General features: G+C 44.6%; 1 protein-coding gene across 1 annotated transcript; it reads right to left on the bottom strand.

The window, feature by feature from the left end:
- Nucleotides 1-35,698: 35,698 nt before the first annotated feature.
- Nucleotides 35,699-68,357, bottom strand: LOC119650400 (roundabout homolog 1-like). The gene is made up of 8 exons (XM_038053179.1): nucleotides 66,680-68,357; nucleotides 45,540-45,726; nucleotides 45,223-45,477; nucleotides 44,765-45,162; nucleotides 44,311-44,681; nucleotides 43,445-44,002; nucleotides 43,186-43,388; nucleotides 35,699-38,196 (listed from the first exon to the last, which is right to left on the bottom strand). Exons 1-8 carry the CDS (start codon nucleotides 66,753-66,755, stop codon nucleotides 37,053-37,055), a joined length of 3,192 nt encoding a protein of 1,063 aa, XP_037909107.1. The 5' UTR covers nucleotides 66,756-68,357; the 3' UTR covers nucleotides 35,699-37,052.
- Between the last annotated feature and the right edge of the window lie 3,732 nt (nucleotides 68,358-72,089).

Genomic DNA, 72,089 nt, shown 5'->3' with positions numbered 1-72,089 from the left:
ATGAGAAGATGCTAGACGGCTTAGTGTTGGACGCTAGAGGCCACAGCCCAAAAATCATTGCCGGTGATTTCAACGCGTGAGCTTTAGACTGAAGAAGTCGAGTGACGAACACCAGAGACCAAATTCTACTTGCTTCTACAATGCTAGATGTGTGCCCACTTTCCAAGCCAGAAGGCTAGGTACAATCGTAGATCTGACTTACCTCAGCACCTCCTTAGCGAAATGGTTTGGCGGGTGAGTGAACACTATACTCACAGTGACAATCAGGTTACCAGGTCAGATCACAGGTCCGGCTCTTCTCTGGGCATGCGCACTTGGTAACACAGTGAATCGAGGAAGGGTAAGTTCGGCATACCGGCCAATCGCGCTGAAGGTGTGCAGTTCATATAGGACAATATCAGGTGAGGCAGTGTGCGTCATCGCGAATGAGACACACTGTCTCTACCGGAGAAGCAGGGTGAATCGGGCCGAAGTGACTGCGGACTTCCTAAAAGAGACTAGGAAGGAGCTGTACAGTAGATGACAGTAACGGTGGGATAATTCCGAAAAAGGCCGTTGGACCCATACACTGATTCCGTGTTGAAAGATGGGTGGAAGGCAAGCATGGAGAATTAAATTACCACCTAACACAGTTCTTTACCGGACACGGGGGATACAGAAATTACTTGCAACGCCTCGGATTGGATGAGTCTCCACACTGACCCGAAGACTCGGAGCATGTTATGTTCCACTGCCTGAAATTTGTGAATGAAAGGGGGAGGTTAAACGATGCCCTTAACGCTGAGACGCTGGGGTCCACAGCGAACTGGAATGCGATAAGCAGAACAGTACCTGCGATACAGGAGAAGCTGAAGAAAGTGGAACAAGCACAGCAAGCTCGACTGTCGCGTGACTTGGTTGTGCTCGTGTAAACCAGAGCCCTCCTCGCGAAATAATATTTCACTGTGGTCCCACGAGGATATGCAGGGAGAGCTGGGTGTGGTTTTAGTGGATGAGAATCCCACATACTGTTTCAACATGGCGCAGCAGCGTCCTTTAAACACTTCCGCCCCAACCATAAAACAAATTACCACTATGCCATTCAAGTAACCATCTGTTGGGGCCTCGCTAACAACTGGGAGGTTGAGAACATCATTATACGTGATGTTCCACGATAGCGGTCCTCGAACAGAGCTCTGTGTACCCGGGGAGACAATGTATTCTTTGGATCCGTACCAGAACTTTCTACCTATAAAATAGCTTCGACATTTAAATCTCCCTATTACAACCATGTAGGCGCTCCTACATGGGTCTATATCCACCTCTCCGCAAAGTTGTTTCAAACAGTCCTTCTTGCTTCGCTGAATAGCTAGCTTCAACTTTCTTCGGGCTTCCCAGTAATCACACTGCTTGACTTCCTGCTCAAGCTCTCTAGTCCGCTCCTCTGACCGGTTTTACAATTCATTATTCCACCAGGAGTTGGGCCTTCTACTGGAGAAAGTATAACGTCTCGGCATCGATGAGTCGAATGCCGACGCCATATACTCCGTGGTATAGAGGGCTCTCTCCGAGGGTTTACCTGTTGTAATGTTTGCCTATCAAATGTTTTAATCATTCTTAGACGAGCAAACCTCCAATCGCTCTTCAAGTTCTGATTGCCTGGTGATCACTGGGGGTGTAATGTTCACTAAAATTCCAGGCATATCGCGAAGACAAACAAAACTCAGATTCACAACCGAACCAGATGCTTTTTCTGGCTAATATTAACCTGAAGATCGTTAACCAAAACAATGTCTGACTCCGCGAAAGCTTCCAAGATACACTACCCTCTTGCATTCGTCAATGAGCTATTCGGTGGTCCATGTTCAAAGGGTCGTTGAATTCAGCAACTATAGACGTGTATATCGTTTATTATTGTCCTTGCGAACCCACTAGTGGGCTGCGTTATATATTCCAGTATGACTTAGCCCCCGCATGCCCACAAAGCCACTTCGCCTGAAGGACCAGGTACCCATACGTCATTGTTAGGAGTTCTGTAGATTTCGCTTATTATTTGGCACTCTCACCTTTGATTCATGGGTGGTCTGCGATAACAAGTCTTGAGCGACCCTACAGTGGTTGAGGTTGGTTTGGATCTACTTCATTTTCCCATTGCATTTAGCGCATTTTTCCTGTCCATGCCTTCCTTTCCATCGAGATCCTTATTAGATTCCCAGCCAATGTGACGTGTATCGATCAGACCAATCAACCGCACTTGTACATGCTGACGCCAAATGACCCTAAAAAAGGGACACTTAAAGCATCTCTTCAAAGAGAGTTGCTCCCTAAAGCGACAGGCTAGCCATCCAATACGGGCTTACCCGACATCTAGCAGCTTGCGCGCTGCTTCTGCTGGTAGCCAGATGGTCACCTTTCTGAAGCCAAGTCCTTACTCTCCGTCAATTTAATGAGGCAGAATCTACTCCTTTTTCCTTTTCTCGCCTTCTTCCTTGATGCTTCATCCTTCATATCCACTTTTACTTAAGGCAGCTGATTGTCTATTGACGCGGCTAGAGAATACCTGAACGAAGTTTCCTCCTGATGCGTTTTCTTCCTTTTGCTTTTTCTCCAACACCTTTTTATGCTTCTTCGGTCCATGTCCGCCTGTATAATGAAATGCGATACTGCAAGGGACTCATCTGAAGTGGCTCTGGCCACGAAGCCCCACCGAAGGTTATCTGGTACCATGGGAGCCGGAATGACCCTCTGAGAGCAAATGCTCCAGGAGAATTTCTAGAGCGGGCAGAGCTCCTTGAAGCTCAAACGTAGAATTGCGCGGTACAACTCGGATGTCTTACCCCTTAGTTGCGACAGAGGTGTTAGTTAGACCTTGCATCCACTGGTATGAATGCCTAGCCTGCACTCAGTATAAACCAGTACTGCTGTGCCAGTCATGGCGGGGCTCTGATTGTGGTCTCGAAATCAATCCGTGCCCGAAGAGGACCGTGGGATTATGCCTATACGGCAGGTACTCACGTTAAACCCCCAGGACCTTAATGCCATATTGTGGGTCTTACAAAGTGCATTTAGATTAGTAACACCCAAAATAAATTAAGATTGGGACTAGGACAAATACCCTTACTTACTCTAGACTAAAGAGCTTATTTATTTTAAAGTATGGGATGGAACATACGACCAAATTAGGCGGAGCTGACAAGCTAAACTAGAGAGCGCGAAAGTTGTGAATTTAAATCACAACCATACAACAATTCGTCGGGATTGTCCTGATGCGAATACAATTAATTATCCTTCGAATCAGTTTCTAGTTAGCCTCATTTAGATGGATGTATTAATGCCTCTCCGTCGCTATGTTTTTAATGGAAAATAACGACCCCCGTTCCATAAAACCATATGCCGTGCATTTGGCATCATAGCACCATCCTGACGCCTGAAATGCTTTTATGATGATGCTAACACATATATCCCATAACAATTATACATTTCTATAATAATTGCCTGCGACCACATGCTATTAAAATGGTGGTAGCAGCTTCCAAACATGCTCAACTGGGAATGGAAGAGAACATTAAATTTTGTCATCGAGGGTAATGGACCATGTAGTTTGTGTAGTCATCATCGTCATTCGCATACAAATCGGTCCTGCTCCTGGAACCTCACAGAAGCTTCTCGCCAAATTCTAGTTTTTATGGGGTAGTCAAGAATCATAAGGATTGTTATGATCCCATGATTATTGCAAAATTCTAGTCATTAACTCCTTCAGAGCCAAATAAAGTGACTGTGATGAATATGCATGCCAAGGAAAATTTCCAGTGAAGACATTTTGAATCGATGCGACTGGGAAAGTAACCAAAAGGATAGTAGTTAATTGAATTAGTCAACAAGGAAGCGACCGCTTGGGGCTACCAAAATTCATTGATGTGATTTTCACTCCAATTCTTCAATTATTCATATGTCAAGATGAATTCTCTCATATTCCTGTCCATTCTGGGGTACCCTTCTGACCATTCAGAAAGGATATTCAATGGCTTCAATTGCCAAATTGAAAATATGTTTGGACACAGTCCCGATTGATAGTTAAAGATGTTTATCTACATCGAATGAACCCACGGAAACATTCCACCGGAAGAAAGGACCTGAAGGGACGATAAGGGTATCTAATCTGTCTGAAGTAATCCCGTCAATATTTGGTCTATTTCGTCTCTAGCCAGGATTCACCTGCTAACTAAAGAATCATCAAATTGTAGTAATGAGAGACAATTGATCCAGGATTCCCTTGTTTTCGTGTTTTTAACCCTGCATTGTAGCCATCTCACTCCTTACATTATCAAATCCAGGCAATATTCAGATAAAACTTGGGTAAAAATCCACTCTCTGAAATTGAAATTTCTTTAAAGGATAAAATTAAGAGAAATTGAGCACGAAGGATGCAAAAGGTCTCCGTTCAACAACCATTGTCCTCTCCAACTACAACGGAAAACATAACTGAGCATGGGTTTTGAAGCACCCTTAACTTTTTTCAGGACTCGATTCAAGGAATTTCAAGTCCACTTTTGAATTTTGTTGATGAAATAATGGGTTGAAAGCCGGTTTAGGTTCCTATGCATGGAAGGCGTAAGTTGAAAGGGAGGACGCCTTCAAGAGCACTTGAGGGTTTTTCTAGTCCTAATTGAATGGAAGTATCTTGCATAGTAAGAGGTGCGAGGGTAATTGCCACTTCTACCTGTCATGTAAGCCCGAGCAAAGGACAATATTTTAGGAGCGGAAGCAAATTAGCTACGAAAAAAAGCTTGAAAATAAAGTGGTAGATATATGAATTTTCCAAGTAACAGGATAAACTCTCCTCCCATTTCCAGCGAATATTTAACACTTTACTCATAAAAACGAACACTGATTGTGAGGTTCTACCCTAGTAGGTTTAAAATTACTAAAAAACTCGTACTCGTACTTAGATTTAATTTGATTTCTTGCCTCCTTTAGTTTGTTTTTTTTTTTTCATTACGAAAACAAAATAGAACTTTCCTTGGCAAACCTGAAGGCTCTAGACAAAAGGAAATCTTACGAGGGCTTAATCCGCAGTTTGCAGGACACGATTGCCTCACTAAAGGCTACCGTAAAGTCGACGTACAGCGGAACTAACTTCAAGGCGCCTAACTGCCCGATATAAGCACCACAGAAAGAGTACCCGGTGTCTTTGCCCCAACCAAACCTGACAATACACAGCAGGCTCCAACATCACCTTAGCTGCACAGTAACAACCTTCAAAGGTATCTTCGAGGAAACAGATGTATACCAAAATTCTTCTAATTCTTGTCGTTGAACCCTTCGAAAATTTTAGAGCTACCTCAAGCTCTATTCCCAGCTCCGTGACCAAGGAGTTCCTGGGTCAAAAATCAGGGACTTCCAATCATCAAATACTCCTCAAGAACAAAGAAGACTACGAAGCGGTCAAAAACCATCTCGTAAAGAAAAATTCTTAGCCTATAATTTCCCTGCGAAGAAAACCATGTCCCTTATTATTCGTGGTTAGGCCATATTACACTTACAAGGGGCCATAGAATGAACTTATGGATAGTTAACTCAAACGCATCCTTCGAGAATGATGATCACAGCATTTAAGATGGGAAACTGCACTTTGACATACTATGAGCGGATCATGAACAAACTGCCAGCGAGTCAGCCATGAGACACCAAACTGCCATCTCCAATATCGTCATCGTCAACGGCGCAATAACCGGTATCTGGTCTAGGCCTGCCGGTTTGCCGGTTTTGCGCCAAGGTCCATTAATTCGATATCCCTAAAAGCTGTCTGGCGTCTTGGCCTACGCCATCATTCCATCTCAGGCAGGGTCTGCCTCGTCTTCTTTTCTACCATAGAGTTTGCCCTTATAGACTTTTCGGGCTGGATCATCCTCATCCATACAGATTAAGTGACCCACCGCAACCTATTGAGCCGGATTTTATTCATAACATGACGGTCATAATATCGCCCATAGATTTCGTAGCCTGTGGTAGTTGACTACTACACAAAGTGTGCCCAAAAACACATGAAGATGGAAAGAAAAGATTGTAACTCTGCAAGTGGTAAAAAGCCACACACTTCGAATCCATCCGCGACTTTGAGAAATCAGGTCGTGACCGAGGCACAAATTTTGGAAGCCTCACCAAATTCATGTTTTACCCAGAGAAATCGGTGCCAGAAAGGACACTACAGCAGCTCCCTTAATGAGAGGAGCTGTCAACCTGACTACCGCCGGCCTGTCGGTGACACTCTGGCTTAACTCTTCTAAAATACGGGAGAGGAAGGCTCGGCAGAAGGAAACTTTAGCCGCAAAAGAGAAGGGACTACAGGCTTGCCTATGAGAACCTTCTCATCCGTCTGTACCCGAAAAAAATGGAAGGAAGAGAAGCTGGTAATATGAAAGCAACTAGTCCAACCCCGGTAGGTGGAAACAGATCCATAAAGCCTGGACACCTGATAACCCCGGCGAGATTCACACTGAACGCTGCAGACTTTTCAGTTAGCGGCGGTTTTCATATTAGACTGCGCTTATGGCTACAAACATGGGAGTTAGTCAAATTAACCTGCAGCATGCCAAAGCTCCTAACTATCTACTGTTGACAAGGCTGGCAAAGTTGCAGAACTACCCTTATATATTTCTGGATCAAAAGCCATTTGTTCATTTTAACAGAATCTGTGGAATTGGATCAGTCAAGGAGCTAGGATTTTCCTCGATGAAGGAGACCGAGGGCCTGCGTTCTGATGGCATAATTGTTAAAGACAACCATGCTGACACAATTCTGTTCCCAGGACCTTGTTGCAGTCAACTTACAATACCAGAGTAATGGTAAGAGGAGAAACATCATAGTTGGGGGTGTCAACCGCCAACGCAAGAACTAAGGGATCTGGTAGTTTACACAGAATTAAGTGGCCTTGAACTCTTAAATAGGTTGTGATGCGAACGCTCAGCATATTTGCTAGGGCAGTAGCAAATGCAATCCTAGAGGAGAGAAGCTGTTGGATTTTATCACTTCAGCTGGTCTGGTGACCGCAAGGGGGGGGAACACAGAGCATTGGAAAAGTCATTGGAAGAACTGAATTCAGTTTTGGCGATGCCTTCTGATTCTCGGATCCCGATGCATCTGTCTGGTAGAAGATATGATGTTATCTTCATACGAAAAGAAAACTGAGATGAACCAAAAGAATGCCTGTCAAGATATACTGACGTATTCTACACCGATGGCTCAAAAACAGAATAGCCTTCTGGAGTAGGCGTCTACCTCTCGAACAAAAAGAAAAAGTAAGCCTTTCCCTTGGAATAATACACAACACTCTTTCAGGCTGAAGTATATGCGATCCTGATAGTGGTAACCTGGATGACTTACGAGTAATTCAAGGGCACGTGCATCACAATCTGTAGCGATAGTCAAGCTGCATTGAGGTCGCTGAGTAGTACTTTAATCACTTCAAAAATCGTTCAGGAATATAGAAATCGATTGAACTCTGTTCCTAGATTCATCAATATGGTGGAATTACTGTAGATACCCGGTCATTGTGATGTAGCGGGAAATGAAATCTCGGATGTTTTAGCAAAAAAGAGATCCAACTTCCCCCATGCCCAGACCGGAACCAGCAATTGGGATGTCAGGAACATTGGCTGATGCTGCTATCAAAAACTGGGAACAAGGTTCCCATAATGATAGGTGACTGAGCAGTGCATTACGGTGCCTAACATGCACTAAGCATCGACCGTGTCCCACAACCCGAACAGTGAAGATTATTGAATTTAAAAATCAACTACGCGGGATGAGCAAGGAACAAATCTAAAAATGCAAATTCCATGGTTCCTTAGGTAAATTATTTTTTTTGTTTAAATGCGTATTTCGGAACCAGGATTATAACTTTGGTCCCTGGAAATCAGCACGAGCATATAGTACTATCCTAACATGTCTTATGGGCAATAAATTTGGCTTTTAAATACGACTATAGATCAGCGAAACCGCTCCACTGTAATACCTCGTCATTGGCGGCAAACTAATCGAGCCCAGAGCCTGTCACAAAGACACCAGGGTCAAACATCTAATCAAAAATTTGACTGCTGACATTGGCCTCGGAAGGGCCCATCATCTGACAGTTGTTATTGGTGCGGCGCTTTGAAGCATTCTGACAAAATGAATTCTACCATTGCGTTAGTGGTGGGCATGAGAGTTGTCCCGGGTAGTAACGAGTACCGTATGCCGTACCACGAATCCTCTACTTCAGGCCAATAAGTGAGTTGCTGTAAAAACCCACAGCGCAGAACAGTGGAGGAAAAGTACAAGCTTCTCGGGAAAACCTGGAGGGAGCCAAGGCACACTTCACTAAACTGACAGCGTTTATGCGTAGGCATTGTAGGCGTACTATGACCCATTTAAGGCCGGCATTCATGTTTAGCTCAGCCGGTCAGTTACGTCGGAAGAGCCCGCTGGGCACCCGGCTGCCAGTTGAACTGAAAACCCTATCCATGTACCGGCAAGCCAAGCAGCATCATTAGTTCAACTCTAAACATGTCACCAGTAAACTGCGGACTATTCTCGCGTATCTGACACACTCAACAGATGGTGGATGACAACCTTTAGGAACCGTATCCATACCTTAGATAGATCTCATGGTACCTTCAAACTTCGTCATCCTATTCTTACTTGCAAAAATCAAACCTCCAAAAAAAGTAAAGGTAATTTACTTTAAGCAATTGACCAAACTCCTCGTATTCTTCAGAATCGTTGTTTGGTTGAATCGGATACATAGATTGGCTTCACATTAAGGAAAGGTTTTGCCTTCGATATTTTTTAAAATAAGCACAGTGACAATCTTGAACCAATTCTCTCACCAGGACTTCGATATCCCAAAGATCGATGCTTTTCACATGAATTTAACGATTCAATTCCTCAAAAATCATTTATAACCCATTCGTGTCCATGTGATACCAAAGCGATTACCTAAATAATAACCACCTTCAAGCTTCCAACGTCTTCTTTGGCTTCCACAACGTCTTCTTTTCATGGTTGATAAAAACCGAAAAAAGCCGCTGATAATTAAGTCGTTCGACGAGAAACGAGTTCGAAACGAGATTCATGAGCACCACAATTGGCGAGAGGCAGAGAAAGCGTTATTGAAGGTTGAATTTTTACATTAGGGTCCTGCTTAAGTCTGAAGGAGCCAGATAACGTCTACCCTTTCCATAACACTGACGACAGGTAACCGAGTCTACCATCGAAATTTTTCACAGGAATTTATCTGAAAAGTGAAGCCGCATTAAGGTCTTCCTATCCATTTTGAACGTTTTGTTTGCAAAACAAAACCTTATTAAAATCGGTTCAATGTCTGTCTGTCTGTCTGTCTTTTTTTTTTCTTTTTTTGAGGAGGCGGAAATCTTCAAAAGGCACTGGTCTGGACACACCAGCGTGTGGGATTTTTACCCACTAAAACCTCCACCGACTCCTTCCCTTCCCCGCGGAACCACCATAAGGTATTACATCAAGGGGCGCAGTCAGCTCACTCTAGCTTTGTCACCTTTCTTCTATACGTGGCGCACGTGACCGCGTTTTCCTCCTCTCCTCTGCCTTTTGCAGTTTCGGCACCAGATTTTCTGGTACCAGCACCTCTCCTAGAGTCTCCTCTAGATTCCCCCTTTCTTCCATAAATCTCGGGCAGTGGAAGAATACATCCTCTGGATCCTCTGGGACTCCATCGCAATTTGGACAGTCAGGTGAGGTCTCCAATTTAAACCTGTGAAGGCATTGAAGATATCCTCCATGCCCCGTGAGAAACTGGGTGAGATTATAATTAATCTCACCGTGTCGTCCCTCCAACCACTCCTTGATGGCAGGAGTGAGTCTGTGAGTCCACCGACCTCTTCCCGAGCGTTCCCACCGCTCTTGCTATCTATTTCTGGATCTCTCCCTCTCAGTCTTCTTCGTCAGCGATGAGGAAGAGGTTGGTTTCGCATTCTATATGTTCGCCATCTCATCTGCCAAGATGTCAATCGGCATCATTCCAGACATGACGAATGCTGCATCATCCGAGACAGTCCTAAAGGCAGAGTATACCCTCAGGACTGTCCTCCTGTAGACTGAACTCAGTTTTGTAGCGTACCCTGATATCCGCAACGCCTCCCTCCAAATTGGAGTTGCATAGAGCATGATCGAGGTCACCACCCTGGCTATAAACAACCTAGAGGTATGTCGTGGTCCTCCCACCTTCGGCATCATCCTTGCCAAAGCCATATTTGCAGTTGATGATTTGTCGCAAACATACCGCACATGTTGCTAATAGCTAAGCTTCCTGTTTACCACCACCCCCAAGTATTTGATAGCCGGCTTGGAAGTGATGATATGATTCCCGATTCTAATACAGGCGTAATTTCTCTTCTGGCGCTTAGTGATGAGGACCGCTTCCGTTTTTTCTTCCGCAAGTATCAAAACAGAGCTCTTTAGCCAACTTTTAACAGAACCGGTTGCCTTGCTTGAGTATAACTCAGCATCTTCGAGATACTTTGCCACAACAACCAGCGCTATGTCGTCAGCGTAACCCACCACTGTGGCTTCCGCCGGAAGGGGAAGATTAAGTACATCGTTGTACATGATGTTCCACAGTAGTGTGCCCAATACGGAGCCCTGCGGGACACCCGCGGAAACAACGTACTCCTGGGATCCGCCATCGGTGTCATACCAGAGCCTCCTTTCAGTTAAATAACTGTCGACGATAGCAGCGAGATAGGCGGGAATACCAACCTTCGCTAGGGATTTCCGTATTAGATTCCAATTGGCCGAATTCAATGCATTTTTCACGTCCAGGGTTACTACCACGCAATATTTGCTGGTACTACCCTTTCCGTGGATTGCAGCTTCGGCCAAGCCAGTAACCAATTTGATGGCATCAATCGTTGATCTAGCTTTACGGAACCCATACTGCCGATTTGAAAGGCCGCCTTGGCTCTCAACAACCGGGAGTAATCTATTATCGATTACCCGCTCTAGCATTTTCGCCACCGTGTCCAGGAGACATATGGGCCAGTATGAGGATGGTTCACCTGGAGATTTACATGGCTTAGGCAGAAGTACCAACTTCTGCCGCTTCGATGCCACTGGAAATGTCCCCTCGGAAATGCACGCTTCGAACAACTCATCGAACATGTCCGGTCTGAATTTCACGGCAAGCTTAAGGGCCTTATTCGGTACTCCGTCCAGGCCCGGCGTTTTTTGTCTCCTATTCTACCGCAAATATCCAACAACTCGTCTCTGATGACTGGTGAAATTGCCGTCACATTCAGAGGTGGTTGGAATGTGTCGGTGCTCTCCTCTTGCTGGAAGAATAACCGCTGGATAATTTTTAACAAGAGGGTGGGACACGTGATCTGCGGAGATGAACGGCCTCTGAATCGTCCCATCACGATTCTGTAGGCACTCCCCACGGGTTTATGTCCGCTTCTAAGCAGAGCTCGTTAAAGCACTCCCTCTAGTTTCGATGGATGTCAAGCTTGAGGTTTTTGCGGGCTGCCTTATAGGCGCGCCCTTTGTGCCCTTGATCGACTCTACCTACCGCCCTCTGAGCCGCTCTTCTGGCCCGGAGGCAGGCTTATCGCAAGCCGGTCAGTTCATCATTCCACCAGTAGTTTGGTCTTCGACTGGGAATGAGCACCTTCTAAGCATGGACGCGTCACATGCTTTAGCGATGCATTAAGCCAGATGGACGGCTCTTTCCGTAGAGACGCCTGCTTTATCAGGTTGATCTAACCACACCTCTATGAAGGTCTGCTCATCCAAAGATTTTGCAGACCAGCCTGAAATCTTTTTCGGTTTCGGGCATGATAGCTCCTTGCCCTGTGGCTCGACAGATGTCTCAAAGAAGATTGCCTGGTGATCGCTGTGGGTGTAGCGTTCACTGACACAAGACATACCACGCGTCAGCGTAGGGCTGACAAAGGTCAGATCTACAACCGAGCCTGACCCTCCTTTCTGACAGGTGTTTACAGCACCTTCATTAGCCAAAACTATGTCCACTTGCGCAAAAGCTTCTAATAAACTGCGCCCCCTAGCATTTGATTCCCTACTACCCCAGCGTAGCAGCTGTATACATATACACCACTTATTTTCGCCCACACAAAGCCACTAGCTGCCTGACTTGCAGTACATTGTATGGCCTGTCGGCCACAAGCGCATATCGCCGCTCCACCAGTCGAATCTGTGACCCATATGCCACCGCGATGGTTTCTGTACGGCTTACTTATGATGACGATTTCCATCTCAGATTCGAACGTGGTCTGCTCAAGTAAATCCTGAGCGACCCTGCAATGATTGACGTTTATTTGAATAAAGCTCACTTTCTCATTACAGTGAGCGCCTTCCTAAATTCCGGACATTTACCACTTCCGGCAATATGCCGGTTATCCTGTCCCTCCTTCACCTTGCACAATAGGCGTCTGTCTGTCACAAGCACCTTTCTCAGAAATGGTTATACGGATTGACACGAAATTTGGTGAGAAGGTGGGAACTGTAGACCCCCAGGCATGCAGTGAGTGATGTCCTTCTAGGTTGAATTAAGGGGGGGAGGGGGTCCCCATACATGTAAAAGGGAGGTGTAAAATTTTTAAAAAAACAATGGGGGAGTTTTGCATGAAAATCCGCAGAAATCGCACCCTCTTTTGAAAGTGGCAAACCAGGTGACAGACTAGCAAATGTCACCCTCCCACAAAAACTACAACCAGCATTGCTGACTGACCTGCAAAGCAATCGTCTTCATATTATCACCGTCTAGCATTGAGGTTTGGCGGCCTAACCAATATTTTATTGACACTCCTGAGTTATTTGTGGTAAGTAAATAAAACAAAAGGCTTTGAATCATTAAAGATATGTTTAATCAATTTGTTTTTATTCATATCTGTTGTAAATTTTATGACTTCTTCTTCTTTCCAGCATTCTAGCCATCATTTTTTGTTCATGCTCTGCGTTTTGTAATAATAAAAATGTTATTTTTATACTTGGGCTATTTTCAAAAAAACCAAATTTGTTTATTTATAGTTATAAATAATTAAATAAATATTTTAATTGAATTGATAATAAATATATCATGGTCCTAGGATAAATAATGAAGTCTTCGTTCAATAATGGTATATAATGTAATAATAATTTCTATTTCACATTATTATTATTTTTTTGTGTATTTTCTTTTGCCTTCTTTTGGTTTTTTCTCTCTCTTGGTTGTGGAAGATAGTAATCATTATGCTAAATGGAATATTTTATATTTATCAGCAATTAAAATTTAGATTTGTTTTCCCTTTTTTTTTGAATTATTGTTGGTTGTTGCTTGTCATTCTCAACGCTTGAAATTCACATGTTTATTGAGTTGTTTTTCACCCACCACCATTTTTTTTTTTCGCTATGAGGTATGTTTATTAACATTTTATTGTTGCTTGTTTTTCATTTCTTTTATTTTCTTTTATCTTATTACTTAGAATTATGGAAGCGGATCATGCAGCATTTTTTCAAGTTTTTTTTTTTAATTTATTATTTTAATTATTTTTATTATTTGTTTGGTTTTTAGTTGATATAAAATAAAGGTATGAGAAATATAAAATTATATTAAAATGAACACGATGGATGAGAAAATAAAACTACAAAAAATTAAACCATAAACTCAAGAACCTGGAGAAATAGAAAAAAAAGTATTGTTCTGGTGATAGTACTATCAATTCTTTTTGAGATCGGTCAATTTCTACTAATAAATATAAAGTGCATGTACTGGATGTCAAAAATATCTTTTAAATATAAATAAGAGAAATTAGAAAATAAATTAATGTGAAAGTATATAAGACTGCTAATTCTTTATAGTGTTAAAACTGATTATATAATATATTATACAATATAAAATAATAAATATTTAAAAGTTCCAAAGGTATAGCGAATCAAATAATTCAAAATATTTTATCTTTCACGGGGACCTACTTAGGAAGTATAAGAACAAGATAATCCAATGAAGCATTCTGACCTGCTTGACATTCAGGTACCTCCTACTGTAGATGGCAGTGTTTTAAATGTAGTTAATATTTCTCTTTGTAATATAGCTTTACAGCTCTGATAAATTCTTGATATGTCTTGTATTTTTTGTAATTGTTGTCTTTAATGGAGAAACTGTGCTTTAGTTATCAGTAAATGAAGACACTTCCTGGACTAACTTGTTCATACAAATCATAAAAAGAATTCTTATTCAAATAAAGACAAACAATACCCAGTAAAAATCATTTTTAAATGTTTAAGGAAATTAGTCCTCGATTGGTTAGGCGCTCCCTGGTAAGAGCACGGGTATGACAAAGCGATATGTCATCTGTATCGAACACTTTTTGTGAAATGTAAATATTATAGCTAAGCCTGGTCAAGTCAGACCTATCTGCTGATTCACTGCATGGTACTACCAATATTGAAAAATTGCAGCAAACAGATATGAGGAAAAGTGAAATCCCGAAAGTTACTGAATTTGAATGGAACAAACTAACTTACCGGGAAAATCAATTGCCGAGAGTCCCTTTTTCCATGCCATTTTCCTCCTATCTTAAAAACGATCTAATTCGAAATCTTTTTTGGATAATCAAAAGAAGAAAAAAGAAAGAAAAATCAACCAAGCACACCGGAGAAAGGTTTAAGACAGCGTTGTGAAATTGCTTCACGCATTAACGCAACCTGGATGAAGTGGCGTTTCACCACAGGTGTTCTCTGTGATCCACGTATCAACGAACGTCTGAAATATAAAATTCACTGCAATGTCGTTCGTCCTGTCACCCCTCTATGGTTCTGTGTGTTGGTCGACTATAAAAGACAATGAACAGCGTCTTCCGGTAATGGAGACGAAGATGTTGTGTTGGACTAGTGGTGTGACACGTTTTGATCATATCCGAAATGAGGATATCCCTGATCGATATGGGGTTGCACCAATCGTGGAAAAACTGCGAGAGGGGCGTCTACGATGGTATGGTCGCGTAGTTGGTGCTAACGAGTCAAAATTGATCTGAACATCAAAGTTGATGGTAGGCGGGGGCAAAGTAAAGGGCGGCAAAAATAACGGGGGCTTGATACGCTGGGTGGGGATTTAAAAGCCTCGCGATTGCATCCAGATCAGGCATTTGATAGAACCAAATGGCAAAACTGATCACAACGAGCCTATCCCGCTTGTGAACAGGACAAAGGCTGAAGAGAAAGAAGAAGCATAGCTGGAAGTCCGGGGAGCCTATTCCGATTTCATGATCGATCACCAGAACAGAACCCATCAGAGGATCTAATATGTCTTCGGGATAATAAGGTTGGACTTCAGCAAATCTTCTATACCAGCGCGAAAAAAATCATTACTAAAATTCATAAAGCCCTCTTTTTCGAGGAAAGTCAGATTCAAATCAACCTGGAGACATTGGAAGATGCTACCGGAGAAGTGCCTAAAACCCCACCAGTTCCAGAAGTAGGTCGGAGCAGGGAAACCATGCCGCGGCCTTGCAATCAGGCTTAGGCTTATTTTGCAACGAAAACAACTAGAAAACAACAGAAGCGTATTAGCTAAGGATAATCGGAAAATACCAGTAGATATTCAATATCATTCAATGGTGCTTGAGAAGTCTTCGGTGAAGAGGTACATTCGTTTGACCATGAAATAATCCCTGGGCGAAATCCCTTAGGGGATCTTCAACGATACTTCTTCTTCTTTTTCTTCAGCCTTTTTCCCGTTCACAAGCGGGGTCGGCTCGTCGTGACCGGCTTCGCCATTTGGCTCTATCGAATGCCTGATCTGGGTGGACCTTCAACGATACTGACCTCGACCTATCCCAGAAAACCCTTTGACCCCCTACGAACAATTTATGAAAGTGGTCCCGCAACGCTTTTCTGATCGTCAATGTATAAAAATGCATTTGGCGTCTCCAAAATCAAGCATCTAGGTGACGATATTGCTCAGAATGTTATCGTACCTCCATAATCCCAGGTGTCTTCGTCAAAATTTACGAATGTTCTTAGGACTAACAAATTTCCACCAAGCGAGCACAATACTTGCAGCATTCAAGGAAAGGTGACGAAATCTAGATAGACTGGAGTCCAGCTTTAGAGAGAACCTTTCAGATGTTGCAGCAGCTTCAAGGCGACAAATGGCTGGCGTTGGCTAACCTTCAGAAAAACTTATGAAACCCTGAAAAGTGCTATATGCGTCTATAATAGGAAAACAACAGTTTTTGCTGGTGTCAAGCACTTCAAGAATTTTTTGGCAGATTCAAACTATACAACTTACATAGGCCATTAATCCTTAGTTTTGGGCATTCAACAGAAGACCGATAAAGCGTCTCCACTGCTGCTAGGCAACCAAACTACTTTACACAATTTTCAAAAAACATTAGACATCTTATTGGTATAACTGATGATCTGCCACGCAACGAAATCATCGACACACAGCAGAGTATTCATGTATCGAATTTATTGCGGGAACAACAGTACAACATGGAACCTGACCAACTATGGTATTGCTGCCGAATATAACAGCGGTAAAACTGGGTCCAATCCGCCTGAAGGTAGTAAAGAATATCATTTGTTTCCACGGGAGTCATACGACCTTTCGTTACAAAATTGCTGCGAACACCATGGTAACAAAAATCCAATCCGCCCCGTCTCCATTCCAGATACGAGTTTTAAACACTTTCATGTGAATATAGTGGGGGCTAAAATAGTGTCTGACAATAATAGAGAGGCTACTTAGATGGTTTGAAGCTATCACTTTGTAAGACCAATTGACCGAATCCGTCGCAATTCGAGTCAGCCTTTTTTTTTCAGAGCATTCGTATCCTTTTTTGGGTGTAAAACAACCAGGGCACCTCTCTGTCACTTAGTTTCGTACAGTCTCGTGGAACCGTTGCACCAGTTGACAGAGACCGTCAGGCCGTAGGTGCCAGGAAAAAAACCTTGCATGCGCGGCCCTGCTAGGAATATGCAGGCTACGAAAAATAACTCGACACATCAGCAACTGAGATGGTGTACGGCTCAATGCGTCCTTTACCATCCAATAAGCTTTGTTTCAGAATAATCTGAGGTTTCGCCAGCGTATTAATTCTTTGTGAGATTATCGTGAACAAGTCAACTTAGTGCCACCTCTGCCGTGTAGCAAGAAAGAAATTCTCATAAAGTTAAGCCAGAGCTCAAAGGTACTTAAAAGGGGGAAAAGGCACAGTAAACCCTACACAGGAGAACCGATAAATAACAGAAGAACCCAAGGTGGAGTTTCGACCCTCTAGTTTTCCAAAGAAGCTGATGTTGAGACTGATACACCGAGGAATCAAGAATGAATAATAAAATAAAAATATTAGCGAACAGTACCAGAACACCCTGAATCCAGCCACATGGCGTCCTGATTTATTACGAACCGCTGCAGATGGGTTCGAAACGGCGGATCACTTCGGGTTCGGCCGGAAGACCAACGGACTGATTTTAACCAGATTTAGTATTAGGGATAACGTGACTAAGCCATCCCAAGCTGCGAACAAAACAAACATTCCCGACTTCGCGCTGAAATCATTGGTCTCGAGAGTAGACGGATTACAAGTTCTGGAAGACTTTCCGGCTAACGACCATAAATATAAACTGCGAACTCTTGGCCGCGTTCGAGAGAAGAATCCTCCGAAGAATTTTTGGCCCTCTACATGAGGATGGACAATTCCGTAGCCTACACAATGACGAAATCTATGAGCGATACCATGACCGTCCCGTTGTGGATAAAATCAGGCTCAATAGGTTACGGTGGGCGGATCACTTAATCCGTATGGATGAGGATGATCCCACCCGGAAAGTCTATAAGGGCAATATCTATGGTAGAAAAAGAAGACGAGGCAGGCCCTGCCTAAGATGGAGCGATGGCGTAGGTCAGGACGCCAGACAGCTTTTAGGGATATCGAATTGGTGGACCTCGGCGCAAAACTGGGATGTCTGGAGTTCCTTATTAAGACAGGCCTAAACCGGATACCGGTTGTTGCGCCGTTGTTGATGATGATGAATGGTGGTGAAGTGAAAAGTGAAAACCTAGAAGTGAACTGAATCCAAATTTCAATACATCAAACTAATTTACCCAGAAGAAGTTCTTTGGATTCTCCGCTCCAAACCACATCAATAGGAAATACGGTCGTTCCCATGCGAACCCTGAATGTGTTAGACACAAACTGATATTATTCAACAGTGGAATATTTTTCTATAAATATCGCGAATAGTAGTACCCTTTGGTAACATTAACATCATGGCACGTCATAGAGGTATTCATCGAGTTCAAAGACAGCTTACTCAGGGGTAATATAGCGAAGAATAATACCAAATGGCGCAACATTTTACGGCGAAAATGATGACCAACAAATCCAACTACTCAGATAATGGAAAAGAAAGAAGAAGAAAGAAAAAAACAGCAAAAATAAATGTTGAACTGCCAACCTAGAGACCGAAGACCGGCTCCATTAAAGAAAAAGACGAGCCATATCGATGCCAGCCGGATTGTAATAAGGTAAAATACGGAACCTTAAAGCCATTAAGGTCAAAATTAACTTCCTCCGCCATCTTCTGTAACCCACCCTAAATTTTAGAGTGTAAAACTTTCGTCAAAAGTGGGAGCTCCCATTGTTCTTAAGTGGGTGAAATACTCCTCCTGCTAACATGGAAAGAACTGACTATCACAGAAGAACCTCACATTTCAGCAAATTTTTGTGCGAATATACATTCATGCAAGAGAAGGACACCCGGGAAAGGTTTGAAACAGCATACCTCGAGGTCCAGAAACCTATTTCGATTTCATGATCCCTGTAGCAGGGGAACCCCTCAAAGAATTTAATACATTTAATACATCTGGGGAAAGCCGGATTCAGGTCAACCTGGAGACATTGGAAGGTGTATTGACAAAAGCATATTAGCTAGAGATACTCTGGGAGGACCAATAGATACTCTATATCTTTCAGTGGTGCTTGAGAAGCCTTCGATGACGAGGTGCATTCATTCGGCCACGGAATCATCCCTGGGTAGGACCACTTAAGGGATGGGTTATTCGAGGATATCCAATTCGACCCAGCCAAAATTCATCAATCAGTTTGAAAGTTTCCGAAGTCTGTGGTGACTCTGAAATCCACTATGCGGAGCGTCTTATAATGCTTTTAAGCAAACTTAAGAACGACACAAAACTGGTGATTGACCATTTGGCGATATACATCAATATCTATAAGCTCGAAACCTTTTAAATCGACGGTAGTACAACAGCGACTAGTCCCTAAAATAAAACAAGATCAAAGCATTAACGAGCCTCAGACAAATATCCTTGGGGTTTTTTTTTCATTCCGGTTATCATAACAAGGAAAGTCGTGCATTCGACCATCTGAAGAACAGAGTTCGATTTATTTTCGCAGAACTCGAAACACTCTATCACGATCGATAAGTTTGGCAGATTTCCTGATTGGTCCTGGTTCCTACCAGAGATTGATTAATTAGGAGACCTAAGTCAGAAGATTCTAGCCACAAAAGGGCAGTCCAAAGGAGGCAACGCTTGTCGCCAACACAGAAGAGGAGAGGAAGCAAGGAACGAAACGCTTCCTGTGCATGGGAAAACATAGCACCATTTAGTATCCCGAACTTACTGAGAACGATAAAAAGAAAAAAAAATGCTCCGAAAGCACTTTCGTATATGTGAGTTTCACAAATACACAAAATGGGAAACTTAGGAACGCAATATGAAAACAGACATTTTGGAAGCACGGTCGGTGATATCGAAGTAGGAGGCTGTCAAAACGGAATTTATCTTCGAAGGTTACGCCCAGATAGGACAGAGAGCAATCACCAAGAGAGTAGGACAAAGGAATGGGAGATGTTTTAAGCAAGTAATACATGGAGTGGCATTTGCTGACATTAAGAGCCAACTTATTAACTGTGCACCAATGGACCAAAATATCCAGATTTGCCTGCAGGGAACCGCAATTCATTGGGGACGAAACAGAGGAAAACAACTTGAGTTCGTCGGCGTATAACAAGCAAGGACAAGTGAGGATAGAGGACAGGTCCTTAATTAAAAATAAAAATAAAAGAGGTCCTAGAATGGATCCTTATGGCATACCAGGGGTGGGGGAAAAAGTACTGAAAGTGCAACCATCAAAAGAAAGGCTACAGGATCGGAAGGAGATGTAGGAGGCAAGCCATATAATAAGTGATGAAGGAATGTGGAGAAAAGCCAGTTTGGACAATAGTAACTCGTGGTTAACGGAATCGAAGGCCTTAGAAAAGACCGTGTAAACGACGTGGATTTCCTGCCGAGAGTTGAGGCATCTGGCCACAAATTTGGTGAAGTGCAGAAAATTGGTAGCAATGGATCGACATTTTAAGAAGTCACGCTGCTCCTTAGCTATAAGGAGGCCGAAGTTACCTCTGAAGGATCTTGAAACAGAATGAGAAGGGCGAAAAAGGCTTCTTTCCATAGAACATGCAGAGGGAAGGAAAGGGAAATGAACTTAGAGGTTTTAATCAGGAAGAGGTTGGGAAGACCATCAGGGCCGGGTCCGACATTGACATCATTGTTGTCAATGAGGTACTCCACCAAAGATGGAGTAAAGAGGGGCATGGCAGGAGATTCGGAGGAAGCTGCACTCACAAGGAGGGGGAAGGAAGAAGAGGATGACAAGTTATGCACCGAGGAGAAGTAACTTCAAAGTAAATCACAGGCTAGCTGAGGAGAGGTAACAGTGAAACCAGAGAACTGGAAGGCATTGCGGGCGTTACAGATATGAGACCAAAAAGGCTTCAAGTTACCACGCTCCAATTCGATTTCAACACTGTCCAAATAATCCTTCCGAAACTTAACTATCAGCAACATAACTAAAGATCGCACAGCGCTAAAACGATCAAAGTCTACGCGGCTTCCGGTGGATAAAAACTTTCTCCTCGCAACTTGCTTAGGACGTTACAAAACGCTATCTAAATTGAAGGATCGTGTAATCGAATATGCAACGCATTTTCCAGTATTACTGGAATCTCCTATCTTAGCACAGCTAATCGTGGATTATGTGAAGTTGCTCTTTTAATTAGAATCCAAGTCGTCGATATTTTGCAGTACCCACTGAAACGCAATGTAATGAAATCGGGGATTCCCCACTACTTTTAGACATTGAAAAGAAGATTCCATACGGAACTTGTTCCACGGCCTTCTTCTGGAAGATCAAAAGCTTTCTCCGCACCTATGCCGAATAAAAACCAAACCAGGGAAAAGGTGTTCTCCCAACGACTACATAGGCAATTCAGAGGTCAACATAAACTAAGACGCGGTCGAATTGAAAATGTTCATCCGGTCAAAACCATGGGGTACCTCAGATCAAATACAACCTTTTAAAAGGAATCAACTTGAGTTTAACCTTAGTCTAAAACGAACGTTTGAGTTGGCATTTGTGGTTTTCAAACTGTCACGACTGATGCTAAACAAGGACTTCATTCAACACGGCTTTCAAAAGACTTATGGAATGCCCGTGTATTTAGATCCAGTACTCGAAAATCTTCAAAAGTCTCGCTTCAGTTGGTATCTACTATTGCGGCGGAAATATTCACACCACATTGAAAGAATTCCCAAGGGTCACGAACTCAATCCTTTCAATCAAAACATTAGCTACGGTGTTTACCTCCAGATAAGATGAACACCGCGCATTGAAGTAGGCTGGGCATGACCGTTTTAATTTTTACTAAATAAGTGTTACTGCCACTTGTCATCAAGCCCTAGGCCAACGAGCTTCACCTGGCGCCCAAGAAGAATTCCAGGTGCTGCTGTGGGGACTACCGACAACTCATCCGTCCTGATCACTACCCGTTCCGTCGCATTTTGGATATCATCGCCGGATTACAACCAAAAAAATATTTTCCAAATTGAAGCTCATTCAGACTTTTCACCAGATCCCGGGAGTGGAAGAGGGCAGCTCGAAGACTGTGAATGCCCGTCTCAAACGCATCAGCTGAGTTCGATATCCTTCGCTGGTAATGGTTTCACTCGGTTATAGCAGCTCGTAGTAAACTACACGGAGCTGGTCCAATCTTGGAGCCGTGAATATTGGATCTGGCTGTCGATGTGAAAGCATGGTCGAGCAAACTCCATAACTTTCTGCGTAGTGAACCCATTTTTGATCCCCAGTCACGACACAGTAGTACAAGCAAACAAACACCGTAAGACGTACCTTGGTTTCAACTCGGACGGCATCCACTCTCCTTAAAGCGTTTAAAAATATATATATATATACCTGGCGTACCAGGTTTATCCTCACCTGAGTTGCAAACGCAGAGCTGCATGCGACCAGGCGCGTGTCATGGGTTGCGGATAATAACATGACCCACCGGGTCAGCTACGAATATCGCAAGTTAATCTTGTAAATAAGTAGCCGCGAACAAGCAGAACGTTTCCCTTTGTGTTCGTCCTCCCTTACCGATTCTTCCCGTTCAGGGGGAGTAAACCTCCTTAACAAATCCGTAATCCGGGGTGAAGGGATCGACGCGCCTATCGGATGAATTGCAGTGACTTTACACTGTATTTCAGCGGCTCCCCTCCAAATACCTTCCCTACCTTTGGAGGTAACCATGGGACATTGCAACATTGGGGCTCTGTTGCAGGGTTGACTGCCTCCCCAACACTCGTGGGAACAGAATTGGAGAAAATATTTCAAATTCTTTCAATGGGACCCCAGGGACACGAAAACAGTACCCAACATGGTTAAGGGTCGTTCAACAACACCAGAGCGGCTCTTCGCCCTTGGATGTTTTGGCGGTTATGCCGTCAATCACCAGGGACGGGAGACCTAGCTTAACGAATTTAATTTATTTATCGTCTGCGCCTATTACCGTGTCACGGATTTGGAACGGAATCCATCAGGGTATAGACATCGACTCCATGACGCGTTCATAACCCGCTTCCCGGAACTAAGTCATGTTCCGGAGCAGAACGTTGTCAATCAATACCGGGTGATAGTGAATAACAACCGAGTTGCCTTACCAACTAGGCAACAAATCTTCCAAGAGGTTTCACTTGAGCTCGGGCTGGAGTCATCAAATTACCGGACTAGTCAAAGGAGTAACACAAGTACTCCACCTGTAAGGCACTCCATGAATCCAGTAGTCAGGAGAAGCTTAGTAACTGGGGATGTTGACCCAATTTATAATGAGGCTTTGACCGCATTCCAGGTCGCATTCACAGAGTATGCTGAGATTCTCCCAGACGCTAGGCCAAAGATCCCAAAACTGAAGTTTACTTCGGCAACTATTAAAATCATCGCTGCCGTTGGCAGAATTTTGGATGATCGTTTGGCTAGCGAGATTACTGCTACAGAGGTTCACAGCCTGATCTACGTTGCAGCTGCCACGGTTATTCGTCTCCATAATCAACATCTTAGAGCGAATAACAGAGGTATGCGCAGAAGGACTTTACCGTTCTGGGTGTTTCGACTCGGGGGTCAAACTACTGTGGGATCACATTATTGCCACCGACCACAGTGTCAATCATAACAGACCCGATCTAGTTCTGCTTCTGAAGGAAGAACGAGCGTGTTTCATAATCGATGTAGCCGTACAGTTGGACCGGAACACTGTTGAAAAACAGCACGAAAAAATCCGGAACTACGGCCCCTTGGCAGACGATATGAAGCAGACTTGGAGACTACAAAAGATCGAAGTAGTCCCAGTGGTAATTTCAGCGACGGGATTAGTCCCGCAGAACTTACACAAAGCGCTGAAAACGCTCGATCTTAGGGCTGGACTATACATGGAGATGCAAAAAGCGGTTATCCTTGCAACCTGTGCTATAGTCCGAAGAGTCCTGTCCGGTAACAATCTGACCTAATGGGTTTCAGTCTTGATCCGCACTGTCTTCGATTCAAAATCCATGTCTCTGTAGTGTAGAACCACCGCGTCATTGGCTGTAGTGTTTACGACAATCGGCATGTAGCAATACATTTTCGCATGGTCGCACACACTTTGCGTTAAAATGCATCATCGCTGTGATGCGGGCCTTTGGATGTTGCCTTCAGCCCATCCTTAGGTTAGTCGCCCCTCGGTCCGGTTGGGCGGGAAGAGGGTCCGTGGGCTTTTTGAACTATAGTTGCCAAATGACACTTTAGATCCCGACAGTCCTATTCACCACGAACCTCTAAAGCCATCTATCGAAAAACGTCGCAGGCAAAGTACACCAATAGAAAAATGCGTATTTAGGCTACACCATTACTCAGAGTGGTTTCGCATCCTCACAATCCCCGGTTGAAGGGATGCAAAAATCTCAAAACCAAAAAAAAAGACCGAGGACGTGCAAAAAGTTTGTAGGGCTAACAAACATCTACCGGATTTTAAAGTATGCGGCTCAACAGCGAGCTCCGCTGAAACAATACTTGCACATCTCGGGGAAAGGTGACAAAACATAGAATGCAGCTTCAACGAGACCCTTCAAGGCTCGTAAATCCCTCGCAACGTAGAAGGAAGTCGTAAAAAAAGTTCCGCCCGACCAGGAGAGTCAAGATATTCAGCAGTAGATACGTAGTGGAGCCTCTAATCGAATCACAGAGTTGAAAAACTATCTGACAATAATGGGTGGACTATCTCTCTCTCTCTCTCTCTGAAATAGTCCTTTTACGAGACCAATTAGCTCAAACGGCTCTCTTCAAGTAACAACTTCTGAGCAGGGCACCCAGTTCGAGTCAGCCTTTTTCAGAGAGCTCACGTCTTTGTTAGGCAATGAAACACCAAAGGTTTCTTCAATCACCTAACCTTGAACGACCTCGTGGAATGGGGGTACCGATCAGTAACCGCCATTATCTGCCAGAGAAAAAACTACCCAGCCTGAATGGACTGAATGGGGTAAGGTTCAACACTCACTCTACCCGGAAAATTCTTCGTGATGTGACAGTGAAAATTCAGTAGCTTCCTCATGATAGCTATACAGTTCATTACTACTATAAACACATTTTTTGCCGCATGTTTCGTCCTTTTTGGGTGCAGGGCCTGCATACAGTCCCATTTTCATATTTTTCTAATTATAATTTTTTTTCTATTTGATTTTCAGCGAGATTGTGTTTGTGCTGGATTCGAACTCGGGGTAACAGAATAGAAAGGCTACCATTCAACCAACTCGACCATCGCACCGACCAAATACATATGTAAATGTTCAAAAAATGTGGTAAAAACTGGATCTCGTAATTTGGTATTTGCAAAAAATTAAACTATAAAAAACTTCAACTGTTTTTAATTCCAATGACGATTGCGTATGGTGATTTTGTAATTCAATTAAATAATTAAATAAATGTTTATTCATTGTAGGAAAATGACCGATCCCATTTAAAATAAAGAATTATTCAACAAATTCCCAATAAAAAAAAAACAAAACAAAAAAAAAATTAAAAATATAATCCTCGAATAAATATAAAAAATTTCATTATTAATTCAATATTGTATTTTGGATTTGTTAATAACTTCTAACGTTACTTTTCGTTCATCTAATTAATAAAAGCGCACTCAACAATGCAAACTACTCATATTCAACACTCTTCGTATAATAACTCACACATATCCCCTAAATTTTTTCCGTTTACTTTTGTTTCTTCGTTTTATTCCATTTTTATCTTTTTCAATAATTTCCACGTTATCTAATTACATTTTGGAAAGTTACGCAACGCTCGCTACATATTAAACCAATTGTTTTTCATCGCCCTAACCTGTCCGAATTTAATATTCATATTTATTACGTAATTTCAATAAATTGCTAATTTATTATTGTTAATGGATCAAAAAAGTATCTTTTTTTTTAATGTTTTTTTTTGTGGTTTTTGCAGTTTTAATCGTATCTAATTTACTGTATATACAATTGTTTTCTTTTGTAAATAAGTACGGCACTAAATGGCGTTATGTAATGTTTTTTTTATTAATTTTTAGTATATATATATCGATTTTTGACATTTTTGTTATTTTTCAACTAACCAATCAATATCAACTGTTGTGGTATAACTTATACTTTCTGGTAGTTCTGCCAATGTCTGTATATCTTTAGTATGTGGTGTTTGCGAAAATTTGTGTTTTCTTGTAGTTTTGTATACGTAATTGATAGTTTCTCTTCTGAATTTCTTGTAAAAAATCTTTGTTTAAAGTTAGTTCATATAAAACATGTTATTCGCACTATTCAAATTGCATACATGCGCGTATATCAAAAAGCAAACAAAACAACTGGCGAGAAGCTAAAGATTTGCTAGAAATTAGATTTTATTCTGTCTTTATGTGTTTGTTGTTTGTTTCGCGAATGTTGTCTGTCAACAATGTTGTTTAATGCTGGATTGGTTTCATATATACACTGGATGAAATGATAGGGTACTGTCAATGCAAGGTGCACTCTGTACTAGCCTCTGATAAACCAGGTCGGATGTTGTGATAAAATGCTTTTGTATCTTTTTCTGGATTTCGGTTTGGTTTTACTTTGAACGATAAAATTTGCAATCGAACAGCAGATACGTATCTAAAGCAGTATCTCGTATCACTAGCGGTAGTTTCAACAATAGTACATTGTCGGGTAACATTTTGAGCCAAGTGTTTTCCTGAATTTCGGAGCTCCGTCGAATGTATTGTATCGATTTCTACACTACTTAAGATAGTGGTTGTTATTGTTAAACGTACTTAATAGTATTTGTCGTAAATACCTTTGCACCTACAAAAACAATGCAACGTTATCTTACAGAAGAGTATCTTTACATTCTAGCTTTGTATTTACCTTACTGTGTAGTAAATATAATAATCAAATGGTAATAATATATATTCATATATATATATATATAATATTTTTATACGAACGATATTGCTACGACTTTATTAAAGGCCTCTTAAATTGTATTTTTAAATTTTTTTATATATTCATTTAGTAGTAGTTCAATAAAAATGATAAATACGATTTTCTACTTAGAGATTTTTGATGAGAAGATAATAGTACAATTAATTTCTTTAATCTTTAATTCTGTCTTAATCGTTTTATATTCAATATTCTATTTATATACGTACGTCATCGTAATTTTATTGTAATTGCTAATTAAAATAACTTTCATAGCATCATCATTCTAATAGCAACTTGGCATTGGTATTATTCTTTTTATTAAGTCTAAAGCTACATAAATATTCATTTAAAAATTACCAAAAATTCATTATAAATTAATTTTTAAGATTAGATTGCTCATTCTTTGGTGTGAGAGGAAACTCCATGGAAACCGGGGGGAGGTTGGTGTTCGAATGATATTCAGGATATATTAGTTTAGTTGGTTAAAGAGCCAAAAGTTTGAAAGGCGAACATATGGGAAAAGGCGAAACGGAATAGTTACTTTTACCGTGAACTTTTAATTAAGTCACTTTTATACGTGATTGATAACGGTCACTTTTCAACTCTTGATTTCCAATTTCTTATCTTAACACGAATTAATAGTTCACTTTTGAAATCATTTCATTGTTAATATTTGTCTTACTGCGAAATATACAAAATAATCTTCCAAGATTTTACTATTTTTGATTTTTTAATATTTCTATTAAGAACTCTGGCAACTCAGCTGAATAAACCCAGCGAGCTTCGAACTTTGCTACGAGAGGCAGCAGTATCGGCAAAGAGAGATATATCGAGACATCAGCTGCAACAACGCGTAACCTTCTAGTTTAGCTCCTGTGTTCCCGGATGAAACAAAGTGGTTTTTATTTAGAAATACCTCCTCATGCTTCTTTTATAGAGAGAGACGTACACGTGGCGATATGCCCGCTCCCTATAACATCATGGATGTCATGGACGGTCAAAGCGTAGTATAGATCCCAAGATGAAAAGTTATATTAGCACCCACGATAGAGTCTAAAATCTAGAAAGCGGCTGCTGGATCAGCACCAAAAGCACTCAGATAGAACCCTATCTCCACCTCAATGTGGTCATCCCTGAGAGTTCTTCATAAAAAAACTGCAGAAGAAGAAGGATGAAGGCGAGTACCCGCGTCTAAAAGCAAGTCCTCCAGCTTGAAGTTTACGTTGGATTGACACGACAAATTACATTTTAAGGAACCACAAAAGGAACCTCGGACCCAACAATGAAAAGACAAAGGAGTCAAGAAGAGAGAGGAGAGCTACTACACCATATTTTATAGTTGTTTCAGGTATGATATCAAAATCATCTGAGAAAGCTGAGCTGCAAGAGGTTTTATCCGGCATGAAACTAGAAGATCAGCGGCCGTGGCAACTGTTGCTACCAAGCCGTCGACCGGTTGCCTTTCTTCCACGTGCATTTTGGCAGTCCGGTACGAAAATGACGACTGCCGTGCAAGTGGGCCTCAACGTTGGAGAGTCCAAGAAAACTAGAGCCGAAGTTTTCAGAAGTCGCAAGTCAACAAGTCTTCTTTTAGCTGTTGACACTGGCGCCAATGTCTGGATAGTTCTGCTCAACCGCGCCTCACCTCATCCCAGGCCATCGATGCACAAATTGTATGTAGCGAATGGATCCGAAATCAGTACCTTCAGACAGCAGTTGTTAACAGTGGACTTGGGTTTTTGGTGAAAGCTTGCGTAGCTGACATATCCTGACCAATCATCGGCGTATCCAACGTCCGGTAGATCGCCGCCATGAGATCCTCAGACAGTTCCTGGCGCTCACTTGCTTGAGCCCAACATATACGACCCGACGGCATGCAGTTCGGCACCATTTAAATACTTTCGCCAGTGGACCTGATGACGACTCACACCCGAGACGCAAGCCGAAATTTGAGTACCTGCTAAGGACGGGACATTGTCGGCCGTCCAGAAGCCCATAGGCAAGCCCTCTCCATCTCGTACCCAAGAAGGACAAGCGTGTTCCACAACGGGCAAATTCGGTAACGAACGCTTTATCGCAGGTGGAGGAAGTGTCACTGGCGCCGGAGTTCAGTAGAAAAATCTAGCGGACGAACAAGCCCATGATCTGGAGTTGCTGCAGCTAATCACTAACGATACATCATCACTAACCCTCGAGCTAGCCATCATCGATGATACCGATATCTGATGCAACCTTTCTCTTGTGGAGCGCGACCCGCTTTACGGGCGGTCCCTAACAAGTGTGTGTGGCCTGGAATGCGACGTGAGACAAAAGGCATCCAAATGTATCCACTGTCAGCGGTCTAAAATCGGAAGGCATACGAGACATGAAGTTCAGCTGTTTTTACTTCCAGTAATTCCAGTAGGTCCACGTCAACATCGTTGATCCGTTTCCTCCGTCTGAAAGGTCCCGGTATTGTCTGATCATGCTGGATAAATTTTTGTTTTGATCTGAGGTGTGCCCGTTCAAGGACCAGTCCGAGCTTTCTATGCAACGTGGATGTCCCTTTTCGGCACACCAAACACCATCACCACCGACAAGGAGAGTCCGTTTGAGTTCTCCCTTTTCCGAGTATTAGTTTATATTACTGGATGTAAACGTACTCGCACCTCGCCGTACCACCCAGAATTTAATGGACTCATAGAGAAATGATAGCGTTTTTTCAAAGCATTGTTAATGTACCCTGAGAACAGCACCAAATGGATCCACCAGCTGCCCATGGTATTGCTCGTGTTACAAAATAGTTTTAAGGTGCATCCTCAGCGGGACTCGTTTTTGGGTCTGCGGTTGGGCTTCCAGATGAATTGATCGCAGACAGTAAGCAAAGTTCTATATCGGAATCGACATTCCTCAAAACAAACGGATTACACACTAGCACTACATCCAAAATCCACTGACCTAATTTGAGATGAATGACTACAAACCGCTCCCCACACCTTAAGTACAAGGGGCCGACTTTGTGAAAGAGAGGCATTGACACGGAGAACGCGAATCTCAAGTGTCATGATTTTCTGGCCAATGTTAGCCACCGAACATTATGCTTCCTGTACGGTTTCTTAACCAATAGAACAACTTTAAGAAATCAAAAAAAACGATGAGCCAACAGTCCTGAAGCATGCTCAATTTCCAGACCCTAACAGCCCACTAAGAAGCAATGTGATCAGCATTGCACTCACTCAGGGTTATAACCCTGAATTACCTCAGAGCTAAGCCGCTTCTAGCATCAGCGACTATCCAACCAATAAATTCCATTTGACAGCTTAGCCTTTTAACCGCTAAGATCCCTTGTTGTTGGCAAAACGATTCCTAAAGTGCGTAGAGGTTTCCGCATTGACAGGTCTCAAATTTCAAGACAAAGTCGGGAAGGAAAGCTGATTGGAAGTGATGTACCCTGAAGAATCAATGTTGACATAAGCTGTCATACCATTTCATTTGAAGGGGAGACACTTCATTGAGAATAAACCAAGATTTATACTTTTGTAATGACTTAACAGTGTAAGCCTTCCTCGACGATTACCTACCTCGTCGTGATTCGGTAAGGAAAATCTTCTAGGAAACAACAGAAGACACATGAAACCGAGCAAAAATTAAAACCCCCATCCAAGGTGTGATTACCGTGTCGAAGGCCCCCAGTTTCACCTAGCTTTGTCTTGGCAAGAAGGGCTCTGCCAAGATCAACTTACTTTCCCCGATAAAACTCAAGCCATGGCAGCCAATTATGAAATACTCAGAAAAAAAAACAAAACAAAAAACAAACCCCTTCAAAGGACCAAAATTAGATCTCGATTGTGACGATCCAAAGCCTAGTGAAGGGGCAACCCTAAGCTCATCAATGGAGAACCTGAGTCTAGACTCAACATCAATGCAAAAGGATCGGCACTATTAGAGTATCTAGTAGGAACCGATCTGTAAATCCTCAATTTGGATAATAAACCAACTTTCTTCAACGTGGTCCGGCGAGAAGTCATCGATATCACCGTGGGATCACCTGACATTGCTGCTCTGGTCGGAGGGTGGAAAGTATCAAACGATATCACACTTTCGGACCACAGGCACATTAATTTCGTAATGAGCATGAACCCATCTTCGACCACTCCATTTCGGAATCCGCGGAAGATAGATTGGGCGATGTATAAAATAGAAGAATAGAACAGAATTGAGAAGTCTAGCTCCTGAAGGACAAAAAGGCTTCCCGCCAGCATTTGCGGACGATTCTGCCGTAATACTTACTGGCGAGTTTGCGGGCACAGTATGTGACCGCCTGAATGCAACACTGCATGAAATCCACAATTTTTGCCTGAACATTGAACTCATGGTGAACGCTAGGAAGACTGGGCGAGTTATGTTCACAAGGAACGTCAGGTGGGATACGCGGAAGTCGAACTGATGCATGAAGTGCTGCTGAAACTTGGCCGGCTGAACGAAACATTCCTGATATAGGTGCCAGGGCACTCAAATACCGCTGGTAATGAGGAGGCTGACTCGAGGATCTGGATCCACAATAATGAGCCAGCTTTTGGCATCCAGCCATCCATTTCAAGTCTACTCTGAAGGAAAAAATTGCAAGGATTCGCACAAGCGAATGAAGAAATCTGAACCCTTGCTGGCAGCGAAAATGCTTCTGAAAGAACCTGGGCTCTTTAAAGTGGCACTTTTGTTGTCTCTCAAGAAGTGGGACATGACAACCCTAGTAGGACAGCGCTCTTTAAACTACCATGTGGAAAAAATCGAGGTGGCAGTTTTGGCTATATGCAACCAATGTAAGGAGGAGGAAGAGATGCTCCTGCACTACATATGCAGCTGCCCGCTATCCTCAGATTTCAAATGAAGGCACCTTGGCAAGGTTTCTCGTTTGCACGCCTAAATGCTAGCCAAGCTCGGGAATGTATGTGAGTCCTTTCGGGCATTTCAGTCTCTGTGGCGTGGAACCGCACTACCCCCTGGCACACATCTGCAAACTGTCGGGGACCTGACAGAAGGGCAACATGCCACAAATGCAGTCAGGCAAGCTATAAAGCGAACACCTGCAATGAAAAGGAAAGCTGCGTCCTATGCAGGGACCGTGGCGCGACTGATGAGAGCATTGCGCACACTGCGGGATCGGGGCGGTGTCGAGTTTTCAGAGCAGAACTGGAAAGAGCTAGGATACGGTCAACATGATTCGCATCCTACAAATCAATAGGCACCGGAGTGCAACCGCTCACGAGTTGCTAGCGCAGTTCGCTGCGGAGACCAAAGCTGATTTAGTACTCATCAGTGAGCAGTACCGAAACAAGGGCTCAGTTTCATGGCACCCAGACATATCAGTACCGCTGCTATCTGGGTTCGCGACGGCACCCTCCTGGGATAACGTTTTTTAGTGTCTATCTTACGCCGAGTGAGACGATGCCGGACTTTCGTCGGAGGCTTGATGCTTTGGAGGACGCTATCTTAAGCACGGATGGGCGGATCCTGGTCGGGGATTACTTCAATGCTGGGGCACTTGAATGGGGCATGCCTCACACAGATTGCAGAGGGAAACTAATTCTGGAAATGGCGGCGAGAACAGGACTGGTAGTTCTAAACATCGGATCCACCCCAACGTTCCGGCGCCCAGGCTGCGAAGGAAGCATTCCAGACGTAACCTTCGCGTCGGAATCACTGGTGTCGCTGGTGGACGGGTGGCGAGTTCTGGAAGACTTTTCGGCAAGTGACCACCAATACATTGCTTTCAAAGTGGTGGACACAAACTCTCGGTGTGCGCCACCCCAGTTATCTTTCTGTGTATGGAACGTCGCGAAAGTGAACACCGGGAAGTTTGTCGAAACTCTGGGAACAAGTGGAGCCACGCTGAAGGGTACTCCTGGGAGCGATGGTGCCGCAGCTGACACTGTCGTAAATTCAGTCATGAACCTGATAACGACGGTCTGCTGAGCCTCCATGCCCGGGAAGACATCGAGGGGCGGCAAACCTTCCATGTATTGGTGGACAATGGAAATCGCAGAGCTCCGGAAGGAGTGTCACAGGCTCCGCCGCTTAACACAACGTCTAGGCGACCGGGGGGAGTCATGTACCATAATGATGGAGTACAAATCAACCAAAAGGAGACTCCGCAGCGCGATAAACAGGAGCAAAGCTCGCTGCTGGCAAGATCTGGTCGACGAGGTGAATGGGGATCCGTGGGGACTCGGTTACAAACTGGTAACCCGAAAAATCGGGGCTCTGCGGAAACCCTGTTCACTTAAGGCCGAGCAGATGGACCGCATTGTGAGGGCACTCTTCCCTGCGCACCCCGTATGGAATGGTGACGTCGTCGCGGAGAGCGCAGAGGACTGTCCACTTTTCTCTATAAAAGAGTTGGAACAGGCAGTCCTGTCTATGAAAAACAAGAAGGCGCCAGGACCCGATGGTATTCCAGCAGAGGTATACAAACTGGTATTCCAACACCGGCCAGACCTACTGTTCGGCGCATTCAACGCTTGCCTCAAGGAGGGCATTTTCCCTACTCGTTGGAAAATTGCGAGGCTTGCGCTGATCCCTAAAGGGAAAGGCGACCCCGAATTGGTTTTAGGGCAGGGAGATCGACAATTGATGCTGTCATGCAGGTCGTGGACGCCGTTCGACGAGCAGAGGCACATAGCCGCCGAACTCAACGGGTGGTACTCCTCGTAACGCTTGACGTCAGAAACGCCTTCAATTCCGTAAGATGGAAAGACATTCTAGGCACACTAGACAATACCTTGAACGTGCCCAACTATCTCTTACGGATTTTGAGGGACTATCTGAGGAACCGCTCCCTACTCTATGGAACACTAGAGGGTCAAAGGTGGATGGAGGTGACGTCGGGGGTAGCACAGGGATCCATCCTAGGGCCGGACCTCTGGAACGCTACCTATGACAGTCTGCTTAAACTCGACATGCCAGAAGAGTCGCGCTTGGTCGGCTACGCAGATGATGTCGCAGCGCTTGTTGCTGGACGCACTGTCGAACAGGCGCAAAGCAGACTCGGCATATTGATGCGACGGGTAAGCGGGTGGATGACTACTCATGGTTTCAACCTTGCACTGGAAAAAACCGAAGTAGTCACCCTGACTAAAAAGAGAATTCCGACCCTGCGTCCCATATTGTTCGGCGAGTCGATCTTCGAGTCAAAATCAGCGGTAAAGTACCTCGGGTTGACTCTTGACTCAAAGATAAGCTTTTCTGAGCAAATCCAAGCAGCAGCGAACAAGGCTGCGGCTGGAGTGTCGGCGTTAAGTGGGCTAATGGCAAACATTGGGGGTCCTACGTTTAGTAGGCGACGTCTCCTGATGAGATCAACGCAGTCTGCCCTGCTCTACGGCGCAGAGGTATGGGCTGGCGCTCTTAACAAGGAGTTATATCGTAAACTCCTCACGCAAATACAGAGACGGGGAGCTTTACGGGTGGCGTCTGCGTACCGCACAGTCTCTGAACCGGCCGTGATGGTGATCGCGGGAGTTATCCCCGTTGCCCTTCTTGCTGAGGAGCGTCAGGCCATATACAAGCGCAAGGGAGATGAGCCAAGGGAGGTGGTTGCTCGCGAAGAACGGCAACACACACTAGACGAGTGGCAGCTCTCGTGGCAAAATGAAACTAGAGGCAGATGGACTGCGCGGCTCATCGGCAACTTAGGTGCGTGGCTGAATCGGAAGCATGGTGAGACTGACTATTTCCTTACCCAATTTTTAAGTGGGCATGGAGGTTTTCAGTCTTACCTGCACAAGATTGGAAAGGCGCGTTCTCCGGATTGTGTGCTTTGCAATGGAGTTGTGGACGACGCCCACCACACTTTTTTTTCTTGTTCGTCAGCAGCTCTATTTAAACACAGGGGATCTCTCTTCAGACAAGATTGTCGAAGAGATGCTGAGGACTGCTGACAGGTGGAACCGTGTTGCCCATTAAGTTCGGCCCCTTCTCGTTGCTAAGAAGATAGAACTCGACCGGTGGAGGAGCCGGATGGCAGGGGGTTCCTTGAACTGACAGTTCCCTTCCTCCTCTCCCCTCCCGTTGGTGAAAGGAATTCCCTGATTTGAAGGCTCCGCAAGGCGGGAGAGTTCGGGGACTAGCCCGAAGTAATGTGACAAACGATTCCAGGTTAGCTCGCGCTCTCTGACGATGGGGAGGTGTTTAGTTGGTAGTCCAACGACGTACTGAATCGGGAGTCCAACACTGTGTGCGTAAATGCATTCACCTACCCTTCCCCAAAAAAAACAACCCCCCGGTACCAAAATCAAGAAGGAACATCCCCGGCAGATCGCGTCCTCAATTGATGTTTTCCATGCCTTCAATTTCCAGAAGACTGGCCTTTTCAAATTACCTCCCTTTCCCAACTGTCGCGAAATTCGCGACAAAATTTAAAAGGCAAAGTCCATGTTTATGGCCTGACACTCCAAAAGCCACGCCTTCTGAAAATCTGAAAAGAGCTCGAAAGGGTGTAACGTTCTCAGCGCGAAGTGAAGTAATAACTCATGGACTTGTGAAATGACATTGGAATTTTTCAAATGGTCCCTGATAAGGACAGCCCCTTAATCAAAGCACTGCATATTGTGACGGGGGTTTTATTCCATACAGACCCACAAACCCCTTAAAGATTATATTGGGAGGTTGTGCGTAGTTTGGATCCTCACCTTGCCTGGTTGTGATCGACTTCTGAGACCACACTCTCAGGGTCGGACTAATATATGAAAATAGTGCATAGAAAATGACCGCCATTTGTAGTTGAAAGCTCCAAGGGTTCTCTGGATCGAAAGAATCAGAAAGAGGAGAAAAAGATAGTGACTCGATTGAGAACTATCCTACGCTGTCAAATCCACTGGCTTACGAATAGATCGCGCTAAAACACATGCCGCAGAGTAATAGGAGAGTGCATGCTTCTCGAACAATCCTGGAGGGAGCTGGAATACCTTGCCAGAAAAGGGCTATGATAGCAAAGGTGAAAATTAGAAGAAAGTTCGTAATTATCCAGGAATATAGTGTATCTATGTTAGCCTCGGAGATTATTAAATGATATTTCGCAGGAAAACATTTTCTTTCTGAACAATTTTCCGTTCATTCTAAACAATCAATAGACATCGCTCGTTGCATTCTAAATTGAATATTACGCTAATAGATTTCGCACAATATTTAACATTAATTTTTACGTACATGCGTTTGCTTTTCATTAATTATTTCATCTTTTTTTTGTTTCTAACAGAACGCGCCAACAATTTAAAAACTTAAGGCACTCTTTACTAAGACCACTCAAAAATTAAGGATTGCTTCGTAATGCCTCACGATTCTGAAATTTCATTGTATCTTTTATTTAACTCTGATTTAAATCTTTTAACAAGGAAGAGGCGAAAAAAGATTGAAGAAAGGGATGCGAATAGAACAGAGCAAAAATTTAAGGGTGTGGTGTAAGTAGAAGGATAGAAGGTTGGAAATTCCATCACAGCTAAACAGGGACTCGGTGATCCCTTGCAAAGATTATATAGGGGAAGTTTGTATCAACTCGAACACTTTCTCCCGTTTGTTTCCATGCGAATCTGTTCCGATAATTTCAAATTAAATAACTAGTAGGAAGGAGATAATGTATGGTATGTAAAGCAACCACTATGGGTTATGGTATGATTGAAAGCACGCTATGGGTAACTGCTGTAGGCTTAGAACTTACGTTGGTCCTGTAGCGCCGAGTTTTCGGGAAGACTTCTCTTAGATATAGGAGATCGTCTAATTAGTAGGACCCTAAGAATAATAGTCCTTTAAAGATAATAATTTTCGGCGGAGGAAGGAAGAAATCTTCATCGAATAGGTATGCACGTCAATGTAAGGATATGGGTCCTTTTGGATCTCGTCCTTTCAATTTGCATGAATGGCTTAAATCAAGTCGAGGTTACGAACGAGGTTTTTTTACGAAGGATGAAACTAGAGTATAGTCTCATCAATCAAAAGGACTAAAGGCGCGATCTTCGTTTGAAATAAGATTGAATGGAAAGTGCATTTTTGTCCCTCAACCTCCGAAAGTTCGTTCGCTACAGGATCAACGAAGACTTTGGGATAATGAAAATGTTTTGCTTTTTTTTCCATTTTACAGATAAATATTAGAAATTGTAAATATTTTGTCACGATTAAATGCAACTTATAGCGAAGATACAACTCAAACAATTCACTACACACTTTCCTTACAGAAATTCTCTCGAAATATCCTTACACTCCCTTAATCCCCTCGATATTTCCGTTCGCCACTTCTCGATCTCGACTTGGTTCGATGTTGACTCTGTACCCATCGATTGTTGCGCGAATCACTGCTATCGGAACTACTCGATTCATTACGATCGCAGGATGTGTCCCTTCGATGACGATGATGGTGATGATGTGGTCCAGTTGTTTTACTAAATACCCTCCCCATACTGTTCATATTGTCAGCTTTCAGATTGGCTAGATATCGACCACCAGTTCCTGTTCTATCCAACCGATTCGGTGACTCCGAATTTTGGATAGAAGGAATTGGTGAGTCGAAGTGGTGGCTCTCCAAGTATTCCAGGTTTTTATTTACATTGCGATAGTACTCCTCGGTAGGTTCGCCGCCCTCGTTGAAGTAGGAAGCTTCCTTGTTTGCTGCCCCGCAGAACTCCTCGTAGAGAACGGAGTCAGTTTCGTAATCATTTTCAGGAGCATATAGTCCGTAACTATCTACCGCCCCTGGTCCAGGTAGGGCACGTTGATGTTCACGTATCCAGTTTTGAGGAAGAGTCGGGATGGGTGGTGCAAGGTTGCGCCAACTTGGAGGACTCGGAGGAGTTCTTCGCATTATTTGCGGAGAAAGAGCGGCTGGGTTGGTTCGTATTGTCATGTTGTTCGGAGGTTTGTAGCTCTCGTAGCAATGATCCACTGGCGGTGGAGGTGGTGGAACGTCACATAAATTAGGTGGTATTCGCATTGAGTCATTATAGTCACTGGAACTCGGACTAGCCGTATTTTTGAAAAAGGAGTTTCCATCGGAGTGTGTTCGTCGTTGTAACGTGACGGTGGCGTAAGGTTCTGGTGGTGAAGGTTGCCGTATTGGTGGTTTTGGTGGTAATGTTTGCATATTTGGCCCGTTGTTATCAGATTGCATTAATGACGGAGCGAAGAGTTGGGTTGGTTTGATCCCAACATTGCCTTGCATCCAGAGCGTGTGTGATTTGTCCGGGAGAGACGAAACGAGCGCAGGACCTGGATATGAGGCTTTGAGATTTCTCTTTGTCCGTTGAGCCCAGAATACTGCAAAAATCGCTCCACTTATGAGGCATACTCCTAGAACAGCTAGTGCTATGCCAGGCATCCATGATATTGACCACGAATTAATGGTTGAATCGGTCCTGAAAATATTAAAATTTTGAAAAAAAATCAACGTTAAGTGCACAATAATTAACCAAAAAATAAAAAGACGATAGACGGTTAACCTCTTCCAGAAGCTTGGAGTTGGGTTTGTATCCGCACAATTGTGTGGATGACCGAAGTTCAGTTTGCTTCCGAACTGAGCTTGGGGGCTCACGCACAGACTTCTTCTCTCCTCCCGGAATCTCGGCCACTCAAACAGCACATGCTCTGGGTCCTCTGGGATCCCACGACATCTCCACAGTGGAATCATCCACGGGGATATGATGCAAATTCGTTCGGTGGCAACCACCGTGTCCAGTGAGAAACTGCGTGAGGTGATAGTTCACCTCCCCTTGTCGTCGGTCAAGCCATCCCCTAATATCAAGAATAAGCTCGTATGTCCACCAACCCTTCGACGACTCGTCCCACCGTCATTGCCAGAGCCTATGCGGCTCCTCTCTTACCGTTCGCAGCTGATCTGCTTCCGGTCCAGATAGGCCCCCCTGCCCCCGTCCATACAGACATCGCATCTCTCTCGCTAATAGGTCAATAGGGAGCATCCCTGCAATTACGAACACCGCATCATCTGAACTGGTTCGAAATGCGCTGCATACCCTCAGAACAATCAGCCAATAGGCAGAATTCATCTTCCTCCAGTTCTGTACGTTGTCCAAAGCTTCCGCCCACAAAGGCGACGGGTACAACAATATGGACCGCACGACCCCAGCTATCAGGAGCCTGCTGCATTGTTTTGGCCCACCTACGTTCGGCATCATCCTGGCAAGGGCCGTGATGAACTTTGCAGCTATTTCACAGGCGTACGATATATGCTCTTTGAAACTCAGCCTGGCATCGAGAGTCCCGCCAATGGTCGGCTTTGGAACGATCATATCGCTTCCAACCCGCAGACTAATCGCATTTCTTTTCCGGCGATTTGCCTTTCCCTCCGCCAGGTCCCCCCCCCCCCCCCCCACCCAGGACCTTATAGCCATGACCGTCTCAGTGGCGTAAACCTCCACATCCTCTGGGAGTTTTACAACGATCCCTATGGCCAAGTCATCTACAAAACCGACCAACGTAGCCTGCTCTGCTACGGGAAGCAACAGCACCTCGTTATACATCACGTTCCAGAGCAGAGGGCCCAACACCGAAACTTGTGGTATCCCCGCTATGATGATGTATTCCTTGGGCCCGTCGTCCATCCCAAACCAGAGAGCTCTGTCCGACAGATAACTCACGATTAGCTTAGCCAAACAACTAGGTGCATTAATTCTAGCCAATGACATCTTAATGCGGCCCCAGTTGGCGGAGTTGAATGTATTTTTTACATCCACCGCCACCACGGCACAGCACTTGCCAGAAAGCATTGCCTCTCAAGCCAAGTCCACTACTCTTCCCACCACGCCAACAGTAGAGCGGACTTTCCGGAGCCCATATTGATCATCTGCAAGACCATTCCCGACTTCCACGATTGGGAGAAATCTATTAAACATGATGCGCTCGAACATCTTCCCCATAGTGTCCAACAAACAGATAGGTCGATAGGATGCTGAGTTTCCCGGTGGCTTACCATATTTGGGCAACACGCCAGTTTTTGCCTTTTCCACTGTGGAGGAAATACGCTTTCCGCCATGCACACCTCGAAGCTGTTTATGAACCAATCAGGTCTGGTCCCCACTGCCAGCTTCAACGTTTTATTAAGGATGCTATCCAAACTGGGAGGCTTGCCATCGCCCATCATTCCCCAGACCTGCTGAAGTTCCTCCTCGGTAACGCAAGGCATTACATCCACCTCAAATTGGACCTCCGTTCGATATCTGCTTCCCATACGGTGAGGAAAGAGCGTAGGTACAATTTTTCGTAGAAGCTGTGGACAGATCACCAGGAGCGACCTTTGCCCCTGCAACTTCTTCATAACCAGCCTGTAAACCATGCCCGACTTTAATGAAGATCGCCTGGTGGTCGCTGTGGGTGTAATACGCATTAACATACCAGGTAGTTCCCCTCGCCAATGCGGTGCTTACGTACGTGAGGTGGACAATAGAGCCCAGGCCTTTCCCTCTGATCGAAAATGAGTTCCCAACATTGGCAAGTACAACATTCAACTCGGCAAATGTCCTCTCCCGTTTGTCCTTCGGCATTTAAGTCATCCGCTATGATATTCGGGGTATGACTCCTTGCGTCTAACACCAAATGGTGCAGCATCTCCTCGTACTGCGCACGTGTCGCGCTAAGAGGAGCGTACTAGGAGCGCCCATCCCGCCTAACATCCTGAATGGCCTGCCTGCCGCACGACCATATGACTTCTTTACCGATTTAGTCCCTGGTCCAGACGCCACCACCGTAGTTGCGATAGGGTTCACATATAATGGAAACGTCAATTCCCTTCTCTCGGATGGTCTGTGAAAGGAGGTCTTGCCCCGCCTCACAGTTGTTGAAATTGATTTAAATCAATCTCATTCGGGCGTTGTATTTTGCGCTCTCCTGAACACTGGCAGTTATATGTCGGTTGTCGATGTCCTCCTTTCCTTCGCACCGAATGCATTTCGGGTCAGCTGTGCACTCCTTGGCGATAGGTCGCTCTCCTCCGCATTTTCTACACTGCTATGATCTATCGTGGACGCTGGTGCATGCTTCAGCTATGTGCCCAAAGTTGAGGCACTTGAAGCATCTCTTCATGTCCACTCACTCTCTGAGTCGACAGTTGACCCACCCTATCTTCACTCTGCCCGCCATAGTAGTCCCGGAATCTCGAACACCTTTACCAGTGCTGCGCGGACATCCTCCTTCGTGGTAACTTCATCAATGTCCTTGCACTCGCTAGTTACCCTCTGTCGTCTGGCGCTTACTTCAGCCTGCTGACCAAGAGATTTTTCCACCTCACCGAGGAATTTCTCCGCTGTTTTGTCATTAGACTTCTTTAGCTCCAGTATGAGGTCTCCCTTCTGTAACCACCTAATTCGGTTGACGCTGTTTCGTAGATTCCTAAGCTCTGGGTCCGACTTAACTTGCTTAAGGATGTCGGCATAAGTTACTTCCCCCTTTTTGGAAATAACGATCGCCTCTGGCCACATCCTCCGTCTTTCCTTCCTCTTTCTGTAGAAAATCTTGCTCCATGTCTCCGTACCTCGCACTTCGCGCTCTGCCTCATTTACAGGCATCACAGCTACCGCCTTTTCTTTGACATCTTTGGCTGTTTTCAATGCCTGCTCCGGTTTCTTTGGAGAAGGGCATTTCATCCTTTTGGGGGTCTGTTGGGGTCCGCTTTTTTTTCCAGCGTTCTCGTCGAGTAACGTTTGCAGAGGAGGTGCCACCTGTGTCACCTGGGTGAGTTTCTTGCCTGCTATACATACTCCTTCCTCCTCCTGGGCTCTGAAATACGACATTCTGACACCCCTGATATTCTTCTTTTTCTTCAGCCGTTCACAAGGGTGGTCGGCTCGTCGTGATCGATTTCGCCATTTGCCTCTATCGAATGCCTGATCTGGATGCAATCTCGAGGTTTTTAAATTGCCATCCAGCGTATCAAGATACCATTGTTTCGGTCTGTCTTGTGGTCGTTTACCATCGACTTCGATGTTCAGACCAATCTTGGCAAGTGAATTCTCGTTAGCGCGAATCGCGTGACCATACCATCGAAGCCGCCTCTCTCGCAATTTTTCCACGATCGGTACAACGCCACTTCATCCAGGTTGCGTTAATACGTGAAGCAATTTCATAACGCAGTCCTCCGTGGGCTGATAGCGTTGACCCGAGGCATTTAAATCGCTCAGTTCTGGGCAGATCACTGCCACTGACAGTGATAGTGCCTGTTTCATGGGGATCGGTCGTCAAAAATTCAGTGTTCTCCGGAGCATCAAGCCGCCGCCGAAAGTCCGGCATCATCTCGTTCGGTGTCAGGTAAACGCAGCATTTACCTCCGCAACGAACTGCGCTAGCAACTGGTGAGCGGTTGCACTCCGGTGCATGTTAATTTGTAAAATGGGGATCATGCCATTCGCATCCTAGCCTAAAGATTGAGCACAGTCCCGAGCCCTCTGTGTGTGCGACGCTCTCACTAGACGCGTCAAGATCCCTGCAGAAAACGCAACTTTCGCTTTCATTGCAGGTCTTCGTTTGGTGACCTACCTGGCCGCATCTCCAGCATGCTCTCCTCCTGTCCAGTCAGAGACTATCCACATTCGCACCCTGCATCCAATTTTGAGTTTTCCGACCTCCTCCACTTCGACCTTTTCTGTGAGGCAGCCAAGATCCCGGATTTCTAGAAAGCACATAGATTCTTGGCTAGAAACAAGAGCCTTCTCCCCTAATAATCCCTTGACCGCTTCGCAGGACGTACTCTTGCTGGTCGTCTTCGGACCCGGTTCGACGAGGTCTCCGTCACCCCTCGTTTTCTGTATGGAAAATACTCCGTTGTCTTTGGATTTCTTACTGTAGCGGATTTCACTAAGAACTTTCGAAAATGTCTTGCCTTCCTTCGGCTTGATGAGCAGAGCCGACGGTCTAGCCTTTTCTGCTACTGGCTTTTGGTTTGCAGCCTCCTTGTCTCTGAACAGACGGGTCTCTGGTGACAAAGTCAGTCGTTTCCTTTTATCCTTCTTCGCCTTTTTTTAGGTCCTGGGAACTATTGTGATGAAGTTTTTTTCAAACACGTCGTCCTCTTTCCGCTTTTTCTCCAGTTCGCTTTGCAGTGGGCTATCTGTGGTCCCTTTGGCGCAAGCAATGTTCTCAGCGGGGGTGCGGCTGTTTTTGCTTTCCAATTGTCTTCCGCTGCTCTCCACGTTAGCCTGTAGAAAGAGATGTGATCCAATAGTTCCTCCAGTTCCATCAGTCCGTTTTTGACGTCCCCCCCCCTCCTTAGTTGACTTTAATCAACGCGGATGTCCTTTGTGACCATCCCCACTTTCAGGACGACTACAACTTACTCGCTTAAAATTTAATGTAAAGCGTATATGCATTATTTGATCTATAATAAAATGTATACTCACTTAGGTGGGCGCGAAATAAACGAAGGATCCATATGTAATGCAGCAGCAGGACTATAAGGCCCTAGTCCTCCGGACGTCAGAGGTGCAACGCACGCAATATACCGTCCTCCAGGACTCAAGCTATTTATCACAACCGATTGAGTGGTGGCATTTAAAGTCATTTGTCCAAGTACTTTCTGCGTGGCGTTTGACTTGATTTGAATCTAGACAATAAAGGACATCGTAAAATCCTTTGTTCCTTGCAAATTTATCCTTTTACCTTGTATCCAGTCAGAGCGCCATTCAACAAATGAGTAGGCGGCGGTGACCATCTAACATACGCCGCCGTATTGTTAATTACGCCGACTTGCACATCAACAGGTGGTGCTGAAGGTGGACCGTCCTTGGTTTTCGCCTTTCGCAAATTCGACACTGAATATCCTAGTCCGGATGGTACTGTAGCGAATATTTCGTAATTGGTGAATGGCTTCAGGTCACGCAATCGATGAGCTTTGGCTTCAATTACGGCCACCGAACTATTGTACTCCCTGGACAGAGTTCGGACATCTGCTTCACTGGGCAAGACCGGACGATAGTAGATAGTGAGGGTGTTGGAGCGCAGCATGGCTGATTTCGTAGCTTCCCACGAAACATCTATATAATATGCTGAAATTGCTTTGACCGATGTAATTAAAATGTTCTGAGTGCTTTCCCAACGACTTCCTGGTGGTTCTGGAACACGAAAATCATCGCTAGGATCTTGGTCGGTAATGACGTGGACGTAGCTCTTTTTTACGATGGAGCCGGCTTCGTTTATGGCTGCACAAGCATACCATCCCTGGAAAATTTTATTATGTCGTTAAAATTACATTTGATTTAGCAGATTTTGGAAGAAATGGAATTTGTTAAGCGAACTTCATCAGATTTACTGTGATTTCAGTTTTCCTTTCACGTCAAGATATATTTTTAGTTATCGTGTTAACAAACAATTGGAACCTTTTGGATTATCCAAAATATTAATGGAATTAGATCGATATAAAAAGAAAACGGAACCTTCCACGTCAAATCACAAACATTCAACCGCTCATTGACCTGGACTGTGCGAAAACCACAGGGACGGACCTTGCCATACATGTCCTAACTCACCTCATCCTTCTTACTGATATATTTAAAAATCAGCTCCCCACTCTTGGATACTTCAAAATTGAGTGGAACTTGCGGAGAAAGCGTATATGAATTCGACTCCGTGGCAGCTTCATTGTCAGCACCACTTTCCGCTTCATCACCCAGCAAGGACCTCTTATATCTCAGGCTCATAATTTTCGCCTTGGCAAGCATCTCGTCATGTAGTTCCTCGTCTGACTTAATTCTAGGTTCGGTTTCATTTTCGAGTGTGTTTTGAATGCGATCCCAAATCACAATTGCTTGAGGTCGTCCAGTAGCTCGGCATGGTATGCTCGCCGCGGAACCTTCTTCTGCGTTGACATCGATAGGTGCTTCCACAAATGTGGGAATGGCTAAAATGAAAAAAGTACATACAAAAGTAATACAAAGGCTGGTATCCTTAAACTCTCCCTGAAAACGCAAAACTGATACTCACAAAACACACTCAGCTTTATCGTGATGCTGACATTTCCACCTTCATTAAGTCCTTTGCATGTATACTGGCCCTCATCCTCGGCTCGAGCGTCTTCTATTCTTAGTGTGTTATCCAGAAGAGTTCGTGATCGTCCTTCCGGCAATGCACCATTATCTCGTGTCCAAGACATTATCGGTTTTGGATCCCCAGTTATCTCACATGGAATATCTAATCCTTCACCCTCAATCACTTCAGTATCTTGTGGTCTACGCAGCATTTGTGGTGGAGTTAAAACTTTGAGCGCTGCTGCTGGAGCAGTCATACTTCCAGCTATATTTTGTGCTGAGCATTCATAACGTCCGGCGTCTGTTGATTGTACTTCTGATATGAAAAGACTTCCTTCTCCAACGGTGGATATCCTAAAGGACATAATATTGGGGCTAAGAAACGGATTCATACTATCAAATGGCGTAAACTACCGCTTTCCTCCGAAATCCAGAACCTTTCCATCTTTATACCACAGAACTGAAGGTTCAGGAACTCCTCTCGGTGGTGTACAATTCATAAGGACTGATCCTCCAACCAGTGCTACCGTATCCACTGGTACTGAACGGAAGTCGTCCCGCAAGGTGGCAATTTGTAATGTGGCATTTCTGCTAACAGCTATTCCTGCAGGACTTCTAGCTTCACACCAATAGATGCCTGAGTCCTGCTCTCGTTTATTGTGAACAATCCTGAAGTGGTACGACCAAGCTTAGTTAACTATTATCAGTAGAGAGAAATGAGGATGTCTTACCTTAAGAAAAACAACGATCCTTCGGGAAGGATAACTCTCCTCTCAGATGGTATCAGTGGAGTTCCATTGTGATACCAGAAAATTTCTGGAGGTGGGCGACCTGTAGCTTTACAGTTTAATGTAAGTGGTTCATCACGTGCTGCCACCGCATCAGCGGGATGTTCAAGGATTCGAGGTCGCTGTTGTCCTGAAATATGAGAAATACAAAAATGTAATAATTTTCTTGGCGATATGAAGACATTTCTGCCAAAAAACCTAGAGGAATATTCCAATTTAGAGCGTCAGTCCTCGTGTTTAACTCCAAAAAGTGGAGCAGGTGAGGAAGACGGCTGAAGCTGCTGGCGGAACACATGTAACCGCAGTTCCCAAAAAAAGGAATAAACTGCACAAAGATGGAGAAAGTGGCACCTTGGAAAAGAAGAGATCGGTGAAAGATAGGACCGAAAGTTACCACCATCTACAAAAGTGGTGAAGGGTCATACGCTCACACATTTTCTGGAAAGTGACGACAGACTCCGAGCTCGGCAAGCCGGAAGATAATGTTAGCCGCATTATATGGTCCCAGAAAGGATATCTTATATTGAAGCTCAAAAAAGCTAAGATTGTAACCGCGGACAAATTCTTGTGCCAAATTATAAAGTCCTTAGAACATGAAGCCAATATAATGACTAGGAAGTCGGAGATCACAATAGTCTGCAGGGACACAGATGACATCACCATAAAGAAGAAGGTTCAAAGGATTGAAAAAGCGACTCGACGTTGTTGAACTGCAGGAGCCAGCGGTGAAAATGCTAAGGAAAGCCGACAAGCCGACATAGTCAGCCTACCAGTGGGGGCCGCACTCAAACTGTTGGCAGCAAGGAAAGTAAGAATAATCTGAGTTATGTGTTCCCTTTGGGAGCAGGTGGTATTGAAGCGGTGCTTTAGATATCTAACCTTCGGTCACATTGCGAAGGGATGCAGGAGATGCGGAGCAGAGAGATTGTGGAATTGACCCAAATTGCGTACTGTACAAAAGGAAGGCGAGTGAGAACCATTGACACATTGCATGCAGCAGCAGACGCCCAGAATACAGGAGAGCTCTCAACTCAAATCGAAGATGAGGTTGATTCAATGCAGCCTCAACTACTGCTAGGCGGCGGAGGACCTTTTCTCGGAAACCATCCGCAAGAAAGATCTCGCCATATTTAGTGAGCCATATGCAAATCACGGTGATGGTATTATTCGGTTAAAGGCCAAACGTGTCAAGCCCCGTGGGGAACAAGTATCCCAGGAAATAATGGAGTACCTAGATATGGATTCATCAGAGCAGAAGTAAATGGAAGCCATATGTATAGCTGTTATGTTCCACTTAGCGCTACACTTGTCGAGTACGAGCAGACACTTAGCCTGCTGGTTCTGGACGCGAGAGATCGTTGGTCGAAGATAATGGCAGGGGATTTTATTGCATAGGCTCGTGAATGGGGCAGCCGAACAACGACGGTGAAAGACTTGTTTCAGTTAAAGCGGAGCTAGTTCAGATACTCGTGAATGTCAGGATCGCATACACTTTCAAGGAGGAAGAAGACTATGGTCTAAAATGGACCTGACAGACGTGAGCAGCACTTTAGCCAGTCGAGTTCCATGATAAATCAATGATGACTACACTCATAGTGACTAACAGGCAATCTGCATAGAAATCAAGGGCGAATCAAGTTTGAAAAAGAACTCTTGCAGATGGTACGACCAGAGGAAAGTCTACCAAATCATCGAGTGTGTGACGGAAGCATGTGAGAACTACTCAGCAGCCGAATACTCCCCAGTAGAAACCCAACCATTGATGGACCAACCAAATTCTAACTTTGCAAGTTGCATCCTTCCCGGTAAGGCGGCTTTACCAAAGACTTAAGGAAAGCCGGTAGCGATGATCGAGAGGAGACATACATGCAACTGCAGCTTAAAGCGGGGCATTTGCAACAGTAAAAAGAACTGCTTAAAATAGTTTTGTGATCATGCCAATGTAAACCCTTGGGGTGGAGCCTACATAGTAGTAATTCATTACCACTACTAAGTTTACGGTGCCTTCTGGAAGAAATTGTTCCTACTTTGGTTCCTCACCACCAAAACGGCGGAAGGCAAACATTATTTCAGATCAATGAGTGCGTGATACCTCCTATTACCGGAGAGCCGCAGGGAATATGTTGTAGGTAGGAGGCAATCAGGTCCCAAATTTAGATGGCATCCCTAACATAAGTGAAGACTCGGCTCAATTTTTTCATGAATACCTCCGAAGTGTGCCCAAAGGAAGGAATATTCTTTGCTAGGGGGGATGTTTCCCAAAACCAGTAAGTCCTCCAGAGATCCAGCATCACACCAAAGCTGACGGAGAGAGTCATGTACAACAGACAGCAGTAATGACCTGTTGGAGCGCCAGTGCGGGTTATGGCGGCCCCCTTCTACGTGGATGCAATAAGCACGTGAATCTGCCTGCTGTTCCGTGTTGGCATTGGATGTAAAAAATATATTCAACTCTTCCAAGGAGCGCTTCTTGGCATAAGTGTTGTTACTAGAGAAGACCCTATGGTACGGAACAAATGCGAACCCCAAAGAGTACATCGTCACAGCGAGGATATCAAAGGATTCGGTGCTAGATCCCCCCCTGCAGAATGTCATGTATAAAGATATGCGGATGACCTGGCTGTTGTTGTAACAGCAGAGCAGTCCTGACTGAAAAGGACCGGGCTGAACTTAGCAGTGTTGTTTTAACAGCAGAGTAGTCCTGACTGAAAAAGACCGTCTTAATAACGAACTGTAGAAAGAAGAATACTGCGAAGGTGGAAGTTGTATGTCGACATTCTGGCGAAAGAAATGGTTGTGCTGAACAATGCCCACAGAACGCAGGAATGCGATAAGGTTAGAGTGTTTGGATCTCTGGCAAAGCAGATGGGACAAGTCTAAGAAGGCATTAGAGTATAGCTTGTGCGAAACCTACAGCCAGTAACTGCACCCTTTTTAGTTGAAAGATTGTCATGGATGCATAGTAGAGTATGCAGGGCATGCCTAAGGGCCACAATAGGAAGGGGGGACCTGAAAAAAGCGTTTGGAAGGAGTCTAAGCTGGAAGAATATATTGTAGTTGCGGAGATGCAAAAGTCTATTGCTTCCACAATCGGAAAAATACATAAAGAGCTGCTGAAGGAAAAAAGAAGGAGCAAACCAGAAAGAAGGAGAATTACGGGTACTTTAAGGCAAACTCACTCCGGTAAATAATAGTACGAATTACACGCCGTGTATGAAGAAAAAAGTTGAGTCGACAGCAGTATAGAGTGTACAGGTCCTAAGACCATAATTCCATAGGGAAGGACAAGGAGAGTAAAATCTAGCTGGCACAAATAACGTCGCATTCACCAAGGGTGACAGCTGCGTCGCTCTGAAGAAGCAACCTAGCTACAGCTAGAGCTAAACACTTACAAAGGAAATCCCTCCCTCCTCTCCACAACCTCAACAATGTAAATTCCAGAGTATGCCGTGTTTGGCGTTTCTATAGGCTAGTGAGCCGTGCAACAACTGTATGAGTTTACGCGCTCCTGGCTTAAAATCTCTCGCGATCTAGTTTTGTAATAAGAGTGCCAGGTCTTCCTTGACTTAGCGCAGATGAGAAGTAGTAGCCTCCTGGAGTGACCGACTGCCAAGTAGTGCGAATACCGTCTCGTAACCCGGCAGCATATCGCCGGTCTTCCTATCTGCCCTGGTCGGAAGTCGCAACTCCAAATTTCTCTTTGAACTCAAATTGTACGTGTTATAGTCCTTTGAAACTAGATGACAACTACGAACTTCCCCAAAATATCGTTGCTTGTCCAGATCACTATCTAAAAACTTGCAGGAGTTACTCAGAAGTAGGTGACATAGGAATACGATGCTCCGTAACGATGTGAAGCATGCTACCACCGTCAACTCTTCAGATTCAGATTCAAAGCATTTTGTCGCTTCATCTAAAGAAAAGTTAAAACAGGGTCACATTGAGAAAATTTTCAAGTCTTCAAGAGCAGATAATATTGGACCCTGATATTACCCAACAGCAAGAAATATTATAATTAAAAATCAAAATCAATTCTGGAAAATGTTTGGAATCTACGCACATGGATGTACAGAAGGTGGTGAGTATCTCTCCACCCCCACTGAAGCCAAGCGGTTTCAGCGAGAAAACCCTTGGCGCGGTTACTTGACAGGAGAGGCTCAGCGAAATCTGCCCCTGGGAGAAAGGCGTGGCAAAGGAAACCGTCTTGGATTTGTCGCCAACTTCCAGTCTGAACAAGTGAGCTTCACGTTCAAGGACCTTATAGGGGACCTCATATGATGGCTGCACCTACTTCACCAGGACGTGGGAGACTTTGAGGTTCCTAGAGTTGTTGACCACGAATGACGAGATAGCGCAGTCGGAGTCAATTCAGTAATGGCTTGCAGTGGTAGTGAAACAACGTAGTCTCTCCAGGATCATCTCTCTTGTCGAGGGCCGTACACCAGATCAGGCAGAGGTGTCCGCAAACTTTCCATGGACGACTGTACGAAGGACAAGCAAAATGTGAAGCAAGGTCTTCGAGGAAGACACGTGCCCTGATAACGATGCGTCCGATGTCAACGTTCTAGCATCCAATTGGACTGCGGATGGTATGCAATTTGCCGATGACGTTTGAAAGCAAGGAACTTTCCGAACACGCTGAAAAAAAATCGAACTGCATTCCCTGGTCTGTTATTATTAAGGCTAGAACACCAAAGTGCCGAAACCGCTCTCGACAGAGAGTCTCAGCACATGTCTGTGCTGAAATGTCCTTTAGAGATATTGTCCCAAACCATCTCGTAAACCACTCAATGCTCGTGAGGCAACACTTATAGTCTCAAAAGTCGAAACGCAAGCGGTTGAAGTATTTGTTGACCTAAGGAATACAACTACTTCCTTCTTAACATGCCTAGTGATCTTACACTTGTGAAGTGCGAGGTATTCTCTGATCCAAGAATGGAAGTATTTAATGCTCAGATACGCCGGTAATAGCTCATAATCATAGTGCCTAGTTCCGTTGAGCGGGATTTCGCTGCTTTGAGAATCTCATTGGCAACAAGCTTTGGTTCACCTTCTCAGCAGCGATGTCTATGACTGCATCCTGATAAAGGAATGGTAAAAGTTAGCCGCAACCCACCTGCTTCCTTCCTTCAAGGAAATACCGGAAGTATTTAATTGCAAGGTTTACGGCAAATAACTCACCCAGGTAGGTGCTGTAGTTCTGTTGAGTGGTGTTCATTGCTTGGAAAAAAAACCTCAACGACTGCCAGGTTCACCGTTTGGGGAAGGACAGCGCCTACGGCGATGTCAGAAACATGGACGAATACAGGTAGGGGTTCGTTTTGTCCAGGGAATTCCAGAAATGCAGCTTCCACCAGCTGTTGCTTGGTGCCCCCAAACACCTGAACAGCCTCTGCGCGGGAATCTTTGATCTTCGGCCCACCCAAGAAAGTGTAAAGAATCTATTGATGGTGGCCAGCTTTGGACAATAAACTACTATAAAAGTTTGACATCAAGAAGAAGCTTCTCAAATCCTCAGCTGTTTTCGTAAGCAGACAGTTCAAGGAATCTCACCTGAGATAGTAAGTCTTTGCATTTCTCAACATTGAGATGACCTCAAAAAGGCATTAAAAAATGCCCTCGAGTTTCTCTAAACGCTTGAACTCAGAGGAAGACACGATCAGAACATCGTTTCCAGAAACTTCGGGAGATACAGGAATTTGAAGATATGCCTTGACTAAGTCCAAGGTCGAGAAACTACGGCAGTGAGCGTCGATGTGTTAAATTTGGTACCGATCTGGAATCGTCTGGGCATTTATATGGCTCTACACTACAAGGTCTCTATTTGCCATTGGGTCTAGGGAAGTTGTGAAAGGGTGAAGACCAACAGCTGTCTGAAAGTCTGGAAATCGTCTGCTTAAGAAATACATCAAACATTTTCCGCGAGCTCCTCCTTCTAGAAAAAATAGGGGAGCCAGTAATCTCGATGTGGTGGTGAACATCATACTCAGCGGGCTCAAAGAGACTACTCTCGATTGTGATGTAATGTGACTTAAAAAACGATGGACAGAGTATTCAGCATGCAGGTTGAGACTCTTTCTAATGGCCTAAAGTAGATTGTGGAATCAATGAGGAATCTGGTCTGCATATCAACTAGCAATCTACAGTGGCATAGGATGAGATGATTAAGATGAGCGTACTGATATCCACTACAATAAGATGCCAAGAAAACGCTGGTAGAAGCTCTAGGCTTATGTCTACCTGCCTGCAGTCATACGTGTGGATCGACGAGGAATTTGCTGTCCCGATTGCGATCTTAATTTATGATTCTGGGAAGGGGGAAGAACCGAGAAATCAGCGTATATGTTGTGGCATTTTCGGCGAACGTTAGTTAATTAGTTTAGCCAACTGGGGGGAGCCGCAGCTCCGAGCACTCAGGTCATTGTTAGGCCCATTGTACTATCCCCGTAAGTTGCCTATTCAATGGCCTCCCGCCTACGGTGTTCACAGGCTTTAGCGAATCTGAGAACGTTCTCCAGAGGCAGAGAGTGTGCAGATTCTTCATTGAAGAAAACCTTGCCAAGAAGGTCTTCGTCTGAGATCTGAGGATGCCAAGCAGCTGCCTAAAAAGTGCAGGGCTGTCTGCTCCTCCTCCTCACATTGGCTGCACATAGTCGAAACCACTACCCCAATCTTTTCCATATGCTGATTTAAGAAGCAGTGTTCCGTCAGAAGCCCAACTAGGGTTTTCATGTCCGACTTCTTAAGGGACAACAAAAATGCCGCTCTAGTGGCCCTAGGCTCTTTCACAAGGATTTTCGCTTGCCGGCAAGAGTTCAAATTTCCTCACTCGGTTGCGTGCATCCTTGCAATTTCACCCTTCAGAGTAGACTTGACAGTAGATGGTCGAATTCCAAGAGCTGGTTCTGCCCCACCATTGTGGATCCAGACCCTCGGCGAGCCAGTCTGTCAGCCTCCTCATTACCGGCGATGTTGGAGTACCCCGGCACCCACATCAGGAATGTTCCGTTCAGTCGGTCAAGCTTCAGCAGCACCTGATGACAACTCCACACCAACTGGCTTGATATGTCGTTGCCATTTAATGCTGCTAATGCCGCCCGACTGTCGGAACAGATTCGAATAGTGCGACCCCTCCATTTTTGTCGCAGAAATTCTTCTGCTGCCAATAAAATGGCATATATCTCCGCCTAGAATATGGTCGTCATTTTTCCGAGGGGTTAGGCCAGTTCTATAATCGGATTCTCCGAGAACACCCCTGCGCCCAATCCATCCTCCATGAGTGACCCGTCGGTGAAGATTATTAGGTCTGTCATCTGAAAAGACTCATGGCCACTTGTCGACCATTCTTCTCTTTCGGTGATTACGACAGTGTATGTCTTTTCAAAGACGAATCTGGAAACCATATGATCGTTCGGCATCAGGGCTACCGGATGTTTTTCAAGGAATTTCCAGATAGACGCATGACCGTTTGATTGGCCGCCTTTCCACGCCTCAATGGTATCGAGCCTATATACGGCGTTGTTGGCTGCTTTCCGTTTCACCTCCAAGTGAATGAGGGATAAATTTAGGATAGCTTCAAGTGCCGCAGTCGGCGTAGTACTCATTGCTCCAGTAATACTTAGGCAACCAAGTCTCTGAATCTCCGTTAGCAGCTTCCTGCTGTTAGCAAGGCTCAGTCTTGGCGACCAGATATGCATGCATACATCAAAATGGGTTTTATTATGGATTTATACATCCAGTATATCCGTTTAGGTGAAAGTCCCCAGGTCTTACCTATCGCATTCCTACAGCACCTGAGCAATCTACAGGATTTCTGATATTGTTCCTGGATATGATGCTTCCACGTTAACTTGGAGTCGAAATGTGAGTACTAAGTACTTGACTGTCTATGCCAACTTTACGTTTACGATGGTATCAACAAGCTGCGGTATCTATTAATGATGCCACCGTCTGATGCAGCTGAGTCACCTGGTGTGATGTATTACGAGATACCTCGCCAAACACAGGTCGCGTGTGAACAATGTGGACTTTGTCTGCGAGGGCAACCTACGTGTGCAAAGACCCCAAATTTGCAGATGCCAGGATAGCCAGGGTCCGGGAGACTCTGCAGCCACAAGTTCCTAAGCCCAAAATGTTTACAGCCGTACTGCCATGGGAGTTATTGAGGGAACACCCTCCATTCGCAAAGACAATCATCGCTCAAGAAATACGAGGAATAGAAAGGATGAAGTAAAACGACGCAGCAACCGGTATCCGGTCTAGGCCTTCTTTAATAAGGAACTGCAGACATCCCGGTTTTGCGCCGGTCCACCAATTCGATATCCCTAAAAGCTATCTGGCATCCTAGCCTACGCCATCGCTCCATCTTAGGCAGGGTCTGCCTCGTCTTCTTTTTCTACCATAGATATTGCCCTTATAGACTTTCCGGGTGGGATCATCCTCATCCATACGGATTAAGTGACCCGCCCACCGTAACCTTTTGGCCCAGATTTTATCCACAACCGGACGGTCATGGTATCGCTCATAGATTCCGTCGTTATGTAGGCTACAGAATCGTCCATCCTCATGTAGGGGGCCAAAAATTCTTCGGAGGATTCCTCTCTCGAACGCGGGCTCCAGAAAACTATTTTGGAAGCTGCAAAAAGCCTAATGCTCGTCAAGTAATAAGCTCTCTGTAGTGAGGCAAGCACAAAGACCAATAAAAACATTCACAATTGTCGAAACTCAAACCCGCGGTAATGAGATCGACGGGCTGACTCTCAGCTAACTCAACTCCCGCGCTTTCGAACTTTTCTTTGCAGCCTCTGAAGGCAGCTTCTGCAACATCACTGCTTCCACTTCTTCAAGAGCCTACAGAATCTGAGATCTAAACGATCGACAGGCAATTCTATATTTAGGCTCAAACTAACATACCCACTCACTACCCCCGCCTTCTAGATGTGAAATATAACTCCGCTCGTGTAGTTGCCGAAAGACGCTTGATCGTTTGGTCACCCACAATATTTAGGTGGGCCAACCATGATAAATCGATGTTGTCAGATAAATTACGCTACTTTGTTCTTATTATGGACACCGTCACACGGGATATCCAACGTCCAGCGCCCTACACACTGCTTTATGCAGATAATGTTTTCCTAGCATCTGATAGCAAAAATGATCTCGAGCAACTTGTCCAAAAATGGAATGACCGCCTCATGCAACACGGTCTCAGATTGAATTTAAACAAAACTGAATTTTTGACGACCGATCCCCATGAAACAGGCACAATCACTGTCAGCGGCAGTGATCTGCCCAGAACTGAGCGATTTAAATACCTCGGGTCAACGCTATCAGCCAATGGAGAACTGCGTTATGAAATTGCTTCACGCATTAACGCAACCTGGATGAAGTGGCGTTCCACAACTGGTGTTCTTTGTGATCGACGTAGCAACGAACGTCTCAAATCTAAAATTTACCGCAATGTCGTCCGTCCAGTCGCTCTCTATGGTTCTGAGTGTTGGCCGACTATAAAAGACACTGAACAGCGTCTTGCGGTAATGGAGACCAAGATGCTACGTTGGACTTGTGGCGTCACACGTTTAGATCACATCCGAAATGAGGATATCCGCGATCGTTATGGGGTTGCACCGATCGAGAGAGGCGTCTTCGATGGTATGGTCACGCAATTCGTGCAAACGAGAATTCACTTGCCAAGATTGGTCTGAGCATCGAAGTCGATGGTAAACGACCAAAAGGCAGACCTAAACAACGGTGGCTTGACACGCTATATGGGGATTTGAAAGCCTCGAGATTGCACCCAGATCAGGCATTCGATAGAGCCAAATGGTGAAACCGATCACGACGAGCCGACCCCGCTTGCGAACGGGACAAAGGCTGAAGAAAAAAGAAGATATAAGAGCAGATAGTATTGGACCCTCATGAAGCCAATGGGTTTCGTGAGAAAGCCACATGCAGATGGTACGGAGTTTCCGAATGACATTCGAAACCGAAGTGCTACCCGAGTTCCAAGGGCAGAGAAAATCGAACGGCATTCTCTGTGGTAGGAATACCAAAGCGCGGACCCCACTATTATCAGAGGGCCACAGCACATGAGTGTGGCCTTCAGACGTATTGCCCTAGGCGATCGCGTAAACCAATCAATGATCTTGAGGTAATACTTGTACCCGTGCGGGTCTTACAAAGGGCCTAGGGAATATACCTTTTTCCTTCTTAGCATGCCTAGTGACCTTACACAGCTGACATGCGATGCACTTTCTGGTCCAAGAATGAGAATATTTGCTATTCACATATGCGGGTAATAGCTCACGATCATAGGCGCTGTAGTTCTGTTGAGCCGAATTTAACTGCTTCGAAAAACTCAATGGCTACAAAGTTTTGTTTCTGATGAAGTGCGACGCGATGTCTAGGGGTACCTCCTGTTGAAGGAATGTCAGGAGTATAGCCGTAGGACTGGCTTCTGGAGGTCATATAACCTGCAGCGATTCCTTCCTTCCAAAGTAGGAAGGCGCTGACGCGGGATTGGTGGTGAATAGCTTCGGGCAGGAAACGTCGGTAGTAGGTTACTGTACCCGAATACTTCCTGAGGTGTTTGACCTCTTAGGCACCAAAAAGCCTGACTTGGAATGTACACTGTGGGGCGATGAAGTGACCTTAAAATTTCACCTGCAGTTGGAGGTATTTGGATTTTTCGGTGAGAACTAGGCTATGTCACAGGAAAGTGCACTCGAGATGTACCAAATGTTTGAACTCGGCGGAGGAGGCGACCACCAAAATCGAAAAAACACAACAGTTTACTAAGTAATGCGCAAAATCTTAGATTGTTTGATTGAAGTGTGCTTCAGTTCCATTGACATCACGCTTAATGCAGGTCAAGCGATAAGCTCTCTGCAGTGAGACAGGCACAAAGACCAATAAAAACATCTATAACGACCGGGATTCGACCCCGCGATAATGAGATCAACAGACTGACTATCAGCTAACTTAACCATCGCGCTATCGATCTGTCCCTTGCAGCATCTGAAGGTAGCTTTAGCTAAATCACTGCTTCCGCTTCTTCGGGAACCTCTAGAATCTGAGATCTGAGCTATTGATAGGCAATTCTGCGCTTAAGTTCAAGGGAAGATACCCGCCCACTACACCGCTTTCGAGATGTGAAATAGAACTCCACCCTTGTAATTGCCGAAAGACTCCTGACAATGATCGTTTGATCACCCACAACATTTAGATAGTCCGACCATGATAAGTCGATATTGTCAGATAAATTACGCTACTTAAGTATTTCAAGGGATTCATAGATACTTTCGCAAATAGATTGAAATTTTAATCTAATTCAATTCGAACATTCCCCCATGTATATCGCATCAACTCAAGCATATGTTTAAAGTTTGCATTTCTGAATGAACCCTTCACCCTTTGAGGCAGTTGAAGTGGAACACAGTTCCTTGTCTCACCAATACTTTACAATTCAAATGAAATCCTCCCTAGGAATGCCATAAATGCATGAATTAAGTGAATAATAACTATTCCAACTAACACAAAACCGTAAAATCTTTTATGATTTGAAATGCTCCTTATTCCGCGTGGAGATACTAAAACTTGGAATCCAAAGGGAATAAAACATTTCTTCTCTGCAACTTCGTGTCTATTATATTCATCCCTTGGCTACCCTAACTGCAATAAAAGCATTTCTACAATCAGCTATCCGACAACATCGCACTGTGGATGCGATAAAATCTAACCTCAATGCATTTTTCGTCCTTAGCAGAACAGAGAGTAATAACGCAACCAACAAATCTCCTGCGCTTCATTCGCAACGCGGATGGCCAAAGAAACTGTAGGGACAGATTCGAATTCAAGACCAGGCAACGTTCCCTCCATTCAAAACTATCCGGCCGCCATTTACTCGGAAAACCTCTTGAGAGATGTTACTTCTTTCACTTCTCGTAAGCATCGCATCCTTCCTCCTCCGGTTGCATCATCTAAACATATTAAACATGGCCAAGGATGGACCCAACGAGGGGAGGGATGTTTTCTTTGCTTCCTTGCTGAATTCTAATTTTTGCTAGCCTGGGCAATATATGACCTGGGATGGAATAGAACAAACTTATCATTGCCGAAGGAGGAGGAGGAATCTTTGGACATTTGAAATCCAAACTGGTAAAATCCTGACACGAAATATTTATGAATTATACAAAGAAAGAAGTGGTCCGGGCTTGTCTCAAGGAGCGCCAGGATGAATAATAAATTCTTTTAGACAAAATTGAGAAAGTTGGAGGATTCATTCGGGTGTAAGATAAGTTTTCGTCCTCATCTAATTTAGTTTTCGTCCTTTGAGGAGGAATAAAATTTTGGTTATGCCGAATCAGCGAAAACGTAAATTAACAAGATGCATCCAATGGACTTCATTTATAATGAAAAGATTCTTCTTGGACTTTAATGAAAAAGTTTCATCACATATTTCAGGCCATCAAGTGGAATTAACCCCTGGATTTCTGTTAGGTTGCACCCGATTTGAGCGAGGAAAAGCCCAAAACCGGATCCACAAAAAACAATTCCTATAAGTTCTGACTTCCGAATATCTCATAGGGTGAGATTCCTGGTGTGAAGTGAATCACTTACTTTCTTCCAAGTCTACACTATTCTTTAACTGCCATTCTTTGACGATCGGTTCCACTACATGTCATAGCCACCAATGGAATCATTCACAATATGTGACCTATTTAGTGTCATTTCAGCCCTCTAATCACATGTCCATCAATGTTTGGCTCATACTTCGAAACAGTTGTTCGTTCGCTCGGAACAGTGTCAACTTGCTGTTGCTTCTGAGATACCTGCTTTCCCAGATCCTGAGATCTTTGGAGCTTCCACATGTATTAAGGATCCGAATTATCATACGGCCACTGCTGCCTACAATACTGGCGCCATACCTAAGTCGTCCTGGTCGACTAATCCCCCGACTTTGTCTGACACGCACTGTTCCAATTTGTCTCTAAAAGATCGCGTGAGCAAACCAACCCAAGAATTGCCCTTCATCAGAAGGACATGTTCCCTACTCAGCATCGGCTGCGCTATGCACCCCTGACAACTATCCTACTGTCACGACATTAGCGCCACCGCATGCTTCCACCTGGGTATTATCGACGCCCGCCACCGCTAAACCGCAGGCCACACCTGCGATCTTCCCGATCTCTTATCTCCCGAGCGGCCCCCTGCTAAACGTTGTCTCGCCACTGAAACAACTGTTCGTGTCGAAGCTAACGTACTACACCATTTCCGACAAAATTCTGGTCTACATCAGAAGCAAGGCCAACTCAACTCTATGTGAAGCGGACGAAGGGTGGGTCTCCTGACCGAGTTATAAGTTACTTCAAACTGACGTATCCCCTTGATTTCGATGCTATCGTCCAATCTTCTTTTGGCCGCAAGCGCTCTTCGTGAAGTCTTATCAGCGAACTAAGCTTCGAGAAAATTTCTGGCTTGCCCAACTGCCTCGATGAACTTAAATGATTTTCACAACTTTAGATAGTTTTACCAAAATGTTTGTCGGGTTTCAAGCTGTCTGCCTTAATATTCCAGCATCACGTCATCTGAATTTCTGAAACCGAAATTTCGAGCTCCTTAAAGGTTCCTCTGTCTTTCGTTGTGACAGAAAATGCGCTGCACTCGGCAAGACAACTGTTGGAGGTGCCCTTATAGCTATTAAGTCCCCTATCCGTGCCAAAATCACCTCCACCTACGATTCTGTCACGATACGAGTCATTCCACCAAGCGCTTTTATCATATCCTGTATATATTTTCCCTACCTCAGCCCCTTTCTCTGTACGAGGATTTCTTCAACAGATTATCAGAAATCCCAATCGCTGTGTTCCCCACAGTTCCTTGCATCCTCTGTGGCGATTCTTATATTGTCTTGGCCTACTACTCCCTTCCTCCCCTCCCTCCTTAATAACTCCACTGTTAGAAACCACTTAGATCGCACTCATGATCTTGTCCCCTCTAACTTTCCTCTCCGTTGGCTTTCCCAATCGCCTCATACCCTCTTACGTTGCCCCTGACGCCCATCAACCTGCACTCGAATTTGACGCTCAGATACCCTAACTCCACTTTCCCGTGTGGCGCGCAAGCCTACCAATTTAACTTTCGTAAGGCGAAATTCGAAGGTCTAAACTCCGCCCAGGCGACAATCAGGTGGGTTTGCCTCTTCTCTCCATTAACGTGTAACCAAACGCTAAACACAACCTTTATCCACCTCCTCTCCTAAGTGCTTGCGTTCTTAACCTGTCTGGTTCACCACTGAAGTCCACAAAAAAAATCGTCAAAAACAAACTGCGAGGAAGAAGTTCCTGTCCTCTAGAATCTATGCTGATTTAGTTTTTTTTCCAAAACTCTGCATTGCTCGACCAAATCCTTAATATGTAAGTCGACAAGTGTTGAAGACTTACTGAAGCGCGGAAACCACGAACCTTTCTGGTCCCACATTCGCAACTCGCACTGCCCTGTCCAGCCATCCCCACCTCCCATTAAATTGTCTGCTCCTCGATCTAACTCCCCCCAACTATCTTGTGATTTACACTGCCGCCACTTTTCCTTCACCTATGTTCCCTCTCCTTCCTCCTCTTCCCTCCTGCTAGTGGATGTAGCCTGCCCCGCATCGCCTAACATTCCTCTTTTTATCCATCTCCTTGTCGAGTACCTCATTGACAAACTTGATGCCAATGTCGGCCCTGGCTACGATAGTCTTCCAAACCGCTTTTTGCGTAAAACTGGTCAGTCCAGCTCCCTTCTCGAGAAGAGAATCATTTTCCCGGCTTGTGGAAAGAGGTTCTCATCATCCCCATTCACAAAAGTGGTGATCGTACGTTTGCTTCTTGGAAAAATATGTCAGCGACTGGTTTCCTGCCCCCGGAAAGATATGTCAGCGACTGGTTGTCCGCCTATTTTAGTTACCACATAGTGAAAGAGCAACAGGGCTTTGTTAAGCGTAGGTCCAATGCCTCCAGCTTGCTCGACTTTACCAACGCTGTCGTTAAATGTCTAAATTCACGGCAGGAAGTGCATACTATGATATTTGCACTGACTTTGATAAAGCCTTTGCAACTGTAAATCACACGACACTTCTATCCAAACTCTCATCTCTAAGCGTTCCCATACCACTTGTTTTATGGCTTGCCTCTTACCTTTGCCCTGATATGCTGCGTGCTGCAAAGAAAGGGTTTTTTCCAGAAAAGTGAAAGCAACAGAAGCTAGTAATGCTTCCGAAGCAACATAACCCTTTTTGGCGATCCTTAGCCTTACAGCCATATATGCCTGTTAAACGCCATCGGCAAACTTTTCGAATGGGTCGTCTACAACAGGCTTTTACCCCTCGCAGAAAAGGATTCTGCACGAAGTAGAACTTGACCCATTCAGAAGAAACTCGACGATCCTGGAAGAAAGGAAATTATGGAAGCTCCTGTGAGGCAAATAAATAAAGAAGTGCACGATGGAGAAAACATACAGAGGAACAGTGTCAGAATACGGACAAATCATCACCAGGCCATCGAAAACATGGTCAGAGCCATTCATGTACTGTACAATAGTGCTAAGGACGAAACAAATGCCTCAAAGAAAACAAGCGTAACTCAGGCAACACAAGCCACGCTTGTCAAAATCCAAAGGGCGGTAAGCTTGGAAAGAGGAGTAGAGAGGTAGCAAACGATTCATTTGGATCCTCACAGGACTCGAAAAGGCAAAAGGGCCTCTCATCGGAAAACGGGAAGTTCAACAAAGTGACCAAAGTCGTGGAAACAGTCGACCCAAGGGAAGTAATGCCCAAAATGGAATCGGGAAAGCAAGGGCCAAGGAGAAACGTGCGGCATCATTTAAAAAAAAAAGGTGATACGACATACGCCGATATCCTCAGGAAGGTTAAATCCAATCCAGAGCTGATGGGCCTTGGAAAAAGCGTCAGCCTAATCCGATGCTTTCAAAAAGGAGATTTAATCCGAACAAAACAGCTTAAAATTTCGTTGGCAACGTGAAAAAATCCTTAGTGAAGGAGGCTGAACTACGGGCCAAAAAGCAGCAGATTGTGATACACTGTAAAAACATTGATGAAATTCTGACCAAAGAGGATGCCCGCGAGGCCCTAAAGAACAGTATGGACCACTCGATTCGCAAGATTCCGCAATCAGAGCACTGAGGAAGACATATGTGTAAGTGGCTAGGCGGTAATATGGGCGTGTGGAAACCAAGCCATCCAAGAAGTAATGAAATTTGCAGAATCAGGTTTCGTCAGGGCAAAAATAGCTGGCTCCTACATATATAGTTGCTTTGCTCCACCAAGTGCGACGATAGCAGAATCTTGGAAGCAAGAAGTCGAAACTTAAAAATCATAGCGGATGATTTGAACGCGTGGGGGCTTTCGCGGAGATAGAATTGGTCTTGCAAATACCGGAAATGTATCCAGCACTCGTGGGATAAAGTCGGGCTCAATAGTCGCTCTGACATATGTGAATACCACATTGGCGAGGAGAGCGGTCTGGTTTCTCATTAAGCACTATATTTATAGCAACCACGAGGCAATTTTCCTCCAGATAGAATATGGGCCATGTGGCGATTTGCTTCCCCGCAAAGCTGAAAATCAGGGCTGGTTCGTGAAAAAGTTTGAAGAAGGTGCATTCATAGTCCTGATGACTTCAGAAAAGGTAGCGCAAATGATGAGACGTATGATAAGGACATACAACGCTGCCATGTGGAGGCGACGAGTCCTCACAAATAGGCGATCAAACTATCGATGGAATCTCGAAATCGTGGAGCTGCGGGCTGCATGCTTTGAGCAAGAAGGATCTGCTAGCAACCTGGAGGGAGACCAAACTTCGACCGAGAAATGGGTAGTATATGCCAATCTTCGAAGTAGGCTTAAGTAGGCTATACAGATCAGCAAGCGAGAATGCTTCAAGGAACTTTGCATGAAGGCAGCCCAAAACCTCTGAGGAACAGCGTACGGGGTTGTTACGAAAAGGCGAACACCCCCCCCCCCCTCCCTTGATATAGTGATGGGGCTCTTCCCCCCGGATAAAAGGGAAGACAAAAAATACAAGCATTAGACGCCTACTTTAACCGAGGAGGAACTGATAGAGATTTGCCGGAGAATCGATGATAATAAAGCTCTCGGTTTCGATGTTGTTTCCATTAGGGCCCTTAAAGTCGTTTGCGGAACAAAACACGGAGGCGGTGTTGATTACTAACCATAGGAAAAGAAATACGGTATGACTTCAAAGCCGGTTATCAAATACCTAGGGAATGATTGATGCTAAGATCAATTTCAAGAGACACTTGGTCTAGGCAAGGCGGGAGTCGTTGGAAAAGTGGTAGCAACGGTGGGATAAATCGCAGAGAGGTCGCTGGACCCACACTTTGATTCTCCATACTGAAGTTTGGATTCAGCGGAGACACGGCGAGATTAGCTACCACCTGGCCCAATTGCTGTCAGGGTATGATGATTACAGGAAGTATCTGCACCAATTCAGGCTGGATGATTCTCCCTTTTGCTCTGAATGTGGTTGTATGCCTGAGGATCTGGACTATGTCATGTTCTACTGCCCACGATTTTGTTCAAAACGGAGGAGCTTGGAATACTCTCTGAAGCATAAGCCCACAAAATATCGTCGAGGAAATGCTGAGATCGGAGGCAAAGTGAATTCCACAATCAAAAGGATTTAGGCGGGAGGACACAAAAAACGGAACAAAACCTTAAAAACTGGAACGTAGAGAGAAAATCCAAACCCGGGGTGAAAATAGTACAGAAAACGAAACCCAGGTTAAAAATTATATTATTGTGCGGAGAAAATTATGCGGGCCTGCCTAGAAAGCCACAGACCCGGTAGAAATCCCCCGTTTCCACCCTCTTCTCGTCAGGCCTGCTTAGAAAGCATCCACCACGAGCATAGCTCTTGGAGAAATGATGCAGAATATAGGAGCGCCGCGGCATACTTGCAGGCTGCTTCATAATTCGGGTGGTGAGATTCACATTCACAGTTTAGGGAACAGCGCTACATGTTTTAGGCACCTTACACCAACTGAGTGCGGCCTACTGAAGAATGGCCCTTATAGGGCCATCAGGACCGTCTCAAATAGTGCGGCATTCGTCAACTCGGGAATGATGCCGCCAGGTCGGTTGTGCAGATGACGTTACGACACTTGCCGCCGGACGCACTGTTGAAGCAGAAGCCACTGGTAAGCGAATTGATGACTCTGATGGTTTCAATCTTGTGCTGGAGAAGAGCGAAGTAATCATCTTGATCAGAAAAGGAATCCCGACCGTGTGTCCCACATCGACAGGCGAGTTGACTATAGAGTCAAAACCAGCGGGTAAACAACTTGGTTTAATCTGCAGTCATTAGACCAGCTGAATTGATGAAATCAAATAGCTTCTCTCCTCTTGGATTGCATTTGCTACTGCCCCAACAAATACGTTGAGCATTCTCATCGCAACCTTTTAAGCGCTCAAGACCACTTGATTCTGCATTCGTTATCAGATCCCTTAATTCTTGCGTCAGTGCAAGATACAATGAATCATAGACAGAGCCAACTATGATGTTTTCCCTATCGTCATTAATCTGGTATTGTACGATGACAGTAACAGTCCTGAGAACAGGACTGCCTCAGCATGGTTGCCCCTAACCGGCTTGACATCCGTGCACCAGCTTTCGGTCTTATGGATCTTTCATCGTAGAAGATCCTAGCCCGCTTTATTGATCCAATGCCACAGATTCCATTAAATCGAATCGATGGCTCTTGCATCAGAATAATGCAGGGGCAGTCCTGCATCTATGTTAGCCTCGCTGCCAGCTGATAGGAGGAGGTTTTGGCATGCTCCAGATCCCCACGCATTTGCTTTCTCTGAGAAAAACCGCACTAGGAGGTATAGCAGTTCCGATGTCCTCACCCATGCAAAGTCTCTCATCCCGCAGAGCATTCGTCTGTTTTCCACTTAACACCCTCACTGATTTGGTTTGGCCCCCTACATGAGGATTGACGATTCCGTAGCCTACACAATGACGAAATCTATAAACGATACCATGACCATCCGGTTGTGGATAAAATCCGGGTCAATAGGTTACGGTGGGGTCACTTAATCCGTATGGATGAGGATGAAAAAGAAAAAGAAGACGAGGCAGACCCTGCCTAAGATGGAGCGATGGCGTAGGTCAGGACACCAGACAGCTTTTAGGGATATCGAATTAGTGGACCTCGGCGCAAAACCGGGATGTCTGGAGTTTCTTATTAAGGCAGACCTAGACCGGATACCGGTTGTTGCGCCGTTGATGATGACGAAAGGATAACATGACAACGAGGTTTCATTTCGATAAGAAGTTTGAAACACGTTGGAATAACAAGGCAAACTGGGAAAACGTGGCTGTGGCTTAAACAAGGAACTGATTACTTGGCACCCTGACAGATCCCTCACAGCAGGGAAAGAAGGAAACTGTACTTAGAGGCAATGAGTAAGCACACTAGCATATACCAGGCGGAAATATACGCCATAGACAAATATACCTCCTTTGATTTCCAAAAGAACTATAGGGGGCAGAACATTCCTATTCTGACTGACAGCCAAGATCAAGGCACTTAAGTCCAACCAGGTGAAGTCTAAACCGGTATGGGAATGCCTTGAGAGACCGAATAAGCTCGGCTCGCATAATAAGGTCTGGATACTCTGGGATCCAGGCCATGATGGGTTGGAAGGCAATGAGGCAGCGGACGAACTAGCCAAGAAGGGAGCAGGGACGCCTTTATACGGGCGAGAACCCTTCTATGGAATTGGAATGAGTCAGCTGGGGGAACTATACTGGACGAACCTACCAAGAATGGAGCAGTCCGCGTTGCTTATTCGAGGATACGAAGGGCACAAAGGACTGTTGAAACCTCACCTAGAAGAACCTCCGAATCATAGTGGAAATTCTCGCTGGTCATTGCTGACTAAACTATCTAGAGAAACTAGGGACACTGCCTACAGGTTCTGTGCTGAGTGTTTTGAAACTTATAGGTTTGATTGACATAATATAGTTAATGGATACACTATAACCAGTAAAAGGGGCACAATAGTTCTTTAAGGGCGCAGTGCGACCTGCCTTTAAAAGAATAGTAATAGACCAGTAGCGTTCCCTTCTTCCACTCTTCCTAGTAAGGGTGAGGCAGAAGGTTCTGACAGGCAGGATTCAACCTGTAGTTCCCAGTCCTTAGTGCCGAAAATTTCCTTCCTTCAAGTCTTCCAATTCCGATTGCAGATAGATTTAAGCAGTAGTCCGAGGACGGGCTGGCTATAGTCAGATTTCCATTTGCCTTGGGTATTTGTAGATGGTACCCCAAATCCATCGGATACTCAGTGATATCCAAGATAAACTTTTAATTGGGTAAGTATACACCATTAAATTAGATAATACTTTCAGAAAGTGAGGAGTGGTTCCATGGAATGCCCTAAAATCATCGCAGGACTCACTCCCAATGAGGCGTTTTATTCATGAGATGGAGCTCTATTGTCACTTTTATATGAATTTTAATGACCAAATAGGCGCCTCCATTCACCAATACATTCCAAAGGGTGCTGATGTTTGTGTTCTAATGGAGTCTCTCAATAGTAATGCATTCAGCCTTCATTAAACGACTTCTAAGGACATTAGAGTGAATCACTAAATTCAGGATTAAGATCTTTGACTTGCTTCTTCCCGAAAGGGATAATATTTGACGTTATGAATATGTGCATATGCAAACATCCATATGTATGTACGTAGCTCATGAATTTGCTGAAAGTATGCAGAAAGCAAATTCCACAGTTTCCTCTACTGACAAGGACTTTGGGAACAAACGTTCCTGGCTCTAGCGCGTTCGAAACAATTAGTGCCATTTGAGTCCGCTACCAAACAAATGGAAAATTTCATGAATCCATGCAAAGAGTGGATGTGAACACAAGAATGCCACACATATTTGTATGTGCGTATGTATGAACATATATATCCAGGACGATGTCCTTATGTATGCATGGTCATCAGGTACAGGAGCTACATTAAAATAAAACACTCAGCGAAATGCACGGTACTCACCTTGAACAAATACGCTCGATGCATTCAAATCAAGGATAACAACGACACCTAGCACGATTACGACAAGGCCATTCATCTTCAATTAGTTCACAGGATCATCAGAGGGTATTCTCGCCGTTTGCATTATATCCGTTCGCCGACCGACCGATTAAAAACACCACTCACACACATGCACACGTACACATGGCGAAGGACCGCGAGAAAGACCAACTTGGATGGGATAGGGCGCAGGATAACACGCGAGCAAGGATATCCTCGTGTCGTGTACTTGCCAAAAAGAAGACAAAATGCAATAATAATAACAACAACAGCAACAGCAACGACCACGGAGCGGAACTGATGTGAAGAACAGCCCCCCGTTTATGCGAAGCACATATTCAACCCTCGTACCACGAGCCGCCCTTCCGTCCGTATCGCAAGTCCGCTTTCGTTATCGCAATCGTCCCTTCCGTTCTCCTGGGTTGCGCACGAGGGAATCGAATTTATAACTCCGCTGTGGACCGAAATCAGTGACCACTTTGAACACTTAAAAGGACATTATCCTTCCTTGTAAACTATGCGAGCACGCGTTATTGTTTTAGCAGAATCCACGGAACTTTTCACGGATAGATAGTCGTGCAGGAGGGAAGGATTTATTTTTTTTTTTTTTTTTTTTGGCAGAATTATCCTAGAGACCGGAACGAAGTGGGAAGGGATGCACTTTTCGTTTGCTTCAGCTCAGACTCGGTGCGCTCGAGCAGCACTGCTTATCGGGACATGCAACTCTAGGCGGAGTGAGCGCCTCAGGGTGTCCTATATGCAAATCACACATCCCTGTGCCTGTCGAAGTTGCTGAAATTTATTCAGATTCGACACACCTCTCTTTCACTTTTGTCACTCGTATCCTATTCGCTATCGATTATGCTTATCCTCGCTGCAGATTTTCGTGCTTCCGCACAGATGACTCCCAGTGAATTTTGCTCCTAAGCCAAACTTTTCCCACAAATTATATCACAGCAGGATTTCGTGTTCTTGGAAAACTCTCACACTTTTCTATGGGATTTCTTCGTCCTTCCTGACGAAGACTGAACCGCATTCGCAAAAAATTTTTCAAGGAGCACGTAAGGCATATGGCACCGCACACACTTGAATATTTCTTTTCAAAGGACAGATGTCGACACAACTGATCGTGCATGAGATGTAGCAAGGACTCGAATGGCAAAGGACCGAAGGCTTTAACATTTATATGGGCGGCAACATCATCGAGTCCTTATGGGATTTTCAAAGAACGCGTCAAAAGACAATGAAAACCACACGCAAAACGCCGCACTTTTGGAATTCCTCGCGTTCGCAATTGCGCTCCCCCCGCCCGACTTTTTATCCTTGAGTGTCGGGAAATCCTGTCACACTATATCCATACTGCCCAATTGGAAATTCACAGACGCATACACTTTCACACAAGGATCATACTTTTTTTTGGAATATTTCTTTCAATTTGCCCCCATTGCGACCACTAAAAACCTAATGAGCCAGTTAGCGAGCACTCTATTGTTCGTCTACTTGGAAATTGGAAAATTGGGGGTTGCACGCTCTGTTCCTCGTTTTTTCCGTCTCAACAGAGAAATTCTTTATGTTGCGGGGAAATTGACAAAACTAAATTAACACTTCTCAATAAAACGACAAGCAGTAGCAGACACAACAAAACCACCCTCACTTCGCCATATGTACACATACTCTAATATAGGGGGTGTCTTATGGGAAAGTGCTTGGCTAGCAAGCGGAGTGCACGTGTTTAGGTGTGTGTGACTGAGGAAAATTAGGGAAATACCACTCATACACTGAGGTAATCTTTGGAAAATGTCTGTTCACAATCGTTAAGGGATGAATCGAGGGTTTTTCCAGCGAGCGAGATTGGAATGTTCAGACGCGGTTTGGGTCGTTGCTGGTAGTAAGACTAGGTCACTTCCCTTCCTTCTAAGGGTGGAAGGGTGAATATCAACAGAAATCATAACCAACGGAATTTCCGTTAATTATTTCGCGATAAAAGCATTCATTCCCGCTTAATCATTAAGATTTAGCAGGACTCGTCCCATATTTCGGTTGGTATCTCCACTGAAATGTGGCCTACTTCACCAAACACCCCCTCAATGGGCTCATCTGCACGGAGCCGTTTATTTTCTATTCCAGAAGCACTTGGTGCACAAATCTTATATTTTGATAGTGGAAGACTATTGGATATGCATCCATTCTATTTTTAAAACTTTTCAGATGGTTGCATTGCCGACCCTATTGCTGGAGAGGGCATGCTGCTGGTGCTCAAGTGGAGACGACTAATAAAAGACTTCGTAATGGCCACAAACGCCAGGCGTCTATTTATGGTGTAATACGTTGCAGACAAAAAAGATTCTAGATCTTCTGGAGAGATCGGAAAAAACTCTCAAAGACAATACAAGCTATGAGAAGCTCGGCCAAGAAGTGAGGGTACGTGACCTGGTTGAATGTTGTACTCGAATTGGGGCCTAGTTTTGGAGTTTTTGTATATTTTGGATACTTCTATTTATTTGCTTAATTCAGCAAGACCTAGATACGAAAGATTAAAAAAAAAGTGCTTTTAGTTCTTCTAAAAGATGAGAGGAGCAACAAATTCAGTAAATTTACCTTCGAAATAACACAGGGCATGCCCTATATGTGCGAACAATTTTAAATAAATCTTAAAATTGCTGACTTCCTTAATATAGTAAAAATATTGATGGCTCCCAGTCATTATTTCTGCATAGAAGAGCTTTTAAAAAAAAAAACAAGAAGGAAACGGTCTACAGTTTTATGCAGGACAAACCCAACTCATCAGATACTGCCTCACCTCTGGTTTAGGAGCAGCGTTACCTAAGTGGCTCGCAGGTGTTAACACTTTTTTTAATCGTTTGCAAAATACAACTTGATTGCGAATTACAACAAACGTAAGTCCACATATATGTACTTCAGAACAAAGATGTCTGGATCAAGATTATTTGTTTAGGGATTGAGAGATACTAAGCGAACTGCTTCAGTCCCGCTTCTCTCGGACAAAGGTGAGATTGATGGGTTGTCAGGTCGCTCTAAGTTCTCAAAGCGAACAAACGTCAGCGGAAGCCTTTCGAAACATGCAAAGTGGAAGTATCCCTCCTAACGATTGCACAGACAATAATTGGACACTGCCACCTGTCACACAATTTACACGACTCTTTTGTATGTTTTGGGACCCCCTTAAGTTCGACATAGAATGATGTAACTTACTGTATGCGTGAGCGTTCACAGTTCCCACCTTTCCGCCAAATTTGGTGTCAATCGCTGTAACCATTATCGAGATGCGAAAACGCGTGTGACAGACAGACAGACACCTAGTCGTAGTGCAATCAACCTGCAACCAAACAAGAAAGTGCGGGAAAAAGATGTGGATCCTCTGGAAAATCAATAGGCATCTAAGAGGAAAAAGGCCATACAAATAGTTCCGACAATGGAACTAAAAGCGCCGTAGAGAGAAAGGTCCCCCTAGTTCAAACTCCGGCAATCGAATCTGCAAAATCCAAGTAAAATGAAAACGGTGGATGGACCGAGGTAGCTAATAAAAAGGCGAAGAGAAACGCAAAAGTGTGAATTCGCCCAGAAGCAATTATGATCTCCAGCAGGGAAAATTCATCCTACGCGGAGATATTGAAAAAGGTCAAAGCTGAGCCCGACCTAAAAAATCTAGGCGGAAATTTAGTATCAGCATGCGGGAGGAGCACTCGAGAGGTAGTTGTAGCATCGGGATACTTCCCAGGAGACGAGAGCCGGGCTCCACCGGAACAAGTCGCAAAGCTGACGGAGTATTGCGAGGAGAGGGCGTTACCACTTCTTCTCGGCTGCGATGCCAACGCCCACCACGAAGTGTGGGGAAGCAGTGACACTAATCGTAGAGGTGAGTACCTTCTCGAATTTATTCTTAGTAATAAGTTAGATATATACAACGTAGGGAACACTCCAACATTTGTGACCAGCACCAGACAAGAGGTACTAGATATAACTCTAGGAAATACCCTAATGAACGGGATGGTCAGGAATTGGAGGGTGTCGGATGAACCCTCTATGTCTGATCACAGGATAATCAGATTCGACATTGAGGGTAACTCCGAAACAAAAAGAATAATAAGGAATCCCAAGAGAACGGGTTGGGAATCCTACACAATGCACCTGAGCAACAACATTGCCCACCTTCAAGGGGGCGGTGACATCAGGAGCGAATTAGAATTAGAAACCGTGGTGGAAGACCTCAACACAATCGTCATTGACGCATATGAGGCCAGCTGTCCGGCCAAGACAGTCAAGTCATCAAGGGATGTACCATGGTGGAACAGGAACTTAGCCAGAATGAGAACGGAGGTACGAAAACTCTTTAACCGGGCAAAACGAACCGGGGACTGGCGGAGGTATAAAAATGCACTGACTGAGTATAGCAACGCCATCAGGGAAGCGAAACGGAACAGCTTTAGGGAATTCTGTGAAGGGATTGAACAGATCACAGAAGCAACCAGGCTGTACAAGGCTGTAACCAAAGGGGAATATCCTCTGTCTGCTTGAAAAAGGAAGATGGGACATTCACCGAGAATGAGGAGGACAGGGTACACCTGCTTCTCAGAACTCATTTCCCGGGGTCCTACCCCTCGGCGGCAGGCGACAATAATCTGCCTGATACCCCAACAACGAATAAAAGGGGAAGGAAAGAGAACTGGAAACTAGCAAAAGAGGTATGCTCAGAAGTTAGGATAAGATGGGCAGTGGGAACCTTTCAACCAATGAAATCTCCCGGAGTAGATGGCATTTTCCCAGCACTTATCCAGAGAGGCCTAGGAATTATCTTAGAGTCTCTTCTGAGGGTGGTAAGGGGGAGCATAGCACTGGGTTACATACCAAGGGCATGGAGACGGGCAAAAGTGGTCTTTATTCCGAAGGCGGGTAAAAAGGATCCTTTTCACCCTAAATCTTTCAGACCAATCTGCCTAACATCGTTCGTACTCAAAACAGTGGAGAAGGTCATAGACAACTATATTAGAACTAACGTTTTAAAGCGTAATCCCTTACATCAATGTCAACACGCTTACCGGGCAGGAAGGTCAACTGAAACTGCTCTGTATCAGCTGACAGAGGTACTACGGGACGCCATAGAAACAAAAGAAATTGCACTTTGCGCGTTTTTGGATATCGAAGGAGCATTCGACAACACATCGCACACAGAGATACATGCCCTGAGCCGCAAAGGAGTGGGAAACACCCTGGCACTCTGGATGGGCGAAATGCTGGAAAGCAGACAAATAGAGGTACAAACAAGTACAAATTCTATTATCATGAACACCACTCAAGGCTGTCCACAGGGCGGAGTACTATCGCCGCTGATGTGGAGTATGGTAGTGGATGA

This window comes from Hermetia illucens, chromosome 2, assembly GCF_905115235.1.
Source record: "Hermetia illucens chromosome 2, iHerIll2.2.curated.20191125, whole genome shotgun sequence".
NCBI classification, from domain to species: Eukaryota; Metazoa; Arthropoda; class Insecta; order Diptera; family Stratiomyidae; genus Hermetia; species Hermetia illucens.
This window is presented reverse-complemented; position numbering and strand designations above follow the sequence as displayed.

What these genes read in the sequence shown, in the direction of transcription:
- LOC119650400 (XM_038053179.1), bottom strand. Translation starts at nt 66,755, where the DNA reads ATGAATGGCCTTGTCGTAATCGTGCTAGGTGTCGTTGTTATCCTTGAT. An exon ending in GATAAAGCTGAGTGTGTTTT is followed by an intron (nt 44,682 to 44,764) that starts GTGAGTATCAGT and finishes TTTTCATTTTAG; the next exon opens with CCATTCCCACATTTGTGGAA. An exon ending in ATATCAGTAAGAAGGATGAG is followed by an intron (nt 44,003 to 44,310) that starts GTGAGTTAGGAC and finishes AAAATTTTCCAG; the next exon opens with GGATGGTATGCTTGTGCAGC.